Source organism: Camarhynchus parvulus, chromosome 23 (assembly GCF_901933205.1).
Source record: "Camarhynchus parvulus chromosome 23, STF_HiC, whole genome shotgun sequence".
NCBI classification, from domain to species: domain Eukaryota; kingdom Metazoa; phylum Chordata; class Aves; order Passeriformes; family Thraupidae; genus Camarhynchus; species Camarhynchus parvulus.
Window position 1 is genome coordinate 196,746 of NC_044593.1, and position 53,094 is coordinate 249,839.

Consider the following 53,094-nt stretch of genomic DNA (forward strand, 5'->3'; position numbering starts at 1 on the left):
CACTGGGCTCCATGGGCACACTGGGCTCCACGGGCGCACTGGTCTCCGTGGGGTGAGTGAGGGCGCAGGGGTGCTGCCCTGCAGACAGCCATGAACCCGTGCACCCCACACTGTGGGGAGGGGGCTGCAGAGAGGGGGCTGTGTGTGTGCCCAAACCCTGCCTCCCCGAGGAGGGGGCGCGCAGTGCGGGCGCAACCCGGGAGAGGGCAGCAATGCCCCGCGCATCCCAGCGGGACCGCGGCGAGCGGGGGCAGCCCGGGGGGGTTACCCTGGCCCGGGGTGTCCCCCCCAAAGTGTCCCCTCTCTGTGAGGATCCCCCCTCCCAGGGCGGCGCTCGGCGGCCGCGCGCCCATCTGCGCCCCTCCCTGCGCGCCTCGCAGCGACTGGGAGGAGAAAAAAGGGGGGGGGGAAGGAAGGAGGGGAAAAAAAAGAGGGGGGGGAAAGGAAGGACTACAAGGCCCGGCATGCCCCGGCGGTGCTGCACGGCTCCCCGGGGTGCCGGATGCTGGCCGTGCCGCTGACAGCGGAGCGGAGCGGAGCCGCGGTCCCCGCCGCGCACGGAGAGAGGAGCGAGGGGCTGGGCGCGCCTGGCCGCCGGCTCTGCTCCCCCCCTTTATCCCAGCCCCCACAAAGCCGGGAGCGGCAGAAGGCAAGAGAGAGGGAGGAGGTGGTGGTGGTGGGGAGGAGGAGGAGGAGGAGGAGGAGGAGGAGGAGGAGGAGGAGGAGGAGGAGGAAGGGGGGAGGCAGCGGCAAGCCAGGGCTCTGCTGCGCTGTGTCTTTCTTTGCTTTCCGCAGGCGGCGAGCGGCGGAGGCGCAGAGGGGAGGTCGGTTCCCCTCCGCCTCCCGCTCCGCTGCCTTTTGTGTGTGTGTGAGAGGCGAAGGGGGGGGAAAAAAAGAGGAGGAAAAAAAGGGGAAAAAAGGTGAAAAAAAGGGGGAGAAAAAAAAGGAAAAAAAGGGGGAAAAAATAAGCTAAGCGGTAGAGGGGAGAGAAAATCCCGGAAAAAATAAAATAGAGGGGTGGAGGGGGGGAGAGGGAAGGAGGAAAGAGCAGGCAGGGGACGGAGGAGGGGGCGGGCTGGCAGGAGCGGAGTTGCCTGGGGAGAATGTGAGCAGGAGGCGCTGGAAATGCTCTCGTTGAAGGTGGCGAGCGGTGCCGAGGGCTCCGGGACCCCCGCGGCCGGTCAGGACGCAGCCCCGGCGGGCGGCAGGAGCCTCCCCAAGCGGGCGGGCTCCGAGGGGCGCGGAGCGCAGGAGCCGGCGGGTGAGTACCGGGGACCCCCGCCTTTGTGTGGGGCTGGGAGGGGGAGAGGACACTCGGGACACCCCCTTTGGGCAGAGCGGGGGGGGGAGGAGGCGGCGTGTCGCGTGCATGTGTCCCCCCCCGCGCCGTCCCCTCCGCTGAAGTTGCGCGGCGAGTTGGTGCCAAATTGCCGGAGTTTAATGGCACTTGTGGTGGGGAGGGGCGTGCGGGCGCGGGGGGCCCGGGGCGAGCCCCCCATGGCGCGGGGGCTGCCGTGGCCACGGGTTCGGCCGCCAACCCCCGGACACCCCCCGGCCGTGCCCCCCCCGGGTGCGAGCGGTGAGTGACAGCTGTCAGAGCCGGCTCCGGCCGCTAGAAGGCAGAGCCTGTCAGCAGCGCGGGGGGCTCGGGGGGCTCCCCGGAGGACAGGGGCACCCCCCGGGGCACAGCCTCCCACCGCCGTCCCCGGGCGGGCCGGCTCGGGGGAGCGGGGCTGCCCCGCGGGGGCACTCCCGGGAGGCTGCGGGGCGAGGGGCGTGCGGGAGGCTCCCCCAGCCCCGCCGGTGAAGTTGCGTGGTCCGTGGCGCGGGGCTCGGCGAGCGGTTGTTACTCCCGTGCCTGTCATCCCCCCTCTGATTTGTTTTTATCGATCAGCTGATTTACCCCCCCCCCCCCGCGCGGCCCCTCGGTGCTTGCGACAGGGACCACGGGGGACCGCGGTGGCTTTGGCGGGGGCTGGAGTCCCCCCGCAGGGTCACGCTGACGCCAGACCCTCTGTGCTTGATGTCCCCAAGGCCGGCGCAGGTGGAGACACCTGAGTCCCCGCTTGTTTATGTGCTGGGGGGACGACGTGGCCGTGCCCACGGCCAGGTGGCCTCGTGCGTCCAGCCCGCCTGGCCGCGGCTGCCAGGAGAGCCCCCCAAAAGCGGCGGGGTGAGCTCATTGTGTGCCACAGCGCGCGGTGGAGTCACTCCAGATTTATCCTGGCGTGACAGAGAGCAGAAGCGAACCCCCGGGGCGCCGGGCACGGATCCTGCCCCGCTCTCCTTCCCACCCTGCTGCCGGCGTGCTCTGAGTCGGGGGCGCGTGGTCCAAATCGGGGCCCCGTGGTCTGAATCGAGGCCCCCCTCCCAAGCCTCTCCCCCTTTCCTCGCCCCCCCAGGTGTCCCCTTACACTGGCTTCTCCTGCTGGGCTGTGGAATTTGCAGGGGAGGGTGGTGGTGGTGGTGGGGAGCGGGGGGTGGAAGAGGAGGGCGGAGGGGGGGGCTGGAGAAGGGATGGCGCGGCGCCAAATTCCGCTCTGCCATGTCTCTGTAACCTGAATAGGCCAACTCCATCCCCGGTGCGAGTCCCCCGGGGCTCTGCCGCGCTCCGATGCAGTCAGGCGGGAGGTGGCTTTCGCTCGGCTCCTGGCGTGTCCCCCCGGCGGCCCGGCAGCCCCAGCCCGGTTCCCTCCCGGACACCGGCCGGAGCCACCGCCGGAGGCGGCCGGGCAGGGGGCGGAGGTGGTTTGGGGGAGAGGGGTTGGCACCGTGGCGCCCACGGGGTAGCCAAGGACATCCCCGAGCGGGGCGGCCGGCAGAGGAGATGCCATGGAAGCCCATGGAAGGTTGCGGGAAGCCTGGGGGGCTGGCGCTGCCCTGGCCTCCTTAGAGGAGGCAGCAGAGACCCGGGGCAGGCTATTTCTGCTGAGATCCCGAGGAAAGCTCTGGGAGAATTGTGGGCTTCTATAAATAGTGTGTGTCAGCCGAGTGGAAACAGGGCCTTGAAATGCTCCTGCTATTCTCCCGAGTGCTTGGAACCAGCTCTTGGTAAACAGGGCAGCGGTGGGGAGGGCTGTTTCCTTCTTCCGGGCTCGGTAACAGGAGCGGGAGGGATGTGGGGGGGATTTTTGCCTGGTGATATGGCAGCGTTCCCCCCCTGGGGCCGGCCGGCTGGATGCCGGGCTGTGGCCGGGCTGCCCGGATGCGGGATGGGCCCTGAATGCGTCGCAGATGTGTGTCCTCCCCCACTGCCGTCCCCTCCCCGCCCCACTGCCCGCCAAACTTCGGGGCTGGGATGCGCCGTGCGCTCCGGGCGCGCTCCCTGGGGAGCCGGGGATGCTGGGGGAGCTTTCTGGGATGAGAGGGCTCAGCTGGCCAGGAGATGGTCGGCACACCCCCTCCTCTGCCAGCATAGGGGTGCATGGGGTCACAGCCTGGTTCCCTCTCTCCCATCTGTGTCCATCCATCCGTCCGTCTGTCCTGGCTGGAGTTGTTCCTGCTCTGCCTCGGGGCACATGCTGAGCCAAGCCTTGGCCCCGTGCTGGAGGGCAAGGATTTGATCCCACGGGACCTTCCCAGGCATGTCTGGACACCCAGGGTGCTGGGGACCTTGTTCCTCAGGGGCCTCTGCATGCAGTGGGGACATGGGGACGTGTTCCCAGGGTGTTTGCTTGGCTCTGGGGCACATCCTGGCAGGCACAGTGCTGTGGTGAGCGTTCAGCTTCCCACAAGGACCTGGCATCGTGCTCATTTGTCACCACCCCTCGCACCCACACCCCAATATTCACCTTGTGCTGCAGACACTGGCTCGAAAGCTGCCTTGTTATTATTTTCCTTAAAAATAACACAAAAGGGAAATAACTGGGCTGTGCTTAGCTCCCCACTGGGAGTTTTTAGGGTGATTTACAGTGGGCTGAACAGTGGGAGGGATCCAGTGCACTTCTGGTGGGATTTGGTGCTGGATTCGGAGTTCACCAGGGTGTCACAGGGCTGGGGGGCCCACCCCATCCCTGTGTGCTGCCTGCCTGGTGCTCAGTGCTGGCACAGCCGAGCGTGTTCATGGCGTGGGTGGGAAGGGGCGAGCGCCAGTCCGGTGGGGTTTTTTTCCCTTCTCCATCTTTCTTTTTTTTTTTTTCCTCCTTTTTTTCTTTCTTTTTTTTCCCTCCCTCTCTGTGGGTTGAGCGTTGGGGCGACAGACAGGGAAAGTCTGAGCAATGGTCTCCGTGCTGGTGCTGTCTTCAATCACCGCGTCCCAGAATCCCTCGCTCTGGGCCTTCTAGGCACAAGGGCTTACAGCGAAAATCGGCAGCTGCAGCTGCGAGTGAAAGCACAAGAGCCCGGCTGGGTCTTTGGCATCGGCAGGAGAGCAAAAAAAAGCTGGGGGAGGCGAGGAGGGAAGGGAAAAGGCGGGGGGAAATGTGCCCTGTGGTTTTTTTCCAGGCTTGCCACCGAGGGTTGTGTTTCAGAGCATCGGTTCCCGGGCGCGGGAAGAGGCGGGAGGATGGGGGGTGCGGAGCGATGCCTCCGGGGAGCTCATTAAAATCTGTCGGCTCCCCCCTTTCGCCGGCCGAGAGAGGCTGGATGTGGAGGGAAGGAGGGAGGGACGTGCTGGGAAGGAACATGCCGGCAAACCGGCTGCCCGGTGGGGACAGTTGCCGGCCCGGGCAGGAACGCTGCCCCGGGGCCTCACCTGTCGGAGCACGTCGGCCGCGGCTGCCAGCGGGGCCGGGACAGGGCTGGCGTGTGCCGGGGACTCCCTCGGCGCTGCGAGAGCCCCCGGCCATGAGCGGGCTCAGGGGATGATGGGCTGCCCTGGTGCCAGCAGGTGATGCCCAGTGCCGCAGGTGATGGTGTTTGGGGCGATGCCGGGGGTCGGGGGGTGCAGCAGGAAGGGGAGAGCGAGTGGGAGCTGTCAGCACGTGCATGGGCAGCGTCGGGAGTGCTGGCTGTGCAGGCAGGGTTTGGTGCACAGGCAGGGTTTGGAGTGCAGGTAGGGTGTGTGTGGACAGGGTTTGGTGCGCAGGCAGCGTTTGGAGTGCAGGTGGAGCCTGGTGTGCTGACAGGGTTTGCTGTGCAGGTAATTTGGTGTACAAGGCAGGAGGTGCAGGCAGGGATTGGTATGCATGGACAGAGTTTAGTTTGCAGGCAGGGTTTGGTACAGAGGCAGGTATTGATGTGCACAGGGAAGGTTTGGTGTGCAGGCAAAGATTGATGTGCAGGGATGAGGCTGGCTTGGAGATCCTGGGTGCTAAGGTGGGTCTGGGCAGGTGTTTGCAGCAGACCACCCTGGCAAAAACATCTCCTTCTCCTCCCCAGTGAAGGGGACTGACAGTGTTGGGCATCCCCCTTCCCATTCCAAATCCCATAACATGTTGGAGGGAGAGCGTTGGTGCAGCCTGGCCTGGCACAATGCAGGGAGACAGAGGAGAGGCAGAACGTGGTATTGATCCTCTCAGAGGGAGAGGGAAGCAGTTCTGGCATCCTCCAGCTCCAATCCTCTGCCCTTCACACCGCCACACCAGCTCCAGGCAGAGGGAGCACCATGCTGTGCCGTGCCATGCCATGCCATGCCATGCCATGCCATGCCATCCCATCCCATCCCATCCCATCCCATCCCATCCCATCCCATCCCTCAGCTGCCACCTCCAGGGCCTCAAGCCCCACGCACACTCTGCCTCTTCTCTCTTCTTCCCTCTTTCCTCTTCCCTCTTCGCCTCCTGCTGACTTCAGCGCATCGGCTTGGGCTCAGCGCCTGAACATTCCTTGCAAAACCTGGGCCTAAAATATCTGGAGGAGGATGGAGCGCCTTGGGCGAGGGAGATGAGCTCCTCAGCTGCAGGAAAGAGGGAGGCTGCTGGGCTGGAGGCAGCAGGGACGCTCTGCTCCCTGCCAGCTGCCAGCCCCGCTGGCCCCCCGGGAAAACGCCAGGAATAAATCTTGCCTGGTGAAGTCGGCGGTTGGGTTTGGTTTGGTTTGGTTTGGTTTGGTTTGGTTTGGTTTGGTTTGGTTTGGTTTGGTTTGGTGTGGTCTGGATGTGCCCAGCAGAAGCAGGGGCACGAGCACCCTGTGGAGCACCAGATGAGTGGCACAGGGTGCGAGGATGGCATTGGGAGAGGGGTGACAGAAGGGCAGGGTGCCATGGCGTGTGGTGACAGCAAAACAGGGGGACAGGGAGAGTAGGGTCACAGGGGAACAGGGTGGCAGGGCGACAGTGGATCAGGGTGGCAGGGAATGGGATGAAGGCAAGCAGGAGAACAGGGTGCCATGGGAGAGGGGTGGCAGGGAGCTAGGATGGCAGTGGAGCAGGGTGACAGAGGAGCAGGGTGACAGAGGAGCAGGGTGGCAGTGAAACAGGATGGAAGGGTGACAAGAGAGCAGGGTGGCAGGAGAGTGAGCCGGGTTGGGGTGGCTGAGGAGGGACAATAACTGCTGGGAGGGAGGTGCTAGGCGGGAGCTGTGTGAGAACCAGTTTGCGAGGTCCAGATTGGCAGCAGATCCTGAACCAGGAGGAGCTGAGCATCCATACGGCCCCTGCCGAGATCAGACGCGACGACAGCGACTCGGTTTGGGGGAAGAAATTGGAGGCGGGGGAAGCTTTTTTGCTGAAATGAAATTTGAACCCCAAAGTGGGAGGGAAGTGGAGGTGGGGGGCACGGCTCTCTCCACATGGTTATTACTGCTGTTTTCCACCCAGCTGAAAGGAGAATGTAGCTTAATATGGACCCGCGGGGAGGAGAAGCACTCGGGAGCGGGGATTTGGCAGGAGGGAGCTGGGAAACAGCGAGAGGAACGTAGAGGTGAGAGTGGCCAGGGCTTTGCCCAGGGAGGAGAGGACGGAGCCGGGCTGGAACAAGGCGCTATTGTTCTTGGCGAGCAGGGGGCCAGCCGCGGCCCCCCCAGACCCGCAGAGCTGGCGCGGATGTGGGGAAGGTTTTTGGGACCGGTTTTTCCCGGCGGATTGCTGGCTGGGAGTGAGAAGAGCTCACTGTGCTGGGGTGCACCAAAGGGAGCTCACGAAACACCCAGAGAGGCAAAGGGAGACTCTGGCGTTTGATGGGGAGGTGATGGCAGGTGAGAGGACAGGGGTGAGGAGGGGGAATTTCGGATCAGTGAGCGGCAGTGGGGGTGGTGGGGCAGGGCTTGGTGGCCGGAGGACGATGTGGGAATGGGGCAAAACCCAGCGTTCCTCATTCTGCCAGCGCAGCAGAATGTGCTGATCCTTGGTGTGTGTGTGGGGTGGGGGAGGTCAAAACGGAGAGTCTGGGGACCTTGCTGGCCTGGGGACCTCTGTCACCCCATGATTCACACCCTGCCATGATCCCCTCTTGGCTGCTGGCACCTCTGCAGTGGTCCCCATCAAGCCTTGCTATCCCACATGTCCCCTTGGTCCCTTGCCCCAGCACCTGACATCACCTCCCTCAGCACTTCACCGCTGCTGTAGATGTCACGTGCCACGTTGCCAGAGCCACCAGCTGTCCCCCAGGCCATGACAGAGCTTGGGGACACCCGAGGGTGCCAGTGAGCAGGAATGAGCGGGGCTCATGGGGCTAGAGGAAGAGGAGGAGGAGAATGGAGGGATGTGCAGTTCCTTGGGCTCTGGGAGCTGTGGCCAGGGAGGGGGCAATGAGGCAGGGGCCAGGCTCAGGGCAAAGCTGAGCTTACCCCAGCCTTTCCTGGGCTCCCATGCCTTGGCCCTCCCAGCACAGCTGGGAAAGAAAGACCCCCTGCAGCACAACCCTGGCATTTGCTCCCCATCCCCCCAGTTCCCACCTCTCTGATGCTTCCAACGCAGCGATGCCCTAAAGGCAGCAGAAGCACCTTTGCAAGTGCACACTAAATATTTGAACATGCTTGGGTGGCTCTGGCACCACTGCTGCTCTCACCCTTCCCCATCCTCTTCCCTGGCCTCTCTGGACTCCCCACATTTAGTGGGTACCCCTCCTTTCCTTCCAGAGAGGGGTGTGACATTTGCTCAGCAGCTCTTGCCCAGAATTATCTGCTCCAGCCGAGGCAGCGCTTGGCACCGCCGTGTCACCCTGGGTGTGTGTCACCGCGTGTCCCCCCTCCCTCCCCAGCCCACCCGCTGCCAGCCCCGGCCGCACGTGGTGGGACCGCGGCATCCGCACGACGCCCGCCTCCCCATCCTTCATCCCTCCTCTTCCTCCCAGCCTCAGCACCCTGCAGCCGGGCTGGGCGCCCAGCAGGGCGGGAAGGCGGGGAGCAGTGTTCCCCTCCCCTCCCCGGCATTCCTTGGGAGTGAAACACAAGAGCTGGCAGGGCACTCCTGCTTTCTCTGGCCTCCGCTCCTCCGGTGCCTGAACAAAGCCCTCCTGCCTCTCCCAGGAACCTGGGGTTTGAAACAGGAGAGGAGGCTGGTGCTGCGTGGCAATGCCCTCCTCAGGCATATTTTGGGTTCTGTGGTGGGTGGGGGACAGAGGTGGGCACAGTTCCCACGGGGGCAGCTCTGGACAGGGTACCCCAGGGTACCCACAAGCACTATGCCTGCCTCAAGAAGTGTTGGCATCCTCCCCAACCTGGGTTTTGCGTCCCCACCATCTCACTGCCATGATATTGCCATGGAAACTGAGCCCTGAAGAGTACCAGTTCAATTCCAGTTTGCCCCCAGTTTGATCGTACTTTGGCCCTGGCTCTCTCATGACAACACGGGTTGGTGTATCCTTCATCCCATGATCCAGGATGATGCATCCCACAGGGAATGTGCGCTCCGTCCCCTTTCCCAGTGTCCAACACCCCCCTCCTCAGCACACAGAGCCCCCCCACCCTCCCCACCACCCCCGGTGAAACAGGCCCCTGTCGGAGCGCAGTCCCCGACAGCGAAGGTTATTTTAATGGATGCATTACTTTAAACGAACCCTCCGCCATCTGTTCCACCCCCTAATTACGCATGCAAAAAAAAGCCCATCTCACAGCCAGCGCAGGAGAAAGTAAAGATATAAGTGATTTAAATGCATGTATCCGCAGCTCCGCCAGCAGCTGGGCTGGGCTGCGCTCCTCAGCTGCCTGGTGAGCTGGGCAACTTGGAGGCAAGAAGGCAAAAGGGATGGTTCTCCTGGATGCAGCACCTCGGGAGGGTGCCGTGGCGCTGGGTGGATGGTGGGTGCAGCGGCTGGGAGCACGGTGGCTGTATCCATCCATCCCTCATCCGCGCTTCCATCCTGCCGGCCTCTCCCCATCACCCCCTGAAGGTTAGCTCTGCCCGCCGGCTGCCAGCCTCGGTGTGGCTGAGCCTTCAAAGCGGGGACACGCCACCGTCCCCGGGCTGCCGCGGTGCATGGCGGGGGCTTGGGGGGGCAGCCCCCCAGCGTGGCCAGGCTCCCTGTCCTGACGCTGCCCGGGGGTGGCTGAGCGGGCAGGACATCCCATGGGGATGGGGATGGGTGTGGGTGACGCTGGGTGCTTGTCCTCTGGCTGAGGAGGGGAGATTTTCCCCCATGCTGCTTTTGCCAAGCAGCAGCTCTGTTTCTAACAAGCCATCCCAAGATCCAGGGAATCTTGAGCTCTGAGTGCTCCCAGAGGATGTTCGACCCTGGGAGTCTGTCCTTTGGGACAGCGGAAGGTGAGAGTGGGCTGGGGGGGCTGAATGAGACCTGCTTGGAGAGGCAGAGCTCATAGGTGATGGAAAAAGCCCATTTTTACATCAATCTCCTGCTTTGGGGAGTCCCAGCAGGAACAGGGAGGTGACAACAGTTTAGGGGGCTGTGTCCATCCCCTGTCTGGGGGGAACCCTGCATCCAGGGCTGCCCCACTCTGACTCAGTTTCCCTCATCCCCAGTACAAACCACCCACGGGGATGGGATGGGTGACTGGCATGGCTTTGGGTGACCACACAGTGACAACGCAGGACCACGACCACCATGGCAGGGCCACCGCCTGGCGCCGGAGCCGACGGCGGTGCTGGGTGCCCGTCGTCCCCCCCTCTCCCTCCGTCTCCTTCTCTCCGTGCCTGACTGCAGCAGATGCGCCAGCTCTGCAGGAAGAGGGAATTAAGTTGGGCTGGAGGAATTTTAAAGATTGCTGCAGGCCTGAGGGTCTTAGATCCCCCCGCGGAGATGGGCAGTCATGCAGAATTAATCCTATCGGCAGCCTGGCTCGGCTTCAGCCGGTGCAGAGCTCCGGGAGAGCGCGCGGGAGCGCGGGGGGCGATGCTGGGGGCGGCTCAGAGAGCCCCGGTGCCTCTTGGCGTCGATGGGAAATTAATAATGAAAAATTAAAAGCCCCAGTTCAGCCTTTCACCCCCCTCCTTCCTTCTCCCCATCAGCCTGGAGGTGGGACTCGTAGCGGGGGAGGAGGTGGGCGGATTCTGCAAAGCTTCAGGAAAACCTGTTTGCCGTAGCCAACAGAGCCCGTGGTGGGAGAAAATGCTGGGGCCACATCCTCCTCCCAGTGCTCGCCCATGTGCACGGGGGGCTGGCACGGGGACACCCCTTTGCTGCCATCACCCAGCTCCATCTGCAGTGAGGTCACGCAGAGGCAGGAGCAGGCTGGGGTGACAGCGGGCGCCTTGGGGTGGCAAGAAGGAGGTTGAGGTGGCAAGAGGGAGGTTGTGACAGGAGCAGGTTGGAGTGGCAGTGGGAAGGCTGAGGTGGCAGGAGGCAGGCTGGGGTGGCTCAGAGCAGGTTGGAGTGGCAGGAGGCAGGTTGGGGTGCTGTGCCAGCGCAGGGGACACAGGGACACACCAGACATCCCCACGTGCTGCCCCAGCCGCCTGTACCGTCCAAGGGGACGCCAGGGTGACATCTGGGTGCCCCGTGGCTCTGCCAGCCCCACAGGCAGCCTTGTCCCTGCCGTCCCTCCTGGCTGCCGGGGCTGCGGTGCCACCCTGCCAGTGGGCTTGGTGGCTGCGTGACGCCGGGCAGGGCGGCCCGCAAGGGCTCTGCAGCTGCTGCCGAGCCCTCTGCTCCGCCAGTTTATAAATAATGCAGCACCGAGGCGTGTTGGCAGTGCCCGCGCCCGCCTGCAGCCCCGGCGTGGCGGCGGCGCTCTGGGGGTGAGCGACGGGTGCTGCCACCCGGGCAGGGTGACACCGAGCCGTGCCATCCCGGCGGGGAGGGGGCGAGCCCTGCTGTGTCCCCCTCCCTCCCTCCCTTTGCTCCCCACCCTGCTGCCCAGACCCACATGCCCGGGGCGGGGGTGGCGGTGGTGGATGCCCGCGGTGACCCCACGCGTGGGGACGTCCCCGAGCCTCACGACGGTGGCGCGGATGGCGACGCGCAGCTTGCAGCGTTGCCATGGCGATGTGCTGGCGCTAACGAACCCGAGTAAACATTAACGAGGGAGAGCCCCACGCGGGTGGGTGCGAGCGTGGGGACCCAGCGTCCTGCGGGGCTGGGGACACACCGTGCCTTTGTGCCGTGCCCCCGGAGATTCCCCCAGGCGCTGGGTCCCCCCCGGGTGCTGTGTGAGGCTGTGGTTTAATGGTTACGCTGGGAGCTCTGGGTGATGGGTGAGGCCCGTGGGGACAGGATGTCAGTCCCCTTCTCAGTTTGGGGACAGGATGTCAGTCCCCTTCTCAGTTTGGGGGCACCCAGAGTGGGAAGGTGCCCACCGTGAGGTTCCAGAGGTGCTGTCGTGCCGGGCACTGCTGTCCCGCTCTGGCCACGGTCACTCCTCTGTGCAGGACCCGTGGGTGCTGGCTTGGAGGGGGGACGAGTCCCCAGGGTGTCCCTCGGCGCTGTGGGGAGCTCGGGGTGTCCCTGGCAGCAGCTGCGGTTGTCACCGCGACTCAACTCCCCGCGTTCCTCCTCTCCCACGGCCACCCTGCTTTGGGTGGGGGTCAGGGTGGGGGCAGCCCCCCCACCAGCACTCCCACCGTGCCCGAGGTCCCCTCCAACATTTAATGGTGCTGCAGCTCATTAAACCGAGGTGCAGGTGCCCCCGGTACCTTCATCCTCCCGGAGGGCTCTTAATGAGCGGCTGCTAACGAGCGCGCGCGCTCCCCGCGCAGCCCCGTGCAGAGCCTGATTGGCGACAGGCACCGGGAGCCACGCGCGGGCTCCTTTCTGGGCCTTCCCGGGGTCCAGCGACCCCTCTGCCATGCTGGAGACGTGCACGAGGGTCCCACGTCACCGAAACTGCGCCAGCGTCACATCAGTCACCGGTGTCACTGGAGCTTCTCCAGCTTCAGTGTGTGCATCGTGGGCGCCTGGTGCCCTGTGCCTCAGTTTCCCCCTTCAGCCCCGCTCGGGGACTCAGGGCCCTGGGGATGGGCGCCAGTGTTCACAGGCATGCAGAGCTGTGGGTTGAGGCTCCTGTTGGGCTTCCCAGCCCCAGCGTTGTCCCCAGAGTCACAAAGCCACCCGACCCCTGGAAGGGTGACCTGCTTGGGTCTGCCTGCACGGGGGGCTGCAGGGGATTTGGCAGAGGGGCTGTGTGGGTCCCGTGCACCCCAAAAAACCCGGTGGCACCGGGTTTTGCCATGCAGGGTGCAGGGCAGTGGGTACCCAGAGGAGGTCAGCTGGGGCATGCTTGGCTCAGAGGGGCTCTTAAGCTCGTGCCCCTCTTTCGGGGGCTGTAGTGGGGAGACCCCATCCTGCAAAGAGCCATCGGCCCCCGCCAGGGCTGGGTGCCCCAGCTCCCCACCGAAGGGAGCCCTAATCCTCGTGACACGGTGCCCAGCTCCATGGTGGCTAATTGCAGTGTCCCCAGCTGAGGATTACAGTCTAAAGCAGAAAAGGAGCAGCAGGAGCAGATGAGCTCCTGAGCAACAAAGCTCCTGTTCCCCTGCAAAACGACTTTTATTAGGGGTATAATTAAAAGCTGACAGGAGGTGAAAATCATGGGGATGGTCAGGGTGAGGGATGAAGCCACCTGAAGGTCCCTGTGTCCCCCCAGGTGTCCCACCCGCCAGCTTCCCCCTCTGACCACAGCCTGGCTGGCAGGGCAGGAGGAGCGAGGTGCTGGGCTGGCAGAGGAAATCCAAACTCAGCCCCTATGAAAGGGGCTTTGTGTGCCCGAGAAGGAGCAGCCCTCCTCCTTCTCCTCCTCCTCCTTCTCCTCCTCCTCCTTCTCCTTCTCCTCCTCCTCCTCCTCTTCTACTGGCCACGGGGCCACTTTCCTGCCTGGGGGTGGCCTCAACGTGGGTGCCAGAGGGAAAACGAGGCACAGGGCAGCATGGCAACCCTGCGGCCTCCTGGCCTGCCCACACTCCTGAGATTTTCCCTATTATTTGTACCCCTGGCTGTGGATGAGGCAGTCCCTGGGTTGTGCTGGGGTCACCCATGGGTGCCCCAGCTGGTCCCATCCCTGCAGAGTCCCCAGGAGGCTCCTCTGTACCAGGCCTGGCCAAGGCACTTGCAGTAGAGAAGGAGCAGCAGGGACAGAAGGACACAAGGACAGAGGGACATCTTCCCCTGTCCCCTTCATGCCACCTGGATTACCCCTTCCCAAAACCTCTGCCTGCCTCATTTTCCCTTTCCCCCCTCATGAGTGCTATGCCTGCCCTCCAGCACGACAGGACCCCGGATCACCCTGGGGGAGCTCAGCCCTCCTTGGTGACCCCAGCTGCCCCCGCAGATGTGGCTGATGTCCCCTGGGAAAGGAGCACTTTGGGTCACCCAGTGCTTGGCACCTTTCTGGGTTTGTGCTCGTGGGAACATCGCTGCAGTGCCAGTGTGCTCCCATGGCAGGGCGGAGGGTGGGCGCAGCAGGGACCCCCAGCTGGCAGCTGGGCATTGGCCACCTTTGGCCTGGCCCAGCCCCAGCCCCAGCGGGCAGTGGAGGGCTTGTTCTTCGCCTGGACAGGAAGACGAATGAATTCCATTATGGGATCGCGATTTTATTCCACGTGTCAGGGAGCCTGAGATTAACTTGCTCACCGGGCTGTGACAGACCCAGACACCCGCGTGCACAGCGCTCCAGCAAGGGGGCTTCGCACACTTGCCGGGCACGGAGCTGCTGAGGCCCTGCCATGCCCACCCGGGGCAAGCAGGGCTGTGCTCACCCACCCGGATTCCAGCAGGACCCCTCCAGCACCTGGGAGGTGGCAAAGACCAAGGCCAGGGGTCTGACACTGCCACTGTGCTGTCCCATGTCCTAAAGGTCCTTTGGCCACCCAAGGACTCGTCTTGCAGGCAGGCGAGGGCAAAGCACGATCCCAGCATGGCTCTGGGAGGCCATGTGCTGCCAAATAACAGGCTGGAAGGAAGGGAGGAAGTGGGACATGGGGGCCTGGGGACCTTGACGACAGCTGATGACACTGGGGATTTGACAAGACCAATGGGCTGCTCTTAGCTCAGCCAGGTGGTTGCCCGCGTTGGGAGGACATCAGGGCCGTGCAGTTGTGTTGGGGCTGTGCTGTGCTGTGCCGTGCTGTGCCGTGCCGGACCGGCTGCTCTCCCCTCACCACCCCCCCTGCGCGGGCGCAGGCAGCTGGCTCTGTTTGCTGGAGGCTTTGCGCATTCCAGTTCGTGGGTCACTCGCCTTCGAAACCTCTCCGGGGACAGAGGCAGTTGGGAGCCGTAACAAACAACCCAAGGGCTCCAGTGACGCCCGCGCCGGCACTGCCTGCCAGCTCTGCGGTGGGGGGGCTTGGAGAGGGCCCCCTGCTCCCCTGGGGAGCTCTGGGGTGCTGCCGGGAGGTCCCAGTGCAAGTAACCAGGGAGGAGGGACATGCCGAGCAGGTTTCCGTGCAGGAGGCGGGAGCGATCCCTTTTTGGGGAGCAGGGAAGAGTGCAGGAGGAATGCTGTGGTCACTTGTGCATGGGGGACAGCACAAGTGGTCAGGAGGAATGCTGTGGTCACTTGTGCATTGGGGACAGGGTACAGAGAGGGGCACTGGCAGGGTGTGTCATCCATGATCCATATGGGAAGGGGTGGTGGAGCTGGCCAGGCACGGTACGGGCAAGAGGACAACGTGGGCTGCAAGTATGAGGTGGCTCAGTGTCCTGGTGTCCTGGAATGTGGGTCGGAGCCATCCCGAGGAGTTCCTGGGTCCGGTGGGTGCTGGGGGAGTGGTGGGAGCGCAGCGCGGCTTGGGGAGGCTGGGCGGTGCAGGGAAGGTCAGCCTCGGCCAGATGCAGCCACTCCACCCTCCTCCAGTGCTTTGCACATTAATGCAAATGCACTGGCCTGAGTGGTTCATTAGCAGCATGTGGAATGGAATAATGCATCCGCATCCCATTAGCCTAATGAAAAAAAGGGAGCCGGCACCTGGAACAAAGCTGCCGACTCTTGGCTAGTGCTCTGGCTGGGCCATGCTGGGCCGTGGGGGCCTCCCCCTCCCTCCCTTCCCCTCCCTTCCCCTCCTTTCCCTCCACCGCCCCAGCCCTCTGAGCATCGCTGTGCCCAGCGCTGCGGAAGGGACCCCATGCCCAGGGTGTCACCACAGATCCCATTCCCAGGATGTCGCCGCGGCAGGGTGCAGCCCCAGGAGGACTTCAGGGTGGTCCCAGCGTCACCCCTCAGCATCCCGGGGTGGGAGAGGGATCCGAGCCGGTAGTGCCACAGGGGCATGGGCTGGGTGTTGAGATGTCTCCGTGTCCCTGGGGCTGGAGTGCAGAGCCTTGGAGGATTCGGGGGCACCTCGGGGTGGGCAGAGCCGGTCGCAGCATCATCCATCTGCATCCGCGAGTGGGAGGGGGTCCAAGCTGGGAGTGCCGCAGTGGCGCTGGCCGGGTGTCGAGATGTCCCCATGTCCCTGGGGCCGGGAGCGCGGAGCCTGAAGGATTAGAGGAAACATTGCCAAACAAACCAGGCTGTGCCGGAACCAATTAGCCTCCAGCAGGCAGAGTTTCAGATGCTGTTATTTCTGCCTCTTCTCTTTTCTCTCCCTCCTTCTGTCTCCCCCTTTCCCCCCTCCCCGGCCCTCCCCAGCCCCTCCTGCCCGCCCCCAGCATCCCTGCTCTCGCCATTCCTCTCCGTGTCGGAGCTTGTTTTGGGCACTGGCTCTGGAGTGAGTCATGCCGCGCGTAGGGGATTTTAAAAGCTTTCTGCTGTCGCTGGGAAGCCGGTTTGGGCTGCTCCGACACTGGGGGTGGAGCGCCATGCCTCGCAGACAACCCTCGTCTGGGGAACCCAAAAAAATCCCCCACCCCGATGCCCCGAACCCCTGGGATCCCAGGCCCTCCCCTTTGCGGGGTCGGCTCCGTCACCCCAGCCAGCGGTTGAGTCACAGGCGAAACTTTCGAGCCGTTGGAGCTTCCTCCGGCGGGCCCCTCTCCGAGGAAGTGGTCTGCCGGGGCGTCGAGCCCGGCGGGGCGGTTGCCCGGTCCCGGTGGGTGCAGCACGCAGGCGCGGGCGGCCGGCGCTGGAGCTCGAAGCGTGGGAGACTTTTTTTTTCCACCCCCCCTTTCCCTCCCTCCTTCCCTCCACCGCCGCCTCCGCCGGCCCTGCTGCCAAACCCGGGGTGGGGGCCCTCCGGCACGACCCTCCCGCCGGTCCGCAGCTGGCCGCGGTCCCCCCCTTCATCCTCCTCCTCCTCCTTGCCTTGAGCTGTGCTGCTGAGGGACTGCAGCTCCCGTGGATCAGGAGGAGATTTAGGTCAAGCGCTCGACTGAGTCGAAAGAGCCATCTGTGTGCGGAGGAAACCGGCCACCCAGAGCCCCCGGCGCGGCCGGGCCGGCACCGCCACGGGGTCCCGGCACCGCCGGCACCCCCGGACCCCACGCCCGGGCACACAGCCTGCCTTTGTCTCCGGCAAGGGAAAAACCCACCCAACGAATAAACAAATGGGGAAAAAAATCCCCCTTCCTGCCGATCCGTCACCCCCGGCTGTGCCGTGGGCATCGCCGCGGAGTCTGGCACGGAGCGGCCGCGGCAGCGCTCCAAGGTCGCCCTGACACGCGGTGGGAAGGTGTGTGCCGGCGGGAACCGGGCAGGGACGCGGAGCCAGGGCCCGAGCGGGCCGCGGGCCCGGGGCAGGCAGGGCGGGAGGGGCAGCGGGAGGGAGGCCCTGGCTGCCTGCCCGGAGCCCGGACTCCTGGGTTCCTGCAGGAACAGGGTGGAGCGGGAGGAGGATGGGGAGCCGGTGTCGTCCCGGCCGCGGCGGGGGGGAGCGGTTCCCTGCCCCGGAGAGCCAGGGGGGCTCCGCATGAAGCTGCGGCCGCCGTGCCTCAGTTTCCCCGGATGATGAAGTAGAGCAGCCCAGCGGTGGCAGCGCAGCCGGGCACCCCAGCGAGGTGGGGACCCCCAGATGCCCCTCGGCGCCCCGCACCGGGGCGGAGGTGACCGCGGCCCCTCCTGCTCTCCACCTGCCAGCTTAGTCTTGCTTTCTCCATTTCCTTCCGGAGCCTTTTCTCGCCCGCCGGTGCCCTGTGCCGCCGCGCCTGTGCGCACGCTGGGCGCAGGGAGAGGAAACGCCGCCTCGGCCGTGGGAGGGCTGGCGCCGGATGGGCCTCCCAGCCCCGGGCGGTTTGGCACAGCCCAGCCAAAGTGGGTGCCGAGCCGTGCCGGGTGTCGGGCCGGAGCCCGGCGGGCGCGGGGATGCTCCCCGGCACCTCGGCCCGTCCGCCGCCCGCCCGGAGCCGGGCCCGCGCCCCGCCGGGCCCCCCGCGACCCCCGCGCTCTGCCCGCCGAGCCTGGTAAGGAGCTTTGTCCGGCTGCGCGGCCAGTTTGCGCAGTAATCCCGCCTTGGCCGCGGGATTATGCGTGGGGAGAGCTGTGGGGGGCCCGGGGCACCCAGCAGATGGGGTTTGGAGGTCAAGCTTTCCCTCGGTGCAGCGGGCTCTGGCCAGGAGGGTGGCGGGGACATCCTTGTGCTCGAGCGGGTCACACAGGGACCACAGGGCTCCTGCAGGAGCTCGGTGCCCCTGCAGGGCCCTGTGTCAAGCCAAGGCAGAGCTGGGGCCGGTGCTTCCCACTGGGATGGTGTGGAGCATCCCTGCATCCCTCCAGCGTCCTTCCGTCCCAGTGTGGCAGCAGCAGGCATGTGCAGCTCTGCGAGGCAGGAGCTGCCAGGAGTGCGGATCCCGTCCTGGGTCCCTTCCCAAGGTCCCGTTCCAGGTCCCATCCCAGCTTCCCCGCAGCCCTGCGTCCCCGGGCGGGCTCGGAGGGGGCTGGCGGATGCTGGGAGCTCCGCGGTTCTTTATGGTCTCAGAGGGCTCCATTAATTCTTTAAATATCCAGCCTTTCCAGGTGGGTTTTGTTGAAAATTAATTTCCGGAGCTATTTTAATTTTGCTGTATTTAATTTGCTGTTTATTTTAATTAATTAACGTCGGGAAAATCTCTTCTCCCCAGCATCCTGCAGCCGTCTGGGGTGGCTGCACCCGGGAGGTGAGAGCAAGGGGGTGTCATGGGTGTGAGGGGCACTGGCAGGGAGGGTGCCCAGCCCCCACGGTGCCCACCTGGCTCCATCCCACCTGCCCCAGGTGACAGGGTTGGCATGGGGAGGCAGCGAGCTGGGTCTCTTCCCACCATCCCTGCTCCAGGGCTCATCACAGGGCTTGCTGCTGGCTCCATGGGACGTTTGTCACATCTCCTGGTGGGAGATGGCTCAGGCAGTGCTTGCAACCACCTTTCTCCTCCTCCTCCCGGCGATGGCTGGGGGCCTGAGGGCGTGCCTCCATGAGGATGCCGTGCCTCCATGAGGATGCCGTGCCGTGCCGTGCCAGGCCGCGTGCCCAGCAGGAGAGTCCCGGTTTAACACCCAGCACGGAGCTCTTTGGAGCCACACCCACAGCGAGGGATGCTCAGCTCAGCCTCCCGCTCCCGTCCCCGCTCCCTCCCGGTGCTCCGTGCTCGGTGCTGGCCAGACCCCAGCGAGGGGGTCCCTGTGGGGTGGCGGGCGAGGGCTGGGGGAAGGGATGGAGCCGCCTTCCTCCAGATCAAGGCCTCTGGTCTCTCACATGTCTAGACGCTGCCACACACACCTAATGTGGTTCTTGGCAGGAGCCGCGGCTGCTCTCTCGAGGTTAATTGCTGCGCACGGAGCTCTGCAGACAGATAACCCGGCTCCACGCTGCCCCGGACCCCGCCTCACCCAGCCCTGCTCGGCTGCAGCCCCCAGGGATGGAGGAGCAGGCTGGGGGTGCAGGGCAGTGACGCTGTGATGCAGTGACGCTGTGATGCAGTGACACTGTGATGCAGTGACACCGTGATGCTGTGCCCAGTGCGTGGTTTGGGGCGCAGCACTGACCAGTGAGGGGGGGATCTCCCGGTTCTGGGGACAGGCAGGGGTAGAGGAGAGGTGCTGGCAGTGCTTAGCAGGGTGACATGGCCGCAGGGGCTTTGGGGCAGGAGGAGGAGGAGAGAAGGGCCCCAGCAGGCCGGGCTGCCGCCATCCTCTGCCGGCGCTTGGCAAGGCGGCTGGGCTGGACCTGATAAGGGCAGCCCGGCGGGGAGGGGGCCGGACAAAGGCTCGGCCTCGCTGAGCCTGCCTGGCTGGTCCAGGCTCCGGAACGGGAGCTGGAGGGAGATGCAGCAGGGACCGGGTGGGAAGAGCTGTTTCATCCTCCAGCCCCAACATCTGGTGGGAAGAGGGGATGGGAGGAGAGAATGCTGGGCAGGCTGCAGGGGTGAGCCCCAGGGCTTGGCCACATCCGGACTCCCTGGGATGGGCTGGATGAGGCCTTTCCCAGCAACTGCTCTTGCAAAGCACCTTCCTGGGAGCAAACACTGCTCTAATGACATGCTTGGAGCCACTGGCACCCCAATCCTGGCCCCTGCTTGGCCCCATCCATAGGGACCAGTTTCCCTTTGGACAAATCTGTGCTTTGTCAGGCCTGGTGCTGGCTGCCAGGTGCCATCACCAAGGCAGGGTGGTGTAGACCAGGGGTGGGAAGTGGTACATTCCAAGGCTGGAATTACATCGGGTCCCTGGAGGGATCCCCAAAGCACAACATCCCCTCACCTCCCACAGGGCTGGGGCTGGCGATGAGGTCTGGGCTCGGTCCCGTGTCCCAGGGCTGTGTGGGGGTGATCCCGGCCCTGGGACCAGCCCCACATGGGATCTGCGGGGAATCGGGTGAAGGTTTCATTCCAAGCTGTGTTTTGGTTTGGGGTTTCGTCATGATTTCATGGCAGGGAATTTCCGTTCGTAACCAAAGACAAGAACAAAAAAAAGGAAAAAGCCGAAACCAAAGAAAAAAACCCCAACCCTGCCTTGAATTTTTGCCAACAAAATGGGATGTTTCCATTCTTGTTTTGGCTTTTGGCAACCCCAAACTGCAGCCAGTGGAAGAAAATATCCATGTAGAAAGGCTGCCGGCCTCCTCCAGCAGTGCAATGGCCGGGCTGGAGCTCCTGCCCCTCAGCCGTGCTGTGCTGGGGGGACAAGGAGCATGGCCCCTGCAGAGCGTGTCCCCGTGCTCCCTTCCCTGCGCTCTTTGGAGAGGACATTGCCATGAGAACGGGCTTGTTGTTTTGTGGGGAGCATCGAGACAGAGCAGGCGAGCGTTTGCAAGGACACCGGTGGCACGCCGAGCTCGCGCTTCCCACTTGTCCTTGCAGCGGGTCGCTCTCTCCTCCCCAGCTGGCAGCAGAGCCCTGCTCAGCTCCAGCGTGTGCTGTGCCACGCCAGCCTCCCTCTGGGCATTGCCTTCCCTCCTGGCATCATCACCCAGCCTCTCCCCGCTTCACCTCTCAGGTTTTGGGGGACCCTCTGGGGGGCTGCGATGCTGTGGGTGCTGGGGAAAGGAGGAGCAGCCACTGCAATGCCTGAATGAGGCTGGGTTTTTTTCCACACATCCCCCCCTCCATCCATGCTAGGAAGAATTACAGTCGCCCAGGCATCTGTTCTGGCAGAGTCGAGCTAAAGAGCTTGTCCTGGGCTTGGCAAACCAGCCGGCGCAGCCGACAGCTTTTCCAAGGGCAGCCTTGGATGTGGAGCAGCAGGTTGACATTGCAGGGAGAGGAGCCTTGTGCTGCAGGCACCAGTGCTGTGCCCCTCAGCTCCTGACTGGATGGGATTTGGCAGGGACTTCTGCAGGCAAGATGCTGCAAACCCCCTTCCCAAAAAGCAGCATCCTCTAGTAGGTCTTTGTTTGGAGCCAGGAAGAGGGCAAATGGTGCCAGCACATCCCAGGGTCCTTGTCCTTGCACAGAGAGGACAGCAAGTGTCACCCTGCAAGGAAGCACTGCCAAAAAAAGCCCTGCTAAATTCTCCTTGAAGCTGGAGAGGCTCCTCTGTGCCCCCGGGCTGTGCATCATCCTTGTCGCTGCCAAGTCTCCGCATTGGCCACCCCATGGTTGTCACCCCCAGCCCTCCAGAGCACGGTGGGAGGGTACAGTGGTGGCACCAGGGGACGCCAGGACCTTGGCTGCCCCCTGTGCCAGCAGCAGTTGAGGCAGGGGGAGGCGAGTTGGAGCGGCTTGGCAGGGAGGTGTGGGAGCCCTGCCGGAATGCTGGGCTCGGAGCTGGAGCGTGTCAGGCACAGATGGGATCGTTAGTGGTGGTAAAAATTATCCAGCCCCTCTTAAAAACCCAGGCGCAGCAACCTGACCCCACAGCTCCAGGGGTGGCAATTCCCACCGGAGTGGGGCTGGTGTTTGCTTCCCCTGCCATCACCATCCCTCCCTGGCATCTGGGGCCACAGCTGCCCGTCACATGCCACACGTTCCCCTCTGCAGTGCCAGGGTGAGGGGTGTCTCCCCCCGACCCAACACCCACCCCAGTGCCACCGCTGCCGGGCAAACCCCATCTCTGCAGGTGCTCCCACCCTTGGTGCCGTTTCCTATTTCTTTTTTAATGCACCCAAGTCTCCTGTTTGCTTTTTTAACTGCAGTAACCACAAGAGGGAAGTTTCAGAGCGGTTCGATCCCGTCTCGGCGAGGAAGGGAGAGGCAGCACCGCTCTGTGCCCATCTCGCCGCAGCACCGTGCCCGGGGGCTCCGCCGCCATGGTCCAGCGCCTGGTGGCTCTTGTGCTTTCCATCCCCCTCTTCCTGCCGCTCATCCCCAGCTCCTTTTCTCTTGGAAGTGAGGAATTTGAGGCTGGTCTGGCGTTGCCAAAGGGCCTCAGGCCCCCCCAGCGCCGATCGATCGCTCTGCGCGCTCCTGCTCCCTGTTTTTTCTGTTTGTTTGCAGCCGCTTGAGGGCTCTTGTGATGAATCCAGCCTGGACAGAATTCAACAACAGCTGAAACGCAGCCCGGGGTGGGGGTGGGAGTGAGAGGGCAGCGGGGCCGGCCCACACTGGAATGCGAAATGGGGCAGCGGGCAGTGCTGGGACGGCAGGAGGGGATTGTTCCAGATCCCGCTCCAGGGGTGCGGAGGGATGGGGAGCACCGCCGGCACTGCCCCAAAACTGCGGGTGCTCCAGGGTGGCAGCGTGGGGACCTGCTGGGGTGAGCATTTGGGGCGTCTCCCTGCGTCTCCCTGCTGCCCTTGGCTGCTGCTGGGAGCTGGGCAGCAGGAGAAGGGCTGGCTCCACTGGCTGGGCTGCAGGGTCACAGCTGCAGGGGACAGGGTGTGTGCCAGCTCCACTGCCCTCCCCGCCGTGCCAGGTGCATCCATCCCTGAGCATCCACGGGGACAGGCTGCCCAGCCTACCTGCCATCACTGCAAAATGGCGGATTTCAGTTAAAAAGGAAACATTCCCCAAAACCCCAGTGCAAGGAGGAGGGTGAGCACCACCCTGTGCCCCCAGCCTGCTGCTGCCGGCTTTGCCAGGGGGGCCATGGAGCAAAGCGGGGGGCACAGGCACACGGGGGGCACAGGAGGGGTCTCAGAGGGGATGCTCCCCAGCCAGGGCAGTGCCTGTGGGTTGGCGTGGCTGCCTGGTGCTTGGTGCAGCCTGGGGTTGGCTGTGATTCTGCAGCTGTGGCTCCGGGAGGGAGCAGGACGCGGCTGCGCCGGCGTGCGAGGGTGCGCGCAGGCGGGAGGGATAATTAGTTCCTACTATAGCACTTCTCAGTCAAAGTGCTTTTTAAAAGCCTCCATTCATTAGTCTTCACAGCTCCCCCGAGGTGTCGTGTCCTGGTTCTCTTCCCCCCTCCAACTCCCCACCTTCCCTGGAGCAATTGGGGATCCTGAGCTGGGGAAGGGGAGGACGATGTTACTCTTGAGGCTGGGTCCTTGTAAAGCCCGCAGATGGGGTGGCAGTAGTGGGACAGTCTCAGTGTCCCCTGTCCCAGTGGGGCTGCTGGGATGCCATGGCCGCATGAGCATTGTTGGGAAGTTTCCATGGAGGCTGAGCTGTGCCGTGTTTGGAGCACCAGGGAAGAGAGTGGGAGGGTTAGGAGGGCAGGGAAGGGCTGTGGGTCCAGTGGGTGCCACCTTCAACTCACCACCCTGACCAGCACGCCAGGGAGCAGCATGGTGGCTCCAGTTCCCAAATTGCCCAGTGCCTGCCGGGCTCCCAGAGGTCACCTGGGAGGACGGAGGGTGCTGGAAGATGCTGGGGGGTGCCGGTGTGGCTGAGCCCCCAGACCTGAGCATCATGTGGGTACAGGCATGGGGGTACCCGGGCATGTGCCCCGGTGAGGAGGCAGGGCGCAGAGGCAGGCAGGCTGGCAGTGGGCCTCCGCTGCAAACCCTAACCTTATTTTCCCAGGTCCGACGCCAGTTTCCATGGAAACAGCCGGGAGCAGAAACGGGAACCAGAATCCAGAAATGTGAAGCTTTGAGCTCCAGTTCGCCTTCCTGGATTCCTGCTCCCCGTGACCCCAGCTGGGTGCTGGCACCCACACTGCTCCCGCTGTGTGTTGGGGGGCAGGGCTGCCCCACCTGGGCACCCCCTGGGCGTGGGGCGCTCCTCTCTCCCTGCACGCTGCAGCACTCTGGGCATGGTGTGTGGGCATGGGCACGGCGTCCCAGCAGGGATGTGGGGGCACTGTGGGAATGGGACACTGCAGGCAGGGACACTGCAGGCGGGGACATTGCTGCCTGGAGACACTGCTGGCTGGGGACATTGCTGGTTGGGGACATTGCTGGCTGGGGACACTGCTGGTTGGGGACACTGCTGGCAGCCCCACGTTCAAACAGCACCTGCACACATCTGTGTGTCAAGGTGGTGCACAGGGTGGGTGGGATGTACGTGCCCGTGTGCTCTTGCAGGCACGTCTGCTTTATAGGTGTAGGCACAGTATGGATCAATATGTGGTCTCTGTATTACTGGTTAGCACTGGGATGACCCCGGTCCCAGGTTGTTTACCTGCCCTGGTGTCTCCATCCCCAGGATGCAGAGGGGACCCCAGAGCCTGGAGAGGGGCAGCACCAGCTGTCATTGCATGCAGGGGCCTGGGTGCTACCCCAATTCTGGGTGTATGTGTGTGACCCGGGGGGAGCCCTGCTCAGCCTCCTGGGGCTGGGAGCCCCCTGGACTCCTCTGGGCATCTCCTGCCAAAGTGGAGCCTCTTGGGACACATCTGTGTCCTGCAAAGCCGAGCTGTGAGCTCTGTGCTGTGTCCATCCATCCAGCCCGTGCCATGTGTCTATCCTGCACCTTCCCTGCTGCCCACCAGCCTCCTGCAGCCCCTCAAGTGTGCAGTGACCTGCCCCATTCCTTTGTGAGCTCGTAGCAGCCAGCGTCCATGCCCGCAGCGTGGGACATGGGTGTCCCCCAGCACCTCCTGGCCAGTGACAGGGATCGCTCGCTGCCAGCCCAGTGCCAGCTGGCCCCATCCTCCCTGCACACCCCGCTGCTCCCCACATGCCCATTTCGCTAAGCTGCCAGCAGGCTGGGACACACCGGCGCAGCTCGTGGCTACAGATCCCACCCCCATCCCTCTGTCCTGTCCCCATCCCCGTGCCACACCTCGGGGTGATGGTGGCACTGCCACCACGCCTGTCCCCCCTCAGTGGCGCGCGGAGCCAAGGGCAGGAGCGCTCCGTGATACATCATTTACCCACGGACAGGTATTAGGATACATTATGGATAACTCACGGAGAGAGACGCTATTAATAATACAGACACATACAGAGGGAAGAAAGTGCACACTTGATTTCCATGTTGCTACCAGGAGTTGTGAGGCTGGCTCTGGCTGCCTCTTCCCACACGTGACTGCAACACAGTGGGTAGCTGACAGCCCAGAGAGCCTGGCTTGGGGCCAGGAAAAAGCAGAAAACACAATGTCTGTGCATATCCTCTCTCTTAAAATAACACTCCAACACCGTCTGAGACGAATTAAAATAAGATCAGGAGCGGTCTCGCGAAGAGAGGAAGACGAGGAGGGAAAAGCCAGGCAGGGGAATGGCCGGAGCTGGGCGGCTTCAGCCCCTGGCGCAGATGGAGAGGGGGAGTTCTGCAGGGTTAGAGTTGAAAATAATTGAGGGGGGAAAAAGCCCAAGGAGAAGGAGAAGGCGAAGAGAGAGCGGTGGATGCGGTTCTGGGAGGGAGGATGGCGGCGGCGCTGGCTGTCCGGCACATGGCTGTCCTCTGGAGGGGAGCCGGGCAGGGCGGGGGATGCGAGCACAGCCTGCATGATGGAGAGCATCAGGAATTTCCTGCAGCTGAGGAACACACCAAATACCAGAATGCAAGAGCGAGCGGAGGAGAGCAGGGTGCCGGGAGGGAATGGGGAGGAGGAGGAGGAGGGGGGATGCAGAGGGCTGGAAATAACCGGCAGGGAGAGCAGTGAGGGCAGGGGGCAGCGTGTGGGGGTGACCTGGGGCTCTGGGGCTTTTTCCAGCTGTTTCCATGGATATTTTTTTTTTCTGCTTTTCTACACCCCACGGTGCCTCATGTGCCTGAATGGGGGTTTGGGATATTTTGTGAGTTTTATGTCTTTCCTCCCTTCTTTCCTCTGTCTTCCCCCTGGTTATCTGTGATCAGTGATAGCCAGACACAGGGGTCCCACAGACCCCTGCCTGCCCCTGGGGCAGGATCCGGGCTTGGGGAGCCAAGAGCTGCCTGGGGAATGAGCCCATCCCTGCAGAACAGCGTCCCAAGGAGAGCGGGGGCCCTTTTGGGGGACCCTCCGTGTAGGCAGCGAGGTCAAAGGCTGCCCCAGGAACCTCGGCAGCACCTCCCACACATGCAGCGGGTTTGCCAGGCTCCCTCTGACCATGCTCCTGCTTTTCGCTGGGCCAGGCTGGATTAAACACAACAACCCAAGCCTCCTGAGGCTGGTCTTGCATCCAGGTGCAGCCCGACCTCTCCCTCCTCCTCCTTCTCCTCCTCCTCCTCGTCGGCCACCCCTGGCTTCCCCCTGCATCCCGCTCCTGGCTGCATCCAGCCCTGGCTCCCCCGGGGATGCTGGGGGGCCGGAGGGGAGGGGGGATCAGAGAGGGCATCTTGCAGTGCCGGATCCAGGTAGCCAGAAGGTCGCTCTGAAAATCTGGAAGTGGAGTTTGGAGCTCAGCAGAGCGGTGAAATCCGCCTGGCTTTAGGGCAGAGAGGAGAAGGAGGAAGGTGGGAGATGCAGTGGAGGCAGCAGGAAGGAGAGCGGCTGTGTCCCCTCCTCCGGGGCTGCGGGGTGTGCCCAGGTTAGTGCCGTGTCCAGCTGGGGCTGTGCCAAGCATCACTGCGGGGCAGACTGGGGATGTTTGGGAGACAGAGGGTGATGAAGAGGAGACAGAGGAGCCCAAGCCGGTGCTGGAGCCCATCCTGCCGATGCTGGAGGCTCTGCAGCCCCTCGGCAGGCGCCTCCCGTTTCCAGCACTCCACGCCACGGGGTCCCTGAGCGCTGCCCCTCACCTGCCGGGGCCACCCGGCCCGGGGCTCGGAGCTCATTAGCAGCTCCCAGCCTCCCCGCACTGGGGTCAGGGAGCAGCAGCCGGGCCACGGGGAGAGGCTGGAGGGGCTTTGTGTGGGCTGGCAACCCCCCTCATCCTTCTCCCTGGACCCTGGGAGCCGTTCCAGCTCCCGGGGTCTGGGGGTGCAGCGCTGCCAGAAGGGGATCTGACAGGGACTGCTGGGGGCTCAGCCCCCCACCCAGTGCTGCCCCCACTGTGTTTGTTCCTTCCCCTCCCCACCAAGCCACCCATTGCTTTCCCTGCCGACCAGGAGCCTTGTTCTGGGTGTGGGGGTGCCCGTCCCGTGCCACTGCCGTGTCCCTCGCTGCCCGCCTGCAGCAGGGCTGCGTGCCAGGAATCCCTGCAGCATCCCTTTGATCTCCTCTGGAGGGGTCAGAGGGCACAGGGATCCTGCCGAGGGGCAGAGGGACAGGACTGCAGCCGGGGGGGGGTCTGGCACCTGGGACCCCTCCTGGGCAATGAACCTGGGGACAAGGGGCTGTCATGCCCAGTGTCTGCCTGCCTGCCTGGAGGTGTGAAGCCTGTGCTCCCCCCAGAGTTGGGCCGTTTCTTCTCAGGCATCAGCTAATTGCCCTCTCTGCAATCAGGGTGGCGGGGGTCGATCCGTTCCCCAGATGTGTCCCCCAGATCTTCCAGCTGTGCCTGCCTGGCACGGGGCAGGGCTCCCCATCGTTTTGGGTGGGTGCTCACATGGCACCTTGGCTGCACCCCAGGGCCCAGGCTTGGGGATCCAGGGCTCCCAGTCTGCCCTGGCAAGGGACACTCAGAGTGGTGGTACCTCACGATGGGGACAGGGGGGCATTTCACCCCCCAGCAGATGGCAGGGTGCCCTGTCCCCCACCTGCCCCTGCCCAGCCTCCCCCCCGCAGATGCCTTTGCGTGGGGGCTGGAGGCAGGCAGGGAGGGGGTGGGAATACTGGCTGGAGCGAGTCTGAACCTGGCATCTGTCGAATGTCACCTTACCCAGACAGTCTGTGCTTCCCTGTCTCCATATCAACCGTTCTGCTCCAGCCACCTGCGGGGGGGTGGCAGGAGCGTCTTTGGGAGGAGCAGATCTTGCTGCTCCCCTCACTCCCTGCAGCCTCCCCTTCCCTCCCTGCTGCCCCCCGGTGCCCGACCCTGGGCTGTAAATCATGGGCGATGCTTCTCCAGCCTGGGAGCTGGGGGTGACCCCGGTGCTGGCGGCCTCGTGACCCCACATCACACTGTCTGCCTCAATTTCCCTTCCCCGGTGCAGCTGTGGCACAGGAGAGGTGCTGGGGTTTGTTCCACCCCAGCCGTGGACGGGAGGGCCTCTTCCAGGAGCTCGGCATTTTTCCCTGGACTTGTCCCTCTTCCCTGCGACCAGATGTTCTCACCCTCCTCCCTGCAGCGGGGTCCCAGCACAGCAGCAGCAGCAGCAGCAGCAGCAGCCTGCCCCGCACCTGGACAGCGCCGGGGGGCAGGGACAAGGGACACTGCATGGCCAGGGGAACAGGGACAAGGGACACTGCACAGCCTGGCCAGGGGGACAAGGACAAGGGACAAGGGACACTGCATGGCCAGGGGGACAAGGACAAGGGACAAGGGACACTGCATGGCCAGGGGGACAGGGACAAGGGACATTGCACAGCCTGGGGGACAGGGACAAGGGACAAGGGACACTGCATGGCATGGGGAGCAGGGACAAGGGACACTGCATGGCCAGGGGGACAAGGACAAGGGACAAGGGACACTGCATGGCCAGGGGGACAGGGACAAGGGACACTTCACAGCGTCCTCCCATGGCTGTGTCCCGGCTCAGGGCCCAGCTGGGAGAGAGAGCCCAACCCTTCCTGCCCCAGTTGAGCTGTGGCAGCACCAAAGGCAGAGGGGAGCTGAGCCCAGTGTGGGGCAGGGGGTGGTGGCATCAGGGCTTGGTGTTGTGGGGGGTGCTGGAGTGTTTGGGGAGGTGCTGGAGTGTTTGGGGAGATGCTGGAGCACATGGGGAGGTGCTGGAACACTGGAGGGATGTTGGAGTACCTGGGGTGGGGATACTGAAGTGTTGGATGGATGCTGGAGGACTTGGAGAAGGGCTGGAGCATTGAGGAGACTCAGTTTGGAGCATGGGGGCAGTGCTGGAGCATTTTAGGGGGTGCTGGGGCATTTTAGGGGTGTTGGAGGACGTGGGGAGGTGCTGGGGCACTGAGGTCAGGACTGGGCACCTGTGGGCACGGGATGGGCAGCTGGGATCCATGGGTGGCACTCGTGGGTGCTGCTGGTGGTCAGGGTGCCTTGGGAAGGCTCAGGGCTGCGGCAGGCGGGGCGGACACACGGACAGCCAGGACAGACACAGGCGCTGCTCCCTCCTCTCCCCGCCGTGCGCAGCGGCTCCTGCGAGTGTGTAATTTCACCACAGTGCCTAAACCAGGGACAGAAGTAAATTGACCTTTTCACCCGTTTTCCTACCAGGGGGATTATAGCCTGTTTCCTGTTAAATCTCTCCAAGAACTGGCTCCATCCTGCTCGTGGAGTGGGGTGGGGAGGAGGGACAGGCACCCACCCAAGGTGGGGGCTTCAATTTCCCTCCTCATCCCCCTGCACGGTGCCTTTTCCACCCCATCCCATCGCTCCACCACCTCTCAGCTCATTAAAGTCTTCGGGGTGATTTCACCAACCCCGGGCAAAACCAACGTGGAAAAAATTGCTGGGAGGAAGGAACCGAAGGCGGAGAGTGATAAATATTGAAAGGGTGGGATTTCGATGTAGGCTGCAACAGCTGTGCCGGTTACAGTGTCACACTATCTCTCCACAGGTTTACTGACCCATTTCCATTCACACGGCTGCCAGTATCTTAGCAACTGCAACAGTCCCCCAAGAACAGGCATATTGCCTGCTATTAGTGACTGCTGCAACTGTGTCAAGGTTAGCTCTCTCCCTCCAAGCCCTGCCGGGTTTGTTTTTTGCCCAAAGCCAGCACAGTCTGTTCGGTGACATGTCCCCCGGCAGCCGTCCTGGGTGCTGGGTGCTCATCTCTGCCGTGGAGAATGCCGGCGGGGCTGGAGGGGTGTGGGATGCTGCTTGTGGGGTTGGTGATGGGTGGGATGAGGATTTAGGGGTTGGGATGCTTCAGGGTGTGGGTTTGGGTGGTGGGATGGAGCAGGATGTGGGGTACGGTGCCCTGGGAGGTGCTGCAGGGTGTTGGTGATGGGGTGGGGTGCAAAGTGTGTCCCCAAAAATAGGACCATTGCCATTTAGCTGGGTATCACTGTCACCCCTGTGCAGCTCTGAGCCCTGAGAGCCTGGAGAGGGCTGGGGGCTGTGCTGATCCCACTTGGGTGCTGGGTGTTCACCCTTTCCATGAGAAATGCCAGCAGGGCTGGAGTGGTTGGAAGGATGGTGATGGATGGGATGTGGGGTTGTGTGGTGGGATGGTGCAGGATGCAGGATTAGCTGGTGGGATGGTGCAGGATGCAGGATTAGCTGGTGGGATGGTGCAGGGTGCAGGATTAGCTGGTGGGATGGTGCAGGGTGCAGGATTAGGTGGTGGGATGGTGCAGGGTGCAGGATTAGCTGGTGGGATGGTGCAGGGGTGCAGGATTAGCTGGTGGGATGGTGCAGGATGCAGGTAGCTGTGGGATGGTGCGGATGCAGGATTAGCTGGTGGGATGGTGCAGGGTGCAGGATTAGGTGGTGTGTATGCAGGATTAGTGGTGCAGGGTGCAGGATTAGGTGGTGGGATGGTGCAGGGTGCAGGATTAGCTGGTGTATGGTGCAGGATGCAGGATTAGCTGGTGGGATGGTGCAGGATGCAGGATTAGCTGATGTATGGTGCAGGATGCAGGATTAGGTGGTGGGATGGTGCAGGGTGCAGGATTAGCTGGTGGGATGGTGCAGGATGCAGGATTAGCTGGTGGGATGGTGCAGGGTGCAGGGTGGAGTGGTGCAGTGGGTGGGATGCACCTTGGCTGGCAGGATGGATGGGGATGCCCTGCTGGATGGTGGGATGGAGCAGGAGGGTGCCCTGGGAGATGCTGCAGGGTGCTCAGGAAGTGTGGGGCACGTAATGCAACCCCAGAATAGGAGTGTTGTCATCCAGCTGGGTGTCAGCATCATGCCAGCCTCAGCAAATCACCTGGACTGGGGCCTGCACTGGTCCCACGTGGGTGTCACAGGCTGCACTGGCCTCACCCTGTGCCCTCAGGGGCTCAGCACTCTCTGGGCACGGCAGGGGATGGCGCGTGTCCCTGGGGTCCGTGGTGGCACCAGGGGCTTGGAGGAGAGGGCACGTCTGTCCAGGCACCTCCACACACCAGGGACAGCAGTGCCACACGGGTGACATCCACTGTCACCATCTCTGCTCCCACAGCCCCTGACCCTGGGGGGAGGAGAAGTGAGAGAAGGTACCTGTGGTCCCTCAGTGTCCCCAAAAACTGCAATATTGGGGTGACTGAACCCACACAGCAGGGAGAAGGCGAGCAGCTGCTGCATCCCCAAAACACCCACGCAGGGAGAGAAACTGAGGCATGGGGCCCCTTGCCTGGCAGGCAGAGTCCCCCTCAGGCAGCTCCTGAGGCTGAGGAGCAGCGAGGTGGCTGCTGGCGTGGGCTGGGTGAATCCTGACTGCCCCATAGGAGCAGTGGGGTGGCTGCTAGGGTGGGTTTTGTGTCCTGAGTGCCCCAGAGGAGCAGCAGGGTGGCTGCTGGGGTGGGTTTTGTGTCCTGACCGCCCCAGAGGAGCAGCAGGGTGGATGCTGGGGTGGCTAGTGGGGTGTGTCCTGAGTGCCCCATCCCGGCCACATCCCCGGCAGTGCTGCAGACAGCAGGCTCCACACCGGCACGGCCGCGGGGACGGCTGCGAGGGAAGCCACAAAAATGATTTAAGGGGCTGGCGGGATTGATTTATTAAGAACAATTAAAAGCGCTAAATACGCTTAGCTCAGCCAGACACCGAGCAGGGAGCCTGGGGGGAGAGACCTGTCTGCGGATCCGGAGGGCGCGGCTGGCAGCAGGAGAGCGTGGCACTGCTGGGGACAGAGCCACGCTGGGCTGGGCTGGGGAGGGAGAGGGTGCTGGTGGAACGGCAGTGCAATGGGGAGCAGCACCCTGGGGCTGGATTCGGGCCCAGGGATGAGTTTGCGTCTAGGGATGAATTACCACTCCGGGATGGATTTTCACCCAGGTGTGCCTTTGCACCCTGTAGTGGGATGGATTTTCGCCCAGGGATGTGTTTGCGCCCAGGGACGAATAGTTGAACCCAGGGATGGGTTTGTATCTAGGGGTGGGTTTGTGTCTGGAGGTGGATTTGTATCCAGGGGAGGGGTTCACCCAGCTATGGGTTTGCACCCTGCAGTGGGATGAATTTGCATCCAGGGGAGTGTTTGCACTCCAGCTGGGAGGGATGGAAGGAATGTCAGGGACCAGGAGGCCCCCAGGCAGGGCTGCACTGAGGAGCTGTTTGGAGGCAGTGCCAGCTGCAGGATGCCCTGCAGGAGCAGTGCTGAGCAGGGTGTTGCTGTCCCAGCCTCACAGTGCTACCCTGGGAGACTTGGCAAAAGGGCTCCCCACCAATGGGCACCCACGAGGCTGACAACTGTGGGTCCAAGGAGCTCATGGAGCAGAAACCCCGGAGTGTTGTGACATCTGCAGACCTGCGTCCCTCGCAGGAAATCCCAGCAGAAAGTCCTTGGAGGCTGGGAGAGTCCTTGGATGTGTCCGGACCTGCCCAGGCCGGCTCCTCCCAGGCACCAGGGTGGCTGTGGGGGGATCTGAGCTCTCTCCTGGGGTCCCGGGTGCTGTCCCCGTGCAGGATGGGCTTCAGCCAGCAGTTCTGTGTCCCTGTGTGCTGCCGGGCTGTTGGGGTACCAGGAAGGGGGGCAGAGGGCTGTGCCCTGCATTTTTCCAGTCCCAGTGGCTGCCTGCAGTGGGAGCACTGGTTTTGTACACGTTTTCTACTGCCGTGCGGGATCCATCCCTTTCACTGAGCTCACCAGGCTGGCTGTACTTTGGGATGGGCTCTCTGGGATGCTGAGCCGTGCCACCTTCCTCCTGAGGAAGCTCCACCTGAGGTGGAGCTCAGGTTTTTAGGGTTGGCTTCAGATGCCCCACACAGAGCCCCCACAACCTCCTTCAGCCACCTCACCTTGGGGCTGGATGTGCCCACGTCCCCTTCACCATTTGGGTCCCTGTGCCCTGAGCCCCGCTGGGCACATCCTGCCCACCAAAACCCACAGGATCGGAGGGACCCCTGCCCTGGCCCCCCGGCCAGGAGCCCGGGAGCAGGAGGTGCTGGGAAAGGTGCGGATGGGAACAGAAGGTCCGCGGAACGGCGGGCAGGGCCGAGCGCAGCCGGAGGCGTTTGCTGACCCCGCTCGGGCGGCCCCGGCCTCCCCCCGCCGCCCCCACCGCTCCTGCCCACGTCAGCGCTTCCCGGCAGCGCTTCCAGGGCTACCTGGGGCTGCCTGGGGTGGAAAAGCCATTCCCGCCTCTGCGCCGGTGCTTGCGCCTGTGCCAGCCCTGGCCAAGCCTCCCGGGGCAGGGTGGGCGCTCATGCCTTGTGCCCGGGCGCCACCGTGGGCTCCTTTCCCCATGGGGATGGAGCCGTGGGGAGGTGTGCAGTGTGCTGTCAGTCGGGAGGGGGCCGTGGTGGCGTGCAGGGCACCCCCTGAGCTCCCTGGGTGTGCCTGCGGGGACATGGCTGGGAACAGAGATGGATGGAGGTGGCCGGGGATGGAGGTAGAGGAGGTGACCAGGAATGGAAGTGGCCGGCGATGGCGGTGACCCTGCTCAGTGGCGCTGGCACAGCCTCTGTGCTCCTGCTTGCCCACGCGTGGCACAGCCACAGCCATGGGGACAAAGGCAGAGCCCATGGGACGAGGGCGCTGCCCACGGCCCCCAGCGGGGACACGCAGGTGTCCCAGCAGCGTCGCTGGGGCCAGGTGGGTGCAGTGACCGTCCCAGGGCTGCGCAAGCGGGGCCGTGGCAGAGCTGGGGCGGCCCCAGGACACTCGGCCGTGGGTGCCCGGGTGCCCCCGGCCCCGCCAGCGCTCCCGCCGCCGGCTGCCCAAGGGTTAACGAGAGTTTGCTGCTCCTGCAGACAATTAGTGACATCTTTGCTGACAACGCCACACTGAGCCTCTGCCGCTCCCCGGCAGCACCAGCCCGGCCGGCCCCGCGGCCCCTCTCGGCCGCCTGCCCTCGGCACCGCGGTCCGGCCGGCACCGCACCCGGCACCGCGCCCGGCACCGCGCCCGACACCTCGCCCGGCGGCGCTCGGCAGCGGCGGCAGCATTGCAATCCCAAGCGGAGCAGCCGGCTCCCCTCGCTGCCCTCTGACCCGCTGTTGCTGTGGAAACTGCATCCCACGTAGGATTATGGAGCCGGAATCTGCAGGCTCCAAACCCCTCCAAATCCAGACGGTCACCGGGGTCCCCCCGCCCGCAGCGCAGCCCCCCTGCCCACGGCGCCCGCGGGGAGCCCACAGGGTGCCTGATATCCCCGTGGGGCGGCATCTGGCTCCTGGAGGAGGCGGCAGCAGCGCTCCTGCGTCCCCTGGTTTGCACCCACTGGCTGGTGACATGCTGGAGATGTCACGGTGTCACCACGAGGCCATCAGTGACCCCGGCCCATCTGCTCCCTTGTGCCATCACCCCAGTATCATCTCCCTGTGTGCAATCCCTGCATCTCAGGGGGACGGGTGGTGTGCTAGCAGGACCCTCACCCTCAAACAGCGCCCGGGAATGTGCCTCCACACCAAGGACCCCTCCCCAGCACCTCTGAGGCAGCAGCAGGAGCTGGACACCCACCAGAGACCCCCACACCCGCAGGGACCGGTCCCCCGGGGGGGAAGGGGGGCACAGGGGAGAGCAGAGCCTGTTTGGGGAGCTCTGTGGGCTGCGCTTGTGTCTCAGCATCTCTCCTGCCACCCGAGGAGGTAGGAGCTGAATTAATCGCGATCAATTAGTGCTGCTTGCAGTCCCTGGCTCCCTCCCTGCACCAGCTTTGTGCACCCAGCAAGGGGGGCCCCGGTGTCCCCCTGTGCAGCACCCGTGTGCCATCGGGGACTGCAGCCCCTCCAGACCTCCAGATGGGGACAGGGAACAAGCCGGGTGTCCCCCAGCCCGTGTGGCCACGAGAAACGTTCCTGCTGTAGGATTTGGTGAAGGGGATGAGGAGGGGGCTGCAGGAGCCCCTCGAGGTCCCCGTGCCAGGCTGGAGCAGGGTGCTGGGGTGTCCGGAGCGAGTGTCCGGATCCTGCAGGATACTGCAGCAAATGCCCTGCAATCTGCAGCCGGATGAATCCCACCTTCCTTCCCCCGCAACGTGCTGCCCTGGGCTACAGCTAATCTATTGTGCGCTGGGCTGCAGCCAGCACAAGCTGCAATACAGTAAATCCTTCTGCAGTATCCTGCAAGGGGACCGAGCCCAGCCGCAGCCGCCCGCCGCCGCCAGACAAAGACGGGGGGCCCCCGTGGGGATGGGGTGCAGGGGAACGGGGCACCCGCGGGTGGCAGGACCCCGGCGTCGTGCCGGCCAAGATGGGAGAATGAAGCCCTTGAGCAGGGTGGGAAGTTCTCCAGGGAGTTTTGGGTGGTGCTGTGCATCCTCCTGGCCCCCCAAGTCTGCGGGTAGGGAGATGCTCAATCCCCCGAGTTTGGGTTTTCCCTAAATGTTGTCACCACCGTGTTCCCCTTCAGGGTCCCAATGCGATGCAGGGCTTTCCATGCCCGCCCTTTCCATGTGCGTGGTGCATCCTTCCCTGTGACTCAGTTTCCCCACCAGTCAGGGCCACCGAGCCCCTCAGCCCCCTCCCTCAATCAGACTCCATCACATGGGAGTCCCACTGCCCTTTTCCAGGGGATTTTGCGTGGATACTGTCATTATGGTTATTATTACTATTATTATTATTATTGGGATGTTGGTGGGGCTCTGCGGCTCTGCCGGACCCATCTTTGGCGAGCGAGGCATCCTTCAAAGGGAAGGCGCTCCGTCACCGCCCCACAGCAGCTGCGTTCTCCTCAATTAGAAGAGGTAATGAAGCAATTTATGGGCATCTACAAAGTGATGTGTGAGTGACAGGCTGTGTACGATCCGCGCCGGGGCTCTGCCGGCAAGTTGTGTTCTTCCAATTTTAATGGAGAGCTCCCCGGCGAGGGGGGAGAGCAAACATTGGTGTGTCTGTGGGTGTGTGTGCTCCGGGGGGCTGGGTCGGGGGTGCCAGCGCGGCGTGGGTGGGTGCAGGGAGACCTGGCTGCTCCAATCCCCCTCCCCGGGGAGCCCGAGCCGCGCTGTAACCGGAGATGGGGGCAGCTGGGTGGGAGCCCAGCCCGGGGCTGGGGCACTACAGGACCTCTGGAATAGTTGGCTGCAGCTCCCTGTTCCCATCAGCACCCCGGGTACTGCCCACCCTGCTCCTGCCTCAGTTTCCCCGTCGCTATCCATGTCCCCGCTGCGTGGCACTGACAGACCCCTTCTTCACACCCCCAGATTTTGGGGGACCACTGTGGCCTGTGGGGGGGAGGGTGAGTTGTGTTTGGGGTCAAACCCGAGAGGCTTCTCCTGCCAGCACCAGGATATGGGATGGGGGTGTGCAGTGGCTGTCCTGGTGTTCTGGGTGCCTGGGGGTCCCTGCAGCTCCTGTGTGCTGCCATGGGGTGTTGTGCCTCCAGGCAGGTGTGATCCTGTGCACAGAGGTGGGTGCTGCACCTCCAGGGGCCAACACACCTGTCCACGTACCTGTAACACAGGTGTGCACCCATAGTGCACTCACCAGAGCCTGTGCGTGTTCCTGGACCTGTCTGGGCGTACCTGTACATGCTTGGCACATGTGTGACCCACCCGTGTGCCCGCTGGTTCCTCGTGTGTCCCTGTACCTGTGTGTGCCCACGCTGCTGTGGGTGTGTGTGGGTGCACCTGTGCAAGCCCTGTCTGCACACGTGTGTGCAAATCCTCCCCCGTGCACGTACCTGTGCACACACCTGCATGTGCTCGACCATCCTGTGTGCATTCAGGCCTGTCAGTGGGTGCACCCCCTCCATACCCGCATATTTTGGGGTGCCAGGCCGCTGGTGTGATGGGGCAGGGGCTGCCCCCGCCTCCCCACACCCTGCCCCATCGCGCCGGTGCTGGCATCGTCCCCAGTGGCTTCCACACCCCAGCTCGGCCCCAGCCGGCCGCATCTCCCAGGAAACAGGATCCACAGCCAGGAGTTTCCGCTCAACTCGTGTGTGCCTCCCACAAAAAAAAAAAAAAAAAAAAAAAGAAAAAAAAAAAAACCCACCCTGACACCAGCACGGCCGTTAATCCTGCCCGGCTCATTCTGCTTTTCTTGTCTAGCCAGTTTCTAAAATTGGCCAAGGGAGGCAACTGGCTGCTCTCCCCCCACCCAGACCCCCCCTCGGTCCCCACCTGGTCCCCCCGGCGCGGTGTCAGCACCTGGGCCCCGGCACCCCATCGATGGCCTGCGGGATGGGGCTGCGGCCGGGCGGCTCCGGTGCCCGGCGTGGGCTGCGGGTGGGCACCGGCGGACCCCGGTGGGCATTGTCAGCATCCTCCCCTCCCGGCGGGCGCCCCTGTGCTGCCCCGGGCAGCCCCCCAGCCCCACGCCGGGGGAGCATGGCTGTGCCGAGCGAGCTTTCGGCATGGGCACGCGTCCATCTGGCGCCTTCCAAATGTTACTGGCCTCGCAGGATCCCGGCTCCGCTCGGCGTTAACCCGCAGCGCCCCGGCGGGGAGCGGGGGGCATCGCCGCCGGGACCCCCGGGGCCTCCGGCGGGGTGCGGGGGGCTCTGAGCTGCCCGGGGGGCCGCTGCTGGGGCGGGGGTGGCGGGGGCGGCCGGCGGAGCCCCCTCCGCGCCAGCGGGTGTTACATGACCCGGCGTGGCCGGCGCTGGGCAGGGACACACCGGGGCTGTGACTCATGCTGTGGCTATAACAGGGAGCCCGGGGAGGGGGGCCGCGGCCATCTGCGCGGCCTCAGGGCTGCCAGGCGCTGCGGGGGCCCTGGGGTGCGCTCCCCGCGCCGGGCACAGCCCCCGGGGCACCGCCGGCGCACGGGGACCGCGGGCAAGCGCAGCCGGGAGCGCCCGGTGCCCCGAGCCGGCACCCCGAGGGACCGGCGCTGGTGTGCCCCGTAGCCTCCCGCAGGCACGGAGAGGGCAGAGGAGGGGGCCCGGGGGCTGCTCGCCTCCCGCGCCGGCTCGACGGGGCGGGGGAACAAAGCTGGCACCGAGGGAAGAGCTAAATTTAGCCCGTTCCCTGCTAGCTCTGAACTGCGGCGCTGGGCTCCAGCCGGCCGAGGTGCCACCATCGCTGCCGTCCATCTGTCAGCCGCTCCCGAGCCCCCCCAGGCCAGGCAGGGGGGTCAGACCCCTCCACGACCAAGGGATTTGGGGGCTGCATCCACGCTGGGTGATGCCACGGGGGTCACCTGAGCGCCCCCAGCACCCGGGGGCAGCGGGGTACCCACGTTTGGGGGGTGCTAGGGGAGGGTCCTTGCACGAGGGAAGGAGCTCCTGACTGGTGGGATGTGATTGCTGGGAGAGACGGTCGCTGGAGGGGGATTGGTTGTTGTGGGGAGATGGTGTCTTGCAGGGCAGATGGGCATTACAGGGAGATGGTCTTTGAGGGGTAACAGTCATTGGAGGGGGAATGGTCATTAGGGGGAGATGGGGATCTCCCCCAGTTTCTCGTGGGGGAGATGATCACTGCAGGGGAGATCATGGTCATGGCAGGAGTGATGGTCCTTGTGGGGAAGATGGTGCTTGAAGGCCACGTGGTTCTTGCAGGGGAGATGGTCCTTGCAGGGCAGATGGCTTATGGGGGAATGGCCATTGCAGGAGAGGTGGTTCTTGCAGGGGAGATGGTTTCTCCTGAGGGAGAAGGTCCTTGCAGGGGAGATGGTTTCTCCTGAGGGAGAAGGTCCTTGCAGGGAAATGGTTTCTTGCAGCAGCAGCAGGAATAGGAGCCTGAGCAGGCCTCCCCACCCCTGCCCACCTCAAGGGCACTGTGCCACATTCTGGTGCTGAGGGCTGAGCCCATCCAGGGTGCCACAGCTCCAGGAGCCCCAGGCCTGGGGGATGCCACCAGCCAGGGGTGGGTGTGCTCCAGGAGACCCCAGTGGCACATCCAGGCCCAGGAGAAGGGCCATGTCCCCGGCTCAGCACCGTCCCCAGCAGCATGGGGGTGTCCCTGGGGTCCCTGTAGCCAGGACCAGGGGGATTGCAGGGAAATTAACTCCCCAGCCACCTTCCTGCAGCTCTGGGTTATGAGGAGATGTGGTGGGGACCTTTGGCACCCCTTGTTCATAGCCCAGTGGTCCCAGACCCTCCTCCTAGTGCCAGGGCGGGTGTCTGAGCCTGCCCTGGGGATGTGACACCCTGGGATGATGTGAGAGGGCAGAACCCAGGGATGGGGTCCCTGCAGCATCCCCACAGTGCATTGGAGGGACAGGGCCCCTCACCAGCTCCCTGTCTGGGGGGCACCACAAAAAAGCCTCTCCCAGCCCCACAAAGGGAACTGGCGGCCAAGCAGCTCGTCTGGACCCGTTACCTAAGATGAAACCCAGGCGCCATCTGCTCCATCTCCTAATTAAGAGCATGGCAGAGGAGTCAGGGCAGCGGGAGGACGTGGTGACGGCAGGGGGGATGTGACAGCGGGGTTCCAGCCGTGGGGTGACAACTGAAGGAAGGGTCAGGGCTGCCTGCGGGCACTGTGTGCCCCAGCACCCATCTGTGCCCACCCTTCCGAACCCCCAGCTCCTGCCCTGCTCCCAGTGCCAGGGTGGTTGGTGGGTGCCCAGGGTGGGTGGGGGCTCTGGGAGCTGCCAGTGGTGCCCGGAGAGGACCCCAAAGACGCCTGGCACCGATGGGTGCCCCACTTGAGAGGAGGGCAGGGGATGAGGGAGGGGAGGAGGAGGAGGGAGCAGGGCCCGCGTGCTTTGGGGTCCGCGATGCTGAATTAGAGGGGATGTGGAGGTCGGCGTGCAGGGGGTGAAGCCGAGGGACCCCCCGCGTGGCTCAGGGAGGAGGTGGCCAGTGGGGCTGGCTGGGGAACACGGAAACCCTCGGCGAGCGCCTGCCAGGAAGCTGTCACTGGAGGGGATTTTCCATTGGTGTCAGCAGGCGCAGGACGGGCTGGGGGAACTGCTGGGGCGGGGGTTGGGGGCGCCTGGGAGGGGCCCAGGGGGGTGCGAGGGACGGGGCGCGGAGGGGACAAGCTCCCCGATGCCCCGGGGGTGGGGGGCTTGGTGTGCAGGGGAGTTGCACCCCCGTGGTGCCCCCAGATGGGGAGGAAAGCCACCCCGGTGTGTGAGTGAGTGTGACCATGGTGTGCGAGTGTGAGTGTGCAAGGGACGGGCGCCGCCACGGCGTCCCCGTGTGCCGCACGAGCGGGACACCCCCGTGCCACTCGGGGGGGCAGGTGGGGCACCCCTGCGGGGGGAGGCGAGCTGTGCCCACGGGACACGGGTGACAGCGGGACCGGACACGGCCCCACGCCCGTGTGGGGGTACTTGGGGCCACCCCAAAGCGTGGTAGCGCCCCGGGGAGCCCGGGGAGCCCCGAGGCGGCGGGGCAGAGGGGAGGACGCCCCGTCCCCAGCGCTGCCGCCCGGGCACGGCGCCCCGGCGGGGCGGGAGGCGGAGGCCGGCGCGTCCCCATCTGTGTGGCGGCTGTGTCCCTGCCGCCTGCCTGTCTCCCGGTGGCATCTCCGGCCCCACCCTGACGTCTGGGTGGCCTCGGAGCCGGGCACCAAACCACGTCCGTGTCTTGCGGGGCCATCCCTCCATCCCCCCGCCGCCACGCCGGTGCCAAGGCGGCCCCTCCGTGCCCGCCCTGTGCCAGCGCTGCGGGTCGGGGCTGGGTGCCAGCAGCCTCGGGGAGCTCAGGGGGGCTTGGGGCGCCTGCAGCCCCCTGCACACGCGTGCTGCCACCCCACGGCACCCTTCCCGCCAAAGGGGAACCTGGTCTGGGTGGAGCGGGGGAGGTGGGAGCACATCCTGCCGGCTTGGAGCAGCCTGCTCTGGTGGAAGGTGTCCCTGCCCCTGGCAGGGGGCTGGAAGGAGATGAGCTTTAAGGTCCCTTCCAACCCAAACCATTCCATGATTCTGATTCCTCTCGCCGCCAGCCTCCGTCAAGCCTGAAACCGTTAAACTAATTAAAGCTTTGCAGCAGCAGGATTAAGCCCGGGCAGGGGAGGTGGGAGCCCAGGTAGTCGATTAGTTCACCAGGCGAGGATATTGGATTTCTGCGAGGCGAGTCAGCAGTCTTCGGGGGCTGTTATCTTTGCAGGGCTGCGGGGTCAGGAGGTGGGAAGCGGAGGTGACTGCAATCTCGCCCGCTTCATCCCCCCGCTCTTCATCCTCACCCCCCCGGCCCCGCCGCAGCACCCGGTCTGGCCGGGTCTCCCCCGCCCGCGGCGCCCATCTCTATCTCCCCTTCTCCCTCCGTCCCTCCTCGCTTGTGTGGTCTCGGCTGGTGTTTTGTAACCAGGGAGGAGAAAGAAAAAAAAAATTTAAAAAGGGGAAAATAAAAAAATAAGGAAAAAGGCCCTACCCCTGGCGAGGAAGCCAGGAATGGCGAGGTCCGGAGAGCCTAATGGGAAACATGTGGCCGCTGCCTGAGGCTGAGCGGGGAGGTGAAAGTGAGCGCGGCGGCGCGGCCAACATCCCGGTGCGCCCCCCCCGCGCATCCCGGAGCCCCCTCCCCAGCGCCGCTCCCACCTGCGCTGCACCCCGCGCTGGGTGCGTGGGTGGAGGCTCGGGGGGTGCGGGTGGTCCCCGCAATGGGGGCGCTTTGCACGGGGCGAGGGCGGGGCCCCGGCGCACGGAGTGTCCCCCGTGTGTCACGGGACGCGTGTGTCCCCCCGTGGGACCGGAACCGGACCGGACACCGGTGCTGTGGGGTCAGAGCCGCGACCTGAGCCTGCAGCATCCCCTGCACACCGGGGATGAACGTGGGCAGCGGGGACCGTGCAGAGGGCAGGGGATGGCGCGTCCAGAGACCCCCACACCCGGTGGGGACCCACGGGCGTCTCGCAGCGTTTGCCGAAGCAGCCGCAGCTCCGTGCGCCAGGGACACAGCGGGGGACGGCGGCTCAGAGCTGGGGGGTGGCGTCGCGACACTCCCGACACCCCCGGACACCCCGAACCCCCCCTGGAGCCGCGCAGCCTGTGCAGCGGGGACCCGCTCTCGGCGGCTGTTCTGGAAAACCTCCCGTTTGTTTCCTTCCTGCCTGCCTCCCCTCCGACAGCTCCCTGGGCACACCAGCAGCCTCAGCAGAGACGAGACCGGTCTTTCTGGCACATATTTTCCTGCTCCACATAGCTCTTGGTGTAACTTTACACCGAGGTGCCCGCAGCTCCGCGGTGCCAGCGCTGCGCCCAAAGGCTGGCGGGGAGACGGGGAAAGGGGGGGATGCGGATGGACTGACAGGTTTGAATTCTCTTTCCCTGCCTTGTTGATAAGTTGTCACGCTAATCCAGACACCGGGAAGAGCCTGGATCACGCCGAGCGGCTGCGTGTGTGTGTCTGCGGGTGTGTGCTGGGGGAGGGAGCCAACCGGCAGGGATTCACACGCGGCGCTGGGGAGGGAAAACAGGCGGACGTGCTGGCACGGGGGGCTTGCGAGGGGCTCAGGGGCTCCACCGTGCACCCCTGTGCCACACGGGCAGCGGCTGGGGGTGCCTCTGCAGGAGGGCGGGGAGCCAGAGCTTTCTGCACGCGCCTGAGCGATGTGCACATCCATGGGGATGAGCACACGTGTGCCTACGGCCTGGCGGGAGATGCTGTGGGTATCTCATATGGGCAGCTCCCGGTTCAAGGCATGGACACGGTGGGGAGGAAAGGGTTGTCCTGCCCCAAAACGCCACCCTGGGCATCCCGTGATGGGGCCAAGGGCACAACGTGGGTGTCCCCGTGGGCCGTGGCTTCGAGGGGGAGGCGTCAACGGGAGGCACACGGCGTGCCCAGCCCTGCGGGCACCCAGGGCAGCCGGGGCGAGGGGCACTCCCGGGGCAGGGGGCGGCTGGGCTGATGTGCGGGGTCTCTCTCGAGCAGATGGGAGCGCAGTCGCCTGCCAGCCCCTCGCACTGGAGAACGGTGCCAGCCCGCCAGCCGAGTGGTTCCCGTGTGCCCAGGGCTCCGGCCCCTGCCAGCCTGGCAGCGACGGCGACAGCAGGAGCTTCCGAGTGAACCTGCACTGCAAACACCCCCGGAACAGGTACCTGGGGGCTCACCCCAAAAATGGGGTGCGGCACCAAGGGGGGCTTGGCGGCACATCTTGCTGCCCATGTTCTGTCCATCCCTGCCCGGGAGGGCGAGGGGGGATCCCCGGTCTGCACAGCCTCCCGGCTTGGGATTTTGGGGTGAACAAAGGGGCTGGAACCCCTGTGCAGTGGGCACGTGGTGCCTGGCACCCACCCGTGAGTGCTCGAGCCACCCCACCACAACCCTCGCTATACCCCCTTCCCAAGAGGGGAAACTGAGGCAGGCGCCACCGAGGGGCGCCCCGGCGAGGGGAGGGGTGGCCCCGGGCAGTGTCCCCGCGGGTGGGGGCTGCAGCTGCGCTCGGGGTGGGTGGGAGCCGGGGGGATGCGGGGTGGGAGGTGCTGGGCGAACCTCGGGCGAAGCCCCCCCGCGTGTCCGGAGCGCGGCTCGCCGGGGACACCTAGTGGCAGCGCCACCAAAGGACCCCCGCCCCACGGAGGGGCTGCTGGGGACGGGAGGGGGGCGGAAACCTGGCCCCTCTGTTCCCCAGAGGAGAGGCAGCCTCCCCTCTTTGCCCATGCCCCGCAGCCCCACGATGATGGGCCGTGGCAGCTCGGGGGGATCAGCCCCTGGTACGGCCCGTGCAGGGACTGGCACGGGGGTGGGGGGCACTTAAATGAGCCCCCACTGTGTGGGGCTGACCCTGCACACCCCTTCCTTTGCAGAGAGCTCAAGTGCAATAGCAGGAGCAGCAGCAAAGCCGAGGGTGAGTTCCAGCCCCAGCCCTCCCCGCAGACACCCGAACTCTGCCCCCGGGGCGGGGTGGGAAAACCCAGGGAAGCAGCTACCCCTCTTCACGTGGGAGGGGGAGTGTGCCGGAGTTCCTGGTGTGGGGAGGACATCCAGCCCCCTGCTCCTGAGCTGGGGAAGGCACCCAGTTCCCCCAAGGCCCCGTTTTCCCAGCCGTGAGCAGGGCTGTCACATTCCTGCGGTGCCAGTCGGATCCTTGCTGCTGACAGGGCGGAGGGAGCTGGGGGATGGCTATGGGCACCTCATCCCTGAGAACAGGGGGGTGGAGTGAGGCTCTGCTGGCTGCTCTTGGCCGGCAGCGCCTGTGGAGCCTCACTGTGCCCCTCTCTGCCGCCCGTAGGTCCTGGTGTCACCTTCCCTGACCCCCATGTCAGCAACTGCTCGGCCAAGCGGCACGCGGGGGAGGAGGAGGTCAGGATGCGCGTGAAGCCCCCGGGCCCAGTGGTAACGACCAGCGTTGTGCGTGGCTCGCCCGACTACGTCCGAGAGCCCAAATTCTACCCGCCGGGACACCCGGTGCAGCGGCCCCCCGCCTGCCCGGCCGAGAAGGCGCTGTCCTGCAGTGTGCTCAGCTTCCCTGAGGGGTCGTGCCCCGCGCTCGGCCGGGAGCACCAGCCAGGCTCGCTGCTGCACGGCGACCCGGCCGACCGCTGCCAGAGCGTCCACGGGGGCACCAAGGCGGCCGAGGACCTGCTGGGCTGTGCCGGGGAGCCCCGGATCCTGGGGGGCAGCACAGAGGAGGCATCTGCCCGCGATCGGGCACCCAAAACCTTCCCCAACGCGACGCTGGCCTCGGGCCGCTGCAACGTAGACGGCATCCTCGCCTTGCTCCGCAGCAAGTGCGGCAACGGGCACATCAACCTCCACCCTGTGGTGCAGCTCATCGACATCATGAAGGACCTCAACCGCCTCTCTGAGGACCTCAAGAACAGCGGGGTGCACCTGGACTGTGGCAGCCTCCGTGGTGGCAGCGGGGCTCACGAGGACAGCCGCCTCCTGCCCGCTGACCGGGACCTCCAGTACAGCTTCTTCTCCTCGCCCTCGCTGGCCAACAGCATCCGCAGCCCCGAGGAGCGGGGGGTGCTCCTCAAATCCGACCCGTCGCGGCATCCCCGGCCCCCAGCGCGTGACGGAGAGGCTGAGGGAGGCGGGGGAGCGCCCCGCAGCCCCCAGGACATGCTGTGAGTGTGGGGGACGTCTCCAAAGCCCCGGCAGATGAAGCTGGCTGCTCCCAGCCCGATGCCAGCGATTACTCGGAGCTGGCCGAGGCGGACATCCTGAACGAGCTGGCCTCCCTGGCTTGCCCAGGGACGCAGCTGCTGGAGTCGCAGGCGATGGAGCCGCAGCCCCAGTTGCTGCCAGCCCAAGAGCTGGACTCCCAATCCCGGCTGTTGGATTCCCAGTCCCTGGAGTCACAGCCCCAGCTGCTTGATTCGCAGAGCCTGGAGCCGCTGCCAGAGTCGCTGGAGCTGCAAAACCTGGAGCCGTTGGGGCTGCAATCGCTAGAGCCGCTCTCTGAGTCTCTGGAGCTGCAGTCATTGGAGCCTCTGTCCGAGTCGCTGGAGCTGCAGTCACTGGAGCCACTGGCGGAGCCTCTGGGGCTGCAGACCCTGGAGCCACTGCCCGGAGCACTGGAGCCCCCGCTGCTGCCCACCGAGCCCTCGCTGCTGGAGCCACAGCCACTGGGCACCGTCTCAGAGCTGCTGGAGGCACAGCCAGGCGCTGGGGACCCTCTGCGGCCCCACGGGCTGCAGCCCCGGCTCGGGGGGTGTCCCCTGAGCACCATGGTGAAGCGGGGCCCCTGTGGGGGCCGGGGGGCTGGGCGGTGTGGCGAAGACCACCGCAAGTACGCCCTGCGCCGGACTGATAAGCCAAAGATGCTGTGCCGCCGGAGGAGGGCGGGGCGAGGGCGCCGGGTGGACATCACCCCCGAGAGCCACGTCCTGTCCCCCCTCACCCTGCCCGCTGAGCTGCCCCCCGGCCCGAGGAGCCTGACACCCCGGTGCTGAGCCCCCCACCGCCACCGCCTCCCACCACGCTGGACCCCAACGAGATGCCTAAAGCCCCCACGGCAGGGAAGAAGAGCAAGTGCCGGGGGGTGAGGAAGATGGTGGTGAAGATGGCCAAGATCCCCGTGTCCCTGGGGAGGAGGAACAAGACCACCTACAAGGTGTCATCACTCAGCAGCAACTTGAACCTGGAGGGGAAGGAGCTGGCAGCCAGCAGCTCCATGGAGCCCACACCGCTGCTCAAGATGAAGAACAACGGGCGCAACGTGGTCGTGGTGTTCCCCCCTGGCGAGATGCCCATTATCCTGAAGCGCAAGCGGGGCCGGCCTCCCAAAAACCTGCTGCTGGGCCAAGCCAAGCCCAAGGAGCCCACCCCAGAGGTGAAGAAGAGGAGGAGGAGGAAGCAGAAGCTGGCCTCGCCCCAGCCCTCCTACATTGCCGACACCAATGACAGCAAAGCCGACTACTCGGATGTGTTGGCCAAGTTGGCCTTCCTGAACCGACAGAGCCAGTGCTCGGGGCGCTGCTCACCGCCCCGCTGCTGGACCCCCAGCGAGCCCGAGTCCATCCACCAAGCCCCTGACACCCAGAGCATCTCCCACTTCCTGCACCGTGTCCAGGGCTTCCGCCGGCGCGGCGGCAAGGCCGGGGGCTTCGGTGGGCGCGGGGGCAGCCACGCCGCCCGCGCCGCACGCTGCTCCTTCAGCGATTTCTTTGAGGGCATCGGGAAGAAGAAGAAAGCCCCCACGGCCCTCCACGCTGACCCCGTGCACCCCCGCAAGCGCGGCCGGCTGGAGCCCGACCCTGTGGGCAAGCCCAAGCGGAAGCGACGGGCACGCAAGAACGGGGCCCTGTTCCCCGAACCCAACTCTGGGCAGAGCTTCGGGGACGGCCCGGCTGCAGAGTGGGGCGGGGGCGAGAAGGGCAGCCCCTGGGCCGCCCACCACGGCCACCCCGGCAGCCAGCCTGGACGCAACGGTGGCTACCAAGGGGCTGAGGCGAGACCTTTCCACGCTGCGGGGCTGGAGTCGGGCTCCTCCGGCCGTGCTGGTTTCTACGCCGGCAGCGCACCGTCCTCGCAGACAGAGACCGGTCCGGAGCGGCACAGCCTCTTCACCGGCTACTTCCGCTCCTTGCTGGACTCCGATGACTCCTCCGACCTGCTGGACTTTGCCCTCTCCGCATCCCGCTCCGAGTCCCGTAAATCGGCGGCCGCCTACACGGCGCCCCCGGCCGCGCTGCCCGGCCAGCGGGGCATGGCTGCCTACACGGCCCGCGGCGGCAAAGTGCCAGCGGCCAACCCTGGTGCCGAGGCCTTCCACGCGGCCATGCAGGGCCGGCCAGCGTTCCCGCCCGGCCGCGCCTCCAGCGCCTACGGGGTGACCCAAGGCTCCTCAGAGTGCCGGGGCACCGAGTCCTTTCCCAAACTGGCCCCACCATCGGCCGTGTCCCGATCGCCCACGGCTCACCCGGTGGCCAGTGGCACCCCCGGCTACTCCCCGTATGGCAGCTACGGCAGCGCCGGGCAGAGCGTGGCACCCGCCAGCGTGTTCCCGCCAGGAAAGCAGTACCCATCCGCACAGGACTGCCCCAACAGCAAAGACTGCAGCTTCGCCTACGGCAGCGGCAGCAGCCTCCCGTCCTCGCCCAGCAGTGCCCACAGTGCCGGCTACGCGCCACCGACAGCTGGTCCCAGTTTGCCGCTGGGAAAAGCCGCCTTCTTTAACAGCGCCGAGCAGGGGGGGCAGTTCTCCAGCGCCGCGCACACCCCCCTGCGCTGCGACAGCCGGGCCAGCACCGTCTCACCCGGCGGCTACATGGTGCCCAAGGGGTCAGCGTCCTTCCAGCCCTCGCCTGAAAACTGCCGGCAGTTCCCCAGCTCCGCGCCGTGGGCCTTCCGGCAGGGCTACGGAGGGTTGGATTGGAGCTCAGAAGCCTTCAGCCAGCTCTACAACCCGGGCTTCGAGTGCCACCTCAATGAACCCAACGTCATCCTGGACATCTCCAACTACACCCCGCAGAAAGCCAAGCAGCAGACAGTCTCTGAGACCTTCTCAGAGTCGTCCTCTGACAGCACCCAGTTCAACCAGCCGGCTGGTTACCGGCGCGCCAACAGCGAGGCGTCCTCCAGCGAGGGCCAGTCCAGCCTCTCCAGCCTGGAGAAGCTGATGATGGACTGGAATGAGGCATCCTCCGCCCCTGGCTACAACTGGAACCAGAGCGTCCTCTTCCAGAGTAACTCCAAGCCCGGTCGAGGCCGACGGAAGAAGGTGGATATGTTCGACACCTCCCACCTGAGTTTCTCCTCCTCTTCCTCTTCTTCCTCCGTGTACCCCTCCAAGAGGAACACGGGACCCCGGCAGCCCCGGGGCTCCCGAGGGGCTTGTGCCTCCAAGAAGGAGAGGGGGACGGGCAAAGCCAAGTTCCCCACCAAGTCACAGGCGGTGAACCCCCTGTTCCAGGACAGCACGGACCTGGGCTTGGACTACTACAGCGGGGACAGCAGCATGTCCCCCCTGCCCTCCCAGTCCCGGGGCTTCGGGGTGGGGGAGCGGGACCCCTGTGACTACACCGGCCCCTACTCCATGAACCCCTCCACCCCCTCAGATGGGACCTTTGTCCAGGGGTTCCAGAGCGACTCCCCCGGTTTGGGGCAGCCGGATTTGGAGAGCAAGCACTTCCCTGCCCTCCCACACCAGCTGGCGGCCCCCGGCCAGCAGACTGTGTTCGAGGCCGGTTTGCAGAAAGCCTTCTCGCCCAACTGCTCCCCGACCTTGGCCTTCAAGGAGGACCTGCGGGCAGGCAGCATCCGAAAGCTGCCCGCCTGCGACTCGCTCAAACACAGCATGCAGGGGGGGACCCTGCCACATGCCCCACACCTGGCCTGCCGCGACCTCCCCATGCCTCAAGCGCACTATGACTCCCCCAGTTGCAAAAACCCCCCGTACTGGTATTCCCCCAACGCCAGCACCCGCAGCCCTTCCTATGACGGCAAGGCAGGGGCTGGCATGCTGGTAGACTTCATGGGCAGGACGGACCCCCAGTGTCTGAACCCCCACTTGAGCAGCCCGAGCAGCTCCCACCCCTCCAAGGGCGAGAAGGAGCCCTTGGAGATGTCCCGGGCTCACCACCGAGGACCCTACGCTTGTCCCTTGATCAATGACTTGAACATCTCCCCCGTACCGAGAGACTCAATGTTGCAGCTGCAGGACAACTACAGGTACCCCAGTTTTGCACCCCAAGGGCACCCCGTCATGGCCCCCAGCCAGAAGAGCGGGTTTTTGGGACCCATGGTAGAGCAACAACACCCTGAGGACACTTTTACGGTCACCTCATTGTAGTGTCTGCTGACGTGCCAACGGGACAACGAGGTTTTGTTACAGGGTAGGTGGGGGAGAACCTGGGAGCGAGGGTGGCAGGAGGGGACACAGGGGACCCTCAGGGCCCTTCTCATCGTGTCCCCCTCTCTCTCCATGTTGTGTTTCTCTTTCAGAGGTAATTTAGCCAGCACTTTTTTCTGGAACACTTTTCAAGTTCTGTATTTAACTGGGATTGGAACCGTTTGTTTGTTTTCTTAAAAAAAAACCAAAAAGAAAGGAAAAAAAAAAGAAAGAAAAAAGGAGAAAAAAAGGAAAAAAAAAGGAGAAAAAAAGATAAAAAATATAAAAAATAAGTGAAACAAAAAAATTTAAAATAATGGATGAAGAGAGAAACCCCCCGTTTTTCCCCCTCCGCACTCAAACCCGCTCCGCCTGCCAAGCTCCGGCTCTGCTTCCCGGACTGCCGCCCCCCCCACCCCGCAGCAGGACAATCGGACGGATGGACGGACGGACAGAGCGCAGGCCCGGCGCAGGGGCGCGGGCAGGGAGGGCAGGAGGGGATCTGGGGGTCAGCGCTGGGTGCCCCCTGCCCCCAGCCCGGCCGGGGCCCCTCGGCCGCCCCGGGGAGGCTGTTTGGGGATTCTTTTCTTTTCTTGTCCCTCCCCGTCCGCTGTGGCCTGGGGCTGCTCCTGCCGGACGGACAGCGATGGGTGCTGGTGAAGCACTGACCCCTCCAGGCTCTGGCAGCGTCGCCAGCAGGGCTCGGAGACGCCACCGTCACCAGGTGAGTGCCAGCTGTGCTCCCAGTCAGGCTGTGCTGGGTGCTCCGCGCCCCGGTGGGCTCCCTGACCCACCTGCACCCCCCCTCAGGGCGCCCCGGCCCCTGCTGGCCTGTGAGCCCTTGGGTGTTGTCCCACCAAGCACCAAACTGGGGACCCTGAGGGCTGCAGTGCCTGGGGGTGGCTGGGGCCTGGGCTGTGGGGTGCAGGAGCCAGGGTATGCCAGGGTGAGGGGGTGTGGGGTGCCCCAGAGCCCTGTTCGGATGCCAGATGGGGCAAGCAGGACCCGAGAGCCTGGGTACGTGGGTGCCAGACAAGAATGAGCAGGAATCCAGAGTGCAGGGCTGGATGGGAAGGACCCAGATCCCTGGGAGTCGGGGTGCCACATTGGGGTGAATGGGACCCCAGATCCCTGGGAGTCGGGGTGCCACATTGGGGTGAACAGGACCCCCAGATCCCTGGGAGTCGGGGTGCCACATTGGGGTGAACAGGACCCCCAGATCCCTGAGTGTTGGGGTGCCAGATGAAGGAGGTGGGCACGTCCCCAGGCCCTGGGTATGCGTGTGGTGCCAGACTGGGGCTACAGGACCCCAGCCCCTGGGTTTGGGGGTGCCAGATTTGGGGTGCAGCACCCCGGTTCCTGGGTTTGGGGTGTCAGATTTGGGGTGCAGGATCCCAGCCCCTGGGTTTGGGGGTGCCAGATTTGGGGTGCAGGATCGCAGCCCCTGGGTTTGGGGTGCCAGATTTGGGGTGCAGCACCCCGGTTCCTGGGTTTGGGGTGTCACATTTGGGGTGCAGGATCCCAGCCCCTGGGTTTGGGGGTGCCAGATTTGGGGTGCAGGATCGCAGCCCCTGGGTTTGGGGGTGCCAGACCCCAGCTCCGCGGGTGCTGGGGGGCTGGGGACGGGCAGGCAGCCCAGGGTGGGACCCTCACTGCTCTCTCCCTCTCCCGCCAGCCCCAGCACCCCCAGCCCTGCGCCCCCCGCCCGTCCCGGCCGCCGGAGCAGAGCAGAGCGGAGCAGAGCAGAGGAGATGGAGAGGAGGGGGCCGCCTCCGGAGCGGACCCCGCCCCGCCGCCCCCGCTTCGCCCCCGGCCCCGCCTCGGCCGTGGCGCCGGCGCCGCGTTCTCTCTCCACTCCCAGCCAGAAGCAGAGGGACTCTTTTAAGTTTTATTTTTTATTTGATTAATTTTCATTTTCTGCACAAAACCAGCAATTGTAAATACTTTTGAAGAAAAGAAGTTAAAAAAAAATGTTTAAGGATAAAAAAAAAATTTAAAAAGCTGAAAAATCACAAAAAAAAAAAAAAAAAAAGAGAGAGAGAGAGAATCATGCACCGGAGGGAGAATCCAAAAATGATGGAGAACTGGCCTAAAGCATCCAAGAGGTGAATATGCAGCAGAAAAGAGCAAACCCCCCCCCCCAGTATGCACTGAGAAAAAATTTATTTACAGATCGAGCAACAAAAAAAAAAAAAAAAAAAAGAAAAAAAAGGAAAAAGTGACAATAACCTATTTATTGTATATAATGTTTTATTATAAATCGTGTCTTGTATATTGCATTCTGTACATCTGCTGTGGTTTTGTGGTGTGCAACTTCCGCATGGGTTCCTTGGGTTTCCGTTGCCTTTTTTTTAATGATCCAATGATTTGAGTTTTATTTTTATTATTGTTCTGAAGAACGAAGGCGGGTTTTTGATTTTTTTGTTGGGTTTTTTGGTTGTTTTTTTTTTTTTTTGGCAGTACACACCCAAAGATCCAAATTTGTATAAAAACAAAAAGGAGTTTAAAAAAAAAAAGGAAGAAAAAAACTTTAAAAAAAAGGAAAAAAAAAAGGACTAAATCAATCACAGACCCTCTTGGTGGGGAGGGGGAATGAGGGGGCTGGGGTAAAGGGGGGGGTCCCTTTCCCAGGGTCCCCGGGGCGGTGGCGGTGACGAGCTCAGGGTGTGGGTGCCAGGTGGGTGCCAGGTGGGCTTTGGGGTCCTCTCCTCCCACAAATTCCCTGTGTGTCCCCCCCTCCTCAAGAGTTTGGCAATCTCTGTGCAGCTTTGTGGGTTGTGCAAAAAAAGAGAAAACACACACACAAAGAGAAGAAAACCACCCTGAAATGGATAAAAAAGGCAAAATTCACATAAAAAAAAAAAAAAAAAAAGGGAAAACTACCCAAATTTGGTCAAAATACCCCCTCCTTCCCCCGCCCCCCCAGCTGCCCTGTGCAGTGCTTGTGCTGCCCTGGCCAGAGGGGCCCCCCCGTGAGCCCCCCCGGCCCCCGCTTTGCCCCTCAAACGGTCTTTTTGTGTTATTTAGGAAGGAATTTTTAATAGGCACTTTTTTTATATTAAAAAGAAACCTATATATTGAGCGATGCCCGCTGCTTTCTTGCTTCTCTTCTTTGGGGGAGCACGGCCTGGCCGTGCCGGGGGCGGGTGTTGGAGGGACCCTGACCCTCCCTGGATTTCGGGGCCAGAATTGCACCAAGAAAGCTGAATTCTGGTACAGATCAGGACGCGGTGCCACCCGGGGGCCCGGGGGCAGTGCCAGGGTCCGGTGGCACTCTGGGGACCCACGGGGGGGCTCTGCAGGCAGGAGGGGCTTTGCCCACCTGGCACCGCCAGGGGAAAGGGGCACAGGAGCACAGGAGATGGATTGGAGAAGCGTCACCGCCAGAAAGGAGCAAAGAGAGGAGGAAAATGAGGACAACACAAATAAAATTCAGAAATGCAACAACTTCCAGCCTGGGAATGTGAAGGCAGCAGCCTCTGGGAGAGGAGAGGGGGGTCGGGGGGTGGGGGGCGCAGCTACCTGTGGGTGGGACAGGTGAGCGGTGCCAGGGTGGGACAGGTGAGCAGTGCCAGGGTGGGACAGGTGAGCACAGTGCCCAGGCTGGGAGGTGAGCAGTGCCAGCGGGGTCGGGGCTGCAGAGGAGCTCGGGGAGGAGGTGAGCAGTGACACGCCAGGACAGGTGAGCGGTGCCACGCTGGGGAGGTGAGCGGTGCCCAGGGTGGGACAGGTGAGCGGTGCCAGGAGAGGGGAGGTCAGCGGTGCCCAGGGTGGGACAGGTGAGTGGGACAGGTGAGCGGTGCCCAGGTTGGGAGGTGAGCGATGCCCAGGTTGGGAGGTGAGCGGTGCCACCGCGGTCGGGGCTGCAGAGGAGCTCGGGGGGGCCGGGAGCAGGGGTTGCTATGGAGAGGAGCACGCGGCGCATTCTGATGGATGGGGGAGCAGGGGGGTCGGGCCTGCAGCGCCAGCCCAGCCCGCGGGGATGCTGAAGGGCTGGGGGGATGCTGAGGGACCCCTCTTTGCTGGGGGGCTGCTGGGGAGGGTGGGGTGAGGGTTGTAGCCCCTCCTTCCCACCGTCTCACACAGAGTGACAGGGCTGGGGGGAATGAGACCCATCGGGGGCATCCCCGTGTTGTGCTT

At 64.3% G+C, this 53,094-nt stretch overlaps 1 protein-coding gene across 1 annotated transcript; it reads left to right on the forward strand.

Moving 5' to 3' along the window:
- Positions 1-456: 456 nt before the first annotated feature.
- On the forward strand, positions 457-51,382 carry AHDC1 (AT-hook DNA binding motif containing 1). Its single transcript, XM_030964496.1, is given in 8 exon segments — positions 457-649; positions 1,141-1,261; positions 42,606-42,768; positions 43,481-43,521; positions 43,906-44,718; positions 44,721-45,548; positions 45,551-49,678; positions 50,630-51,382. Coding segments are annotated over 7 exon segments (5,478 nt in total). The 5' UTR covers positions 457-502; the 3' UTR covers positions 48,916-49,678; positions 50,630-51,382.
- Positions 51,383-53,094: the final 1,712 nt, after the last annotated feature.